Source organism: Phaseolus vulgaris, chromosome 10 (assembly GCF_000499845.2).
Source record: "Phaseolus vulgaris cultivar G19833 chromosome 10, P. vulgaris v2.0, whole genome shotgun sequence".
NCBI lineage: Eukaryota > Viridiplantae > Streptophyta > Magnoliopsida > Fabales > Fabaceae > Phaseolus > Phaseolus vulgaris.
In genome coordinates, this window is record NC_023750.2 from 26792146 (window position 1) to 26864234 (window position 72089).

The 72089-nt window shown below is 46.7% G+C and overlaps 3 protein-coding genes across 3 annotated transcripts; 1 reads left to right on the plus strand and 2 right to left on the minus strand.

The window, feature by feature from the left end:
* Positions 1 to 26711: 26711 nt before the first annotated feature.
* LOC137817813 (uncharacterized) lies at positions 26712 to 29668 on the plus strand. The gene is made up of 2 exons (XM_068621037.1): positions 26712 to 27659; positions 28913 to 29668. Exons 1-2 carry the CDS (start codon positions 26712 to 26714, stop codon positions 29666 to 29668), a joined length of 1704 nt encoding a protein of 567 aa, XP_068477138.1.
* A 16824-nt stretch (positions 29669 to 46492) lies between these two features.
* Positions 46493 to 46807, minus strand: LOC137817814 (uncharacterized). The gene has a single exon (XM_068621038.1). It carries the CDS (start codon positions 46805 to 46807, stop codon positions 46493 to 46495), a length of 315 nt encoding a protein of 104 aa, XP_068477139.1.
* A 567-nt stretch (positions 46808 to 47374) lies between these two features.
* LOC137817815 (uncharacterized) lies at positions 47375 to 47695 on the minus strand. The gene has a single exon (XM_068621039.1). The coding sequence runs from the start codon at positions 47693 to 47695 to the stop codon at positions 47375 to 47377; it is 321 nt and encodes a 106-aa protein (XP_068477140.1).
* Positions 47696 to 72089: the final 24394 nt, after the last annotated feature.

Sequence of the window (72089 nt, forward strand, 5' to 3'; positions counted from 1 at the left end):
GCCTGCATTCGCTCAAGGGCGAGGAGGACTTCTTCTCTTGCCTAAAAACGCACGAGAGCGCTGAGGGCTTTTTGCACTACTGGTACCTCCGATCGCCAAAAGACGACGAGGTCTCTAGAACTTTTAACTACTGCCACCGATCGCCGTAAAATGACAGGGACTTTAAAACTTTAACTATTACCACCGATCGCCGAAAAACGATGGGGACTTTAAAACTTCAACTATTGCCACCGATCGCCGAAAAACGATGGGGACTTTAAAACTTCAACTATTGCCACCGATCGTCGAAGAACGATGGGGACTTTAAAACTTTTATTATTGCCACCGATCGCTGAAAAACGATGGGGACTTTAAAACTTCAACTATTGCCACCGATCGCCGAAAAACGATGGGAACTTTAAAACTTTTACTATTTGAAGCATGCAATATGACTTTACTGTTGCCCTAGATCACATACGAGTAATAAAAACTCTCAAAGCCATAAGCATGCAAACTTAGAAGCTTTAAACTTTGAAAAACTCTTCTTTATTGGGTGGCCTCATTAAAAACCCTCCTTAGGGAAAAAAGAGTGCCCCCTTGAAATTGTTTTAACAGAGACTATTCAAATCTCTTCACATTCGTCTTTACTTACAAGGCTTTAACTGTAATACAGCTTGAGATGTGTGGCGTTCCAAGTGCGAGGAATCGCCCCTCCTTCTAACATTTCCAAGCGGTAGGCGCCATTCCCGAGCGCCTCGGTTATTCTGAACAGTCCCGTCCACTTGGGTGATAACTTGTTCTACATCTCATACTGATGGGCCTTCCTCATCACCAGATCGCGGCTTCTAAACTGCCTTGACGTTACCTTAGAGTTGTACCTTCGCTCAACTCTTCTCTTTACTGCTTCGGCTTTCACTCTCGCCTCCTCCCTGATCTCATCCAGCAAATCCAGATTCATTCTTCTTTCTTTGTTCGAGTCTTCCGCCACGAAGTTCTGGAATCTCGGCGAGCTTTCCTGGATTTCGACTGGAATCATCGCATCACATCCATAAACCAGACTAAAGGGGGTCTCGTGGGTTCCTGACTGCTCAGTGGTATGGTATGCCCAAACTATGCGGGGTACCTCTTCAGCCCACGATCCCTTAGCTTTCTCTAATCTTCTCTTTAAACCTCTCAGCAACACCCGATTGGCAGACTCCACTTGGCCATTAGTCTGTGGGTGCTCGACGGATGCAAACACCTGTTGTATCCCCACCTCTTCGCACAACTTTTTCAAGAGGTGACTTGCAAACTGAGTCCCATTGTCTGACACCAGGCGTTTAGGCACACCAAACCGGCACACTATGTTCTTCCATACAAAGCTCTCGATCTTGTGTGCGGTGATCTGGGCCACTGGCTCTGCTTCGATCCACTTGGTGAAGTATTCAATCGCCACTACCAAATACTTCATCTGCCTGATCGCCAATGGGAAGGGTCCCAGAATGTCAATTCCCCAAGTATGAAACGGCCAGGGGCTGTAAATCGACTTCAGCTCTTCCGGGGGTGCCTTGTGCCAATCGGCGTGCTGCTGGCATTGCTTGCAACGCTGGGCGTATCTCTTGCAATCTTCTCTCATCGTGGGCCAGTAATAGCCTGCACGGATAGTCCTTGTAGCCAGCGATCGACCTCCAATGTGGCTCCCGCAAATTCCCTCATGGAGCTCAGCCACAATCCTCGTGCACTTCTCTCCGTGTATACATACAAGAAGAGGGTGTGTGAATCCAAACCTGTACAACTCGCCGTCAATAAGGGTAAACTTGCTGGAGCTCTTCTTTATTTTTCTGGCCTCAGTTGAGTCAACTGGAAGCACACCATCCGCTAAATAACGTTGGTAAGGCGTTATCCACGTGTCTGGCTCGTGGGCAACGCAAACCTGCATCGATCTTGCCCCTTCCGCTGGGCGCACTCTGACCCTCGGCGCCCTCAGAGTTTCCTGCGTTAGGGATCTATGACTTCTCGTCGGTCTTCCCATTGATCTACAAACGTGGAAAACTTGGTGGTCTGCCACGAATGCTCGAGGTGCTTTCAAAGTTTCTTGAATGACAGTCCTCTGCCTGCCCCCCTTGCCCGAACTGGCGAGCTTGGTTAGCAAGTCAGCTCGGGCATTCTGTTCTCTTGGCACGTGCACCACTTCAAATGAAGCGAAAGATCTTCTTAGCTCTTGCACGTACTCCAAGTAGGCTGCCATCTGCGGGTCCTTGGCTTGGAACTCGCCAGTTACTTGCCCTGTGACCAACAACGAGTCGCTCTTGGCCATATGCACTCTCGCCCCCATTTCCTTAGCCAACAGGATTCCAGTGATCAAAGCCTCATACTCTGCTTGGTTGTTGCTTGCTTTGAAAGCGAACCTCAATGACTGCTCTATCAACACTCCGTTGGGCCCTTCCAAAATGACCCCAGCCCCGCTGCCAGCTGGTTGGACGACCCATCAACAAAGAGTACCCAGCGAAAGTCACCCTCGGCGTTCTGTACCACCTCGGAGGACAACTCGACCACGAAATCGGCGAAAACTTGCCCTTTGACCGATCCCCGGGGTTCATACTTGATGTCGAACTCTGAAATCTCGACCGCCCACTTCACCATCCTTCCAGCCACATCGGGCTTCTTCAAAACCTTCTGGATTGGCAGATCAGTCATCACCAGTACCGTGAAGCTCTGGAAGTAATGGCGCAATCTCCTTACCGAGAATACAACCGCCAATGTTGCCTTTTCTAGGGCTTGGTACCTCACCTCCGGGCCTTGCAGCACTATGCTAACGAAATATATAGGCCTTTGGATCTGGTCTTGATCCTGCACTAACACTGCGCTGATCGCCCTCTCAGTTATGGTAAAGTACAGCCTGAGGGGTGTTATGTCTTGGGGCTTGCACAGAACTGGAGGGCTCACCAAATATTCCTTGAGCTTTACGAAGGCCTCCTCACAATCCTTTATCCAAACAAATCTGTTGTTCCTCTTCAAACATTGGAAGTATGGGTGGCCCTTCTCTCCGCTTGCCGATACGAACCGAGACAGGGCGGCCATGCGCCCCGTGAGTTGCTGCACCTCCTTCACATTGGCGGGGCTCCTCATTGCCAAAATGGCGGCGCACTTCTCGGGGTTAGCCTCAATTCCCCCCTCTGACAGAAGAAACCCCAGAAATTTCCCTGCTTCTACACCAAAAACGCACTTTTCAGGATTCAGTTTTAGCTTGTACCTGGCTATTGTGATGAACAACTCTTCCAAGTCTGTGACGTGCTTGTCTTTCTCCAGGGACGTCACGACCATGTCGTCGACGTATGCCTGCACATTCCTTCCGAGCATGGGCGCGAGCACCTTGTCCATCAGCCTTTGGTATGTGGCCCCTGCATTCTTCAACCCGAAGGGCATTACCTTGTAGCAATAACATGACCTTTCCGTTATGAAGGCGGTCTTCTCTTCGTCCATGGGGTGCATTTTGATTTGGTTGTACCCCGAGAAGGCATCCAAAAAACTGAGCAGCTTGCACCCTGATGCACTGTCTACTAGGGTGTCAATGCTTGGCAAAGGGTAAGAGTCCTTCGGGCAGGCCTTGTTTAAGTTTGTAAAGTCAACGCACATCCGCCATTTCCCGCTGCTCTTCTTGACCAAGACAGCGTTAACGAGCCATTCTGGATATTGGATTTCCCTGATGTGGCCCGCTGCAAGTAGTTTCCGTGTCTCCTCTTTGATGCACTGTCTACTAGGGCGTCAATGCTTGGCAAAGGGTAAGAGTCCTTCGGGCAGGCCTTGTTTAAGTCTGTAAAGTCAACGCACATCCGCCATTTCCCGCTGCTCTTCTTGACCAGGACAAAGTTAGCGAGCCATTCTGGATATTGGATTTCCTGATGTGGCCCGCTGCAAGTAGTTTCCGCGTCTCCTCTTTGATCGCCTGTCTCTTCTCCTCATTGAATTTTCTTCTTCTTTGGCGGATGGGCCTGACTTGGGGGTCCATTGCCAAACGATGGCACAAGAAGTCGGGGTCGATCCCCGGCATATCTGAAGTAGCCCACGCAAACGTATCCAAGTGTCTACTTATTACCTCGGCGATCTGGTCTTGCGTCTTGCTATCCAGGGTTCTTCCCAACTTAAACACCTTACCGCTGATCTCCTTCTCGAGCCATTCCCCTACTGGCTGAGGTTTTCTCTCGCTGGCGATTAGCGCCCTTGCGATCCCGGTTTCTCTGGCGGTCTCCGAGCAGTTTCTCTCCGACCTCGCCTCTACATTCCCCATCGGCACATCGCCCTCGGCCACCACCTCTAACGCCGCATCCGAAACTCGCCGGGGTTCGCACTCCGGCTCCACGCCAGGGGGAGGCGTTGTGGTTACGTGGCACACGGACCTTTTGTTCTTGAGGCTGTTTTCGTAACACTTCTTTGCCTCCTTCTGGTCGGAGCAAATAGTGATGATCATACCCTCCATAGACAGCAGCTTGACCTTCATGTGCCTTGTCGAAGGCACAACTCCCGTTTTGTTGAGCGTTGGCCTCCCCAGCAGTATGTTGTATGCTGACGGGGCGTTTACAACAAGATACCTGATCTTCTCCGTTCGTGAGGCCAAGCCGTCGGTGAAGGTCATCCTCAGCTCGATATACCCCCTCGCCTCCACTTGGTCGCCGGCAAAACCATACAAGCAGCCCCCATATGGTCTTAGCTGATCAGGGGATAGTTGTAACTTCTCAAAGGTTGGCCAAAACATCACATCTGCTGAGCTTCCTTGGTCAACCAGCACCCGGTGGACGGTCCTTCCCGCCATGACAAGCGAGATCACAATAGGGTCGTTGTCGTGAGGCACCACGTCCCTGAGGTCCCCCTTGGTGAACGTGATGTCCACGTCGGGCGAGTGATCCTCAAAGACTTCTACTGACATTATCGACCTCGCGTACCTCTTTCGTTGCGACGCTGTGCACCCCCCGCCGGAGAATCCGCCAGCTATGGTGTGGATCTCGCCGTGAATAGGCACCTCGTGCTGTTGCCCTCCGCTGCTCGCTGGTTGAGACCCTGATGCTTGGTCCGCTTGCTTCTCCAGCAAGTAATCCTTCAGGAAACCACATTTGACCAGCTCGGCGAGCTGGTGTCCTAGAGCCAAACACGAGTTGATAGAGTGGCCAAAACTCTTGTGGAACTCGCACCATGCGTCTGGCTTTGGCCCCAAAATCTTCTCCGCCATTTTCTCAAGCACTTTGAGCCTGGCAGCTATGTTTGGGATGGCGATCAAATCGGCCAGACCCATCACAAACTCATACCTCAGGGGGCGATTACTCTCCCTGGGGCGCCCTGGTCCCTTGCTCTTATTTTTCTTAGGGTCGTAAGGATGACACGTCCTTTGATCCCTCTTTCCCGCCGCCGCCTCCATTACCCTCTGAGGTTGTACCCTTGCTTGGGCGCGTGGTTTAGGCGGGGCCACATTTCCTCTCTTCTCGGTGACCTCGCTCTCGGCGGCGATGTGAGCCACAGCACGTCGCCGGATTTCGGCGAACGTGGCGGGGTGGCTCCTGATGAGCGACTCACTAAAAGGCCCAGGCAACACGCCCTTTTTGAAGGCATGCACGGACATCTCTTCATCCTTTCCTGGCAAACGAACTATCCGAGCTCCGAATCTGTTCAGGAAATCCTTCAAGGACTCCCCTTGGTACTGCCTTATATCAAACAAGTCGTAAGACACCAAAGGTGGCGCCTTGTTCACTATGTACTGCTCGACAAACATCTTGGAAAACTGTTGGAACGTGGTAATGTGGCCAGTGGGTATACTGACGAACCAGTCCAACGCCGTTCCGCTCAAAGTGCTCATGAACACCTTACAATACACCGCGTCTGAGCCCCCCGAGAGCATCATCTGAGTATGAAACACCGTGAGATCAGGGTCCTCCACCCCAGTGAAAGACGCTTTCACTGCCACGGTGTTAGCCGGGACTACCGAGTCCATGATCTCTTGAGAAAATGGCATAGGAAAGCTTCGTGGTGGGGATGGGGGTGCAGATCTGTCCCCTGCCGCACGCTCCTCCCGCTCATATGGGTGAGCCTTCCTCATGACTAAGTCACCAACTTGAAATTGCCGCGGCTTCACCTTAGAGCTATACTGTCGCTCCACTCTTCTCTTGATTGCCTCAGCTTTTATTCTTGCTTCTTCCCTGGCTTCGTCCAGCAAGTCCAGATTCACTCGCCTATCTTCATTGGATTCTTCGGCCACAAAATTCTGGTAACGTGGCGAGCTTTCGTGGATCTCCATTGGGATCATCGCATCTGACCCATATACCAGACCGAAAGGTGTCTCCATGGTGGAAGATTGAGGTGTGGTATGGTACGCCCACACAATCCTTGGCACCTCTTCTGCCCACGCCCCTTTAGCTTTCTCCAATCTTCTCTTCAGCTCTCTCAGCAAAACTCTATTCGCTGACTCGACGAGTCAGATTGCTCTCCACTGGCGCTAGTAATATGGCCTTGAAGCCACCTTTCTATTCCCTTTATTGCTACCCCGGGTTATCGGGGTTTGAGGCCTTCCCATGGCGTCACTCCCTCCATGGTCTTTCCTACCCATGGGTATCGGGAGCAACATTGTGGATGCCTTGCTCTAGTGACATTTTACCTTGGTGACGCCCTACCTTGGCGACGCCTTGACTTGGCGACGCCTTCTCTAGGCAACGTCTTATTTGGGCGACGCTTCCTCTTGGCGACGCCTCGCCTTGGTGATGCTTGCACTTGGCGTCGCCTCAGGCGACGCCTTATGTTGACTTTGACCTTGACGCTGACTTTGACCTTGACTTTGTCAACGCCCGGTTACGAGACGGTACAACACCAAAGGATCACCAAACATAGAATTATAAATTTGGACTCAAATCAAATCAAGAAACCAAAATTATCAACAAAATCAACACTACATGGAATTGATGACAATTTATGAGAAACATGACTTAGAAAAACACAAATGGATTCAAAAATTAAAATGACTCAAGACACACAATATGAACGGATTAGAATTGCAAATAAGACTCAAACAAACTAAAAAACATAATAGCAACAGAATTCTATATGGATTCCTACACAAATTTGAAAATTAGAAGCTCAAGAACAATTTGAACACAATGCACCGATTGGATTTCTCCAAAAAGCACCTAAATCAAATTAAAATGTAAAAAAACAGCAAGACAATATGGAGAATTGAAGAACAACACGGAAACAAGAAGAACACAAAAATTAAAATGAAAGAAGGCACTTAGCTCTTGAAGAACCATAGCTCATGATACCAAATGATGGATTTGTGCCTTCATATTTTCGGATTTGTTGATGAGTTGCAGAAGCTTCACGGTTTGAAGATGGAACAAGGTTCTCCTAAGAGTGGTGGTGACCTTGAAGGTGCATGATAGATAGGATTTGAGAGTGGTGAGGCCAACTCTACTTGGAAAGGGAAAGTTGGTGAAGATTAAGAGCCTAACCTAGGAGGTTTTGGGCAAGGAGTGAAATTGGCACAATTTTGGCAGCAATTCCCTCATGTATTAATCTTGAATTTACATGACCCAAGCTCCTCTATATATAACAAGAGAGGGCTGAATATGAAAAGAGAATTGGAGGGAAATTCAAATGTTGGCACATGGGAAGGTGGCTCCTAAATTCAGCACATGTGAGTTAGGTTGTAGAATTCTTCCATGTGGTAGGAGTTCAAGAACCTTACGCTCCACTTAGGCTAAATGTGGGCTGGACCTAAGTTTAATTAGGAGTAGGAAACTCTAATTAAACTTAGGTTAGCATTTTAGGTACCACTTTGCATGTTTCAACAAAAATACAAAAGAATTAAACTATGCTACTTTTGACAAAAATGTAAAAACTATTCTACACTAGAGTTTATGACATGTAGAATGAGTTCTCTTAACCCCTCTTTGACCATAATTTTAGTGGTTGCCTCAATTTGACATTTTGGTGGCCTTTCAATGAATTGGTGTTGGGACCTATTCCATCATAAAGGGTGCCAAGAACCCTAGTAAGGTACGCAGTTTCTAAGACTGAAGCTAATGGTGTTTCTTTGCCCTAATATTGACTTGAGCGTCAGAATGCAAACGGCCGCTAGAGCGTCCCTTTTGCCTTTGCAGGTGAGAGCTTTCTTGATCAAGAAGACACGATTCTCAGGCAAGATCGAAGGGTCAAAGCAGTTGTTAGAGTCATACGGCGAAGGGAGTCAACCGGCAGGAACAATTCCGACCTTATCTGTTGAATTTGAGGTCAAAATACATATAAAATAATTAATTAATTGCTACATTTTAAATGTATAACAAATTATTTTATGATTACATTTAGTCAGTTCATAGCTTTTTAAAGGAAAAATTGAATTGCGTAGAATTACAATTGAAATTGGAATAAGGGAATATAATTTCTTTTAAAGAATATTTCTTAGTTTAATGTTTGGTTTGAGCTTGATGTAAAAGACTCAAAGTAAATATTTCGTTTTCGTAAAATGTAAGTATGTTTCCTTTTTATTTTCAATATTAACAAACATTTATTTACAACCGGAAAACAAAGTTAGTGTTTATCACAGTTCTTTTATGCATATGGATGAACAATAAGATTGCAATTTACTTTTATAACTTTTAAAAATGATTAGTTTTACTTTTCTTTTAAGTTGAAACAAGAATTTTGTTTGAAAATCGTGGAAAAAAAAAAGTTTCACAACAAACAAGTTATATATATTTAACTGATGTTTAAATTTAAAAAGTAAGAAACTTCACGACGTTCTCGAGTAGGAGTTTTTATCAAAATCATCAAATTTACACATTTTTAAAATCATAGTATTTTTAGGACAGTATTTGTTTAATTAAATATTATTTTTTTCTTCCACATTTCTTATTCTGAAAATCCTTTTGTTTACAGAATATCTCTATTCCAAAATTATCCGTTAAGTTAAGTGTAATTTGAATATTTCGAATAATGTAAGGTGCAGGGAAGAAAAATGTAGGGTGCACAAAGAACACCAGTGATAAAAAATTATCCATGATAAATAAATGGAGGTGACAAAATGGATCCTTTTGATCCAATAAAAAGAAGAAGTTGGATGAATTGAAAGCTCAGTCTTACTATTTTTTTTTAAATTTTATTATATATACTAAAAGTACATTTAATAATATAAATATTTTATTATATGTATTTAATTGGTCAAAAAATATATGTGAATTATTTTATATCTCTAATTATTCATGGATATTTGTTAATGTTCTTTTTTATTTTTTATAATTTAAATAAGATTATTTAAAAATTATTCTTTAAAATATAAACTCAAACAAACATTTGATCAAATAAAATATAATTCAAATAAAATATTAATTAAAATAAAATTAGTGTTTTTGAAAAATGATCCTGCCTGTTGACCAGGACGCAAGAGCCTTGCCTCGTCAAATCTAGATCGACTCTGCGTCGTGTTAGCTTCGATCCTTCGCCTTGATTCACCTCAAGAACCTGCAAAAGACAGAACGGCGCCGCTGCGGCCGATCACGCTCCGACGCCCAAGTCAGCGACTGAACCACCAAAATACTAAGAGAAAACTAAGAACAGGAACCGTGCAAAATTCTCTCTCAGCGTACTCAAGTTCTCGCAAGCGTAAAAGAAGTATTCTAAAACGCGCGTACCTCAGAAGTTCGTTAGAATCTCTTATATACCTGTGCACTTTCTCTCTCCTGACAGTTACACATCTGGACATGTGGCTCGCATCCAGCTGTACACGTGTCACCATCTGGAGCATCCTTGACTTGGGCGCCACTTCTTACTCTTCAGGCTTTTGGCTAAGTTACTTATGCATGAAACAACTCAGCGCACAACTGCCTTGGAGCGTGATCTCTTCTGCGTGGCGAGTACGGGTGCGTTCATACACACCTTCCCTGTGGTCTCGCCGGCCGCCTTCATGATCTACTTCACCTGCTTCATCGTGCATGCTCGGGTAAGCTGTTCCTCGACCTCAACCTCTGGCTAGCTAGGGAATGACTATCTGACGACTTCATCCTCTGCTTCGAAAGCCTGGAACAAACCTCCCTGATCCTTCGGCGATGTCCTCCTTTCGGCGATCTCTGATCACTTGGTCGTCTGGGTTCGCATCCGGCGACTTCATCACAAACCCGGTGACCGCCGGTTTAGGTATGCTAGAGATCGGGGCACACCAACTTAAGGGCTGGCGACTACACGAGCCCCCCGACTTCCTTCCCTTCTGCCATTCATGAGCCCTCCTCAACACGCCTACAAAATAACCTGCTGCCACGTCATCACTTTCGACTACCTGGGCGGTACACAAGCCCCCAGTCTTAAGCGAAGACTTGTCCAGCGAAAAGACTAAGAGGTCACGTCACTGCCGATCTACGTGGCGCTGGCGCAGAATTCCAAACGTTCGTACCTTCTGCTTTTCTGACGCTCCACCAAACACCTTTCCAATCGCTCGACACGTGGCTTCATCAACGGTCATTTTTAGTTGTCGTTTGCGCTTCCAAAAATGTTTGAAAAACCCTTAAACCCTTTTCATTTTTACTGTTTCATCATCTTTCTGCCTTCTCAAACGCTCTGAGTTTTTTCTGCAAACCCGCGACGCTCTTCGACTCTCTCACTCCCCAACTCCCTTCAACGCTTATCTGATCATCGAAAGGTACCTTTTTTACTTCCTCTGTTGATATTTGCTGCATTTTAACCGATTCGCATAATCCATTATCTGCCTGGTGCATACGCTGTGGGTTGTTTCTTCTTCTTCTCCCTTTTCGTAACTTAGGGCTTCGTCTTCCATTGCTTTTATCACAACGAACTCTCGTTCGTTCGTTTTTCACCCTTCGTCCACAATCGAGTCGATCTCTACAACCTTCGTTCACCTTTCTTTTCCTTTTTCCTTTGCAGTTCCCGCGATGGCTCGTACAAAGACCACCGCGAATCCTCCTCCTTCGTCACGAAAGCCTCCATCCCAAGCGCATAACCTACCGCGAGCCTCTGGTGCTCCCTCTTCCCAGGCTGAGAGGCCTGCAACCTCTCGTCCCAACCTTGCTCAGGCAACTCAACCAGTTGCCGGAGGAGCCTCCATTCCCACTCCAGACTACAAGAGACTCTACCCATGGGCCACCTCAACTTTGCTGAAGGAGACTTCTTCAGTAAACTCTGCACTGGCGGTGCTACGGTTGAAGAAAGGGGACGAACCCAACCTTTCGTTCCACAAGGAGCACGACGACAAACTGATGGTGCTGCCCTGCCCTCCTGACGTGCCGATCTGCGCGGATGACAAGGGGAACAACAGCGAGTTGTTCTGCTTCGTATACACTACCCTCTTCAAGAAGGTGAAACTCAGGCTTCCCTTCACCCGTTTTGAACGAGAGTTATTAACCAAGCTCAACATCGCCGCCGCCCAGCTCCATCCCAATAGTTGGGCATTCGTGCGGGCGTTCCAAATTATGTGCGCGCATTTGGGACTACCGGCCTCGGTAGACGTATTCCTTTTCCTGTTCGAGGCCAAGAATCCTGGAGATCGCCCCTGGGTGAGCCTAAACGGAATTGCTGGGAGATCGATCCTCTCTACCTTCCAACAATCTTACAAGGATTGGAAGGGAAAGTTCGTCCAAGTGCGTCAAAATGATCAAGACCCTTCGCTGCTCGACGACTTTCCCTTGTACTGGGTAAACAAGGGAAATAAGGACTCCAAGGAAAGCTTCAGAAGGCCAAGAAGTCCTGACAACATGGGCGAGTTGGACAAGGATCTATGCCTCTTCTGGAAAAGCGGGCAGCCGCTAACATCACCTTTCCCACCTCTGCAATAATCACCTTCGAGTTCCTCGAGGGCCAACTCGAAGCTCACATAGGTTAGCACTTACCTCGACATTTAGGTTTTTGCCTTGTGCTGCATCTCTGTTATCTATTATTGGGCGTCCTGCTTGTTGCGCACTAGACCTGGTTTTCATTTCCTGCACCATTTGTTTGTCTCATTTGCACATGTACTCATATATCTTACCTTTGCCTTTGCGCTTACTTGTGTATTTTTGCACTGTGCAGATCTCATGCTGGGCAAAGGCAAGTTAGCTGAACTGAGGGCGCTTGCCCGAACCCACAAATTGGCGTCGGGTTCTCAAACTGTGCCAAACTCGGTGGTGGAGATCGCCGCTGCCCAAGGCAGATCGCCCCCTCAAGGCCCAGCTCCTTCCGAGGCACTGCCCGCTCCTCAACGGAATAAACTCATCTTGAGGAAACCAAAGAGGAAAACTCCTCAAGTGGTCCAAGAAGATGAAGAAGAGGACGATGAGGCGACTGAGGACGGCCTCATTACCAAAAGGAGAAGGGTGGCACCTTCTTAGGTTGAAAAGGAGAGGGATGACGCCGTGGCTAAGCTCGCCGAAGCCAGAGAGGAGAATGAAAAGATTGCTGCAGAGCTGGCCCAGGCGCGGGAGGAAAGCAAGAAGGTTGCTGATGACCTCGCTCAGACTCGTAGGGAAACTGAAGAACTGAAGAAGCGAGCTGACGAGCTGAAGCAGCAAACCGAGGGGCTCAAGCAACAAAACGAAGAGCTTGAGCTGAGCTCTGCCCAAGTCCTCGCCGCTGGGTTCGACGCCGCCCTGGAGCAAGTCGCCTGCCAATACCCCAAGCTCGACCTCTCCATGGTGTCAATATGTAATGAAGTGGTGGATGGGAAGATCGTTCCTTCTGAAGATTAGTTGCTTCCCTCCATCACTCATTTACCTATTTTCTTTGCACAAACTTTGTAATAACTTTCCTTTTCTTCTTATTTATTTCGAACAAATACCACCTTATTATAAATTTTTCTGCTTCTACATATGGTCTCTTTGTTTGCTTTGCTTCTCCTTGTAAAAAACGCTTAAACGAATTTAACTTAGCGATTCTGCGGGCGCAACTGTTTACTTACTGCTTCGAACTCGATCAGACTATCAACTTTCGAACGATAGCATTCTAATAACTTGTGAACTTAAGGCAACGAGCTTCAGCGTGAAACTACTTACTAAACAGCAAGTTTCAATCCAACTGATAGTTTAAGACATAGTTCACCTGATCTGCTCCATCGAAACGGGCCCTTACTCTTGTCATCGCCTGAATCTCCTCTGATCACCATCGGGTCCCGGCGATGTAAGCCTCCTTTTGCCTTCATAACTTGGCTATTGTTCCCTCATCTGGGGGTAGAGGCGCCTTTCGGATCCTTCTCTACCTCCCTGAGTTTCAGAACAATAAGCCGGATAGCTAGGCGTTCTCTTCTAACCTACCTTAGCTATCCTTTAAACTTCTTCCACCCTCCACACCGTACCTGAACTCGTTCGAGACGAGAAGGATTTTATCTTGCTTGAACTTGCTCGACGGCGAGAAGGTCTTTATCTTGCCTGAACTCGCTCGACGGTGAGAAGGACTTTATCTTGCCTGAACTCGCTCGACGGCGAGAAGGACTTTATCTCGCCTGAACTCGCTCGACGGCGAGAAGGAATTTATCTGATGCCTCTACTTTGCCCAGGGATTACATCTCCTCTTCCCTGGATGCACTGAGGACTTTTAACTTGCTCTCGCCTGCACTCGCACAAAGTCGAGGAGGACTTTAACCGGTGCCTCAACTTGCCCAAGGCATACATCTCCTCCCCCCTGGATGCACTGAGGACTTTATCTCTTTCTTGCCTGCACTCGCTCGACGACGAGGAGGTCTTTATCTCTTTCTCGCCTCAGGACGCGCGAGGGCGTCGAGGTCTTTTAAACGTCGTTGGTGCCTCCGATCGCCGAAAGACGATGAGGACTTTTAACTTTAACTGATGCCGCCAATCGCCGAAAAGCGATGGGGTCTTTTAACTTTTAGAAAGCATGCAACATAACTTCAAACTCGCCTTAAATCACATACGAGTGACAAGGTCTTTCTTTCAAAACTTTCATAACAATAACAAGCATGCAATCTAAAACACTTTAAACTTTGAAAAACTCTTCTTTATTGGGTGGCCTCATTAAAAACCCTCCTTAGGGAAAAAAGAGTGCCCCCTTCAAACTGTTTTAACAGAAAGCTTGCAAACTCTTCGTGTTTGTTTTTACTTACAAAGCTTTTAACTGTAATATAACTTGAGGTGCGTGGCGTTCCAAGTGCGAGGAATCGCCCCTCCTTCCAATGTTTCTAAGCGGTAGGCGCCGTTCCCAAGCGCCTCGGTTATTCTGAACAGTCCCGTCCACTTAGGCGACAACTTGTTCTCCATCTCATACTGGTGGGCCTTCCTCATCACCAGGTCGCCTTCTTTAAAATGCCTTGGCATCACCTTCGAGTTATACCTTCGTTCAATCCTTCTTTTCACTACCTCAGCTTTTACTCTCGCCTCCTCCTTGACCTCATCCAGCAAATCCAGATTCAGCCTTCTTTTCTCATTCGAGTCTTCCGCTACAAAGTTCTGGAATCTCGGCGAGCTCTCCTGGATTTCCACTGGAATCATTGCGTCGCATCCATAGACCAAGCTGAATGGGGTCTCATGGGTTCCTGACTGCTCGGTGGTGAGGTACGCCTAAACTATACGGGGTACCTCCTCTGCCCATGATCCCTTGGCCTTCTCTAGTCTTCTCTTCAAGCCTCTTAGTAATACCCGATTGGCGGACTCTACTTGGCCATTTGTCTGAGGGTGCTCGACGGATGCAAATACTTGTTGAATTCCCACCCCTTCGCACAGCTTCTTCAACAGGTGACTTGCAAACTGAGTCCCGTTGTTTGACACCAGGCGTTTAGGCACACCAAACCGGCACACGATGTTCTTCCATACAAAGCTCTCGCTTGTGTGCGGTGATCTGGGCCACTGGTTCTGCTTCGATCCACTTGGTGAAATATTCAATCGCCACCACCAAGTACTTCATCTGCCTGATCGCCAATGGGAAAGGTCCCAGGATGTCGATCCCCCATGTATGAAACGGCCAAGGGCTGTAAATCGACTTCAACTCTTCGGGAGGCGCTTTGTGCCAATGGGCGTGCTGCTGACATTGCTTGCAACACTACGCATACTTCTTGCAGTCCTCCCTCATTGTAGGCCAGTAGTAACCTGCACGGAGGGTTCTTGCGGCCAGAGCTCGACCCCCGACGTGACTTTCGCATATTCCTTCATGGAGCTCGGCCATGATTCTTGTACATTTTTCTCCGTGCACACATTCCAGGAGTGGGTGTGTGAACCCAAACCTATACAACTCGCCATCAATCATTGTGAACTTGCTAGAGTTCTTCTTTATCTTCCTAGCCTCCGTCGGATCCAGCGGGAGAAGGCCATCTGCCAGGCATCACTAGTACTGTGTTATCCACGTGTCTGGCTCATGCGTAGCGCAGACCTGCGTCATGTTCACCCTCTCTCCCCGACATGCTCTTATTCTCGGCGATCTCAAGGTCTCCTGAGTCAAAGACCTGTGACTCCTCGCCGCTTTCTCCGTCGACTTGCTTATTTGAAGAACCAGGTGATCTGCCACAAATGCTCTAGGCGTCTTCAGAGTTTCTTGGATCACCGTCCTCTGCCTACCCCCCTTGCCGGAACTAGCGAGCTTAGCTAGCAAGTCAGCTCGGGCATTCTGTTCTCTGGGCACATGCACCACTTCAAAGGAGACAAAGGAACTCTTCAACTCCTGCACATACTCTAGGTAAGCCGCCATTTGTGGATCCTTGGCCTGGAACTCGCCTGTTACTTGTCCCGTGACCAACAGCGAGTCACTCTTAGCCATTAGCACCCTAGCTCCCATCTCCTTGGCCAGCAAGATTCCGGCGATCAGCGCCTCATATTCTGCTTGATTGTTGTTGGCTTTGAAGGCAAACCTCAGGGACTGCTCAATCAGCACGCCGTTGGGCCCTTCCAGGATGACTCCAGCACCGCTACCCTGCTGGTTCGACGATCCGTCCACCGAGAGCACCCAACGGAAATCATCCCCCTCAACTCGCGCTGCTTCTGACGAGAGCTCGACCACAAAATCAGCGAAAATCTGCCCCTTGATCGGACCTCGGGGCTCATACTTGATATCGAACTCCGACAGCTCCACCGCCCACTTCACCATCCTTCCAGCTACATCAGGCTTCTTCAGAACCTTCTGGATGGGCAAGTCGGTCATCACCAGTATTGTAAAACTGTGAAAATAGTGCCGCAACCTCCTCGCCGAAAATACCACAGCCAGCGCGGCTTTCTCCAAGGCCTGATACCTCACCTCCGGGCCCTGCAGCACTTTGCTGACGAAATAAATAGGCTTTTGAGCCTGGTCTTGGTCTTAGGCGAGCACCGCACTCACCGCCCTCTCAGTCACAGCAAAGTACAACCTGAGAGGGGTTCCCACCAACGGTTTGCACAAAACCGGCGGGCTCGCCAGGTACTCTTTAAGCTTGACGAAGGCCTCTTCACACTCCTTCGTCCAGGCAAACTTGTTGTTCCGCCTTAAACACTGAAAGTACGGATGGCCCTTCTCTCCGCTGGCTGATACGAAACGAGACAGGGCGGCCATCCGACCTGTAAGTTGTTGCACCTCCTTCACGGTAGCCGGGCTCCTCATCGCCAAGATGGCAGCACACTTATCAGGATTGGCCTCTATTCCTCTTTCAGTTAAGAGGAATCCCAAGAACTTCCCCGCCTCCACGCCAAAAATGCACTTCTCGGAGTTCAGCTTTAGCCTGAACTTGGCGATCGTGGTGAACAACTCCTCCAAGTCCGCAACGTGCTTGCTCTTCTCCGGCGAGGTCACGACCATATCATCCACGTACGCTTGCACATTCCTCCCCAGCATTGGTGCAAGTACCCTATCCATCAACCTCTAGTACGTGGTCTCCGTGTTCTTCAGCCCAAAGGGCATCACCTTGTAGCAGTAGCACGATCTTTCGGTCATGAAGGCGGTCTTCTCTTCATCCATGGGATGCATTTTATCTGATTGTACCCCGAGAAGGCGTCCAGGAAACTCAGCAACTTGCACTCGGCAGCACTGTCAACCAGGGCGTCTATGCTTGGCAAAGGATACGAATCCTTTGGGCAAGCCTTGTTCAGGTCAGTGAAATCGACGCACATGCGCCACTTCCCATTGCTTTTCTTCACCAGCACGACATTGGCCAACCACTCAGGGTACTGGACTTCCCTGATGTGGCCTGCGGCGAGGAGCTTCTGTGTTTCATCCCTGATCACCTGCCTTCTCTCCTCGTTGAACTTCCTTCTTCTCTGTCGCACTGGTCTGACCTGGTTGTCCATTGCTAGATGGTGGCACAAAAAGTCGGGGTCGATTCCCGGCATGTCTGAAGCAGACCATGCGAAAGCATCCAGATGCCGCTCTATCACCTTGGCGATCTGGTCCTGGAGCTCAGCCTCCAAGGATCTTCCCAACTTGAATACCTTTCCCCCGATCTCCCTTTCGAGCCACTCCTCGACGGGTTTGGGTCTAGCTTCCCTGGCGATCACCGCCCTGGCGATTCCCAGCTCCCTCGCTTCCTCTGGGCGGTTCCTCGCCTCTTCTTCCCGATCGGCGTTCTCTCCCTCAGCCTCAGCATCCATCATGGCGACGTCGCCTCCGGCGGCCACCTCCATCGCTGCACCAACAACTCGCCACTCTGTTGGCTTGGGCTTCACACCGGGAGGCGGCGTCGTTGTGATGTAACTCACTGACCTCTTATTCTTGAGGCTATTCTCATAGCATTTCTTCGCCTCCTTCTGGTCAGATTTGATGGTGATCACCACCCCTTCCATCGATGGCAACTTCACCTTCATGTGCCTGGTTGAAGGCACAACTCCTATTCTGTTGAGCGTTGATCTTCCCAACAGAATGTTATATGCTGAGGGAGCATTCACGACGAGGTACTTGATTTTCTCCGTCCTCGAGCCCGCCTCATCCGTGAATGTAGTTCTTAACTCTATATACCCCCTGACCTCCACTTGATCGCCAGCGAAACCATACAAGCACCCTCCATAGGACCTCAGCTGGTCAAGGGGCAACTGCAACTGTGTGAAAGTCGGCCAGAACATCACATCTGCCGAGCTTCCTTGGTCCACCAGAACCCTGTGGACCTTCCTTCCCGCCATAACAAGCGAGATGACTATTGGATCGTTGTCATGAGGCACAACGTCCCTGAGATCTTCCCTTGTGAACGTGATGTCCACATCTGGCGAGTGGTCCTCGAACATGTCCACTGTCATCACAGACCTCGCATACTTCTTCCTCTGCGACGCGGTGCACCCACCACCCGAGAAACCTCTCGCGATGGTGTGGAGCCTCACCACCCGCCGGCTGGGAGCTCGACGCGCCCCCCGTCCTTCTGTCCAGCAGGTAATCATTTAGGAACCCACTCTTGACCGGGTCGTCGAGCTGGTATCCTAATGCCAAACATGGTCCACTGTGTGGCCAAAACCCTGGTGGAATTCGCACCAGGCGTCTGGCTTTGGTCCCAACACCTTGTCGCCCACCTTCTCGGGTGCCTTGAGCCTGGCTGCTATATTGGGGATGGCGATCAGGTCCGCCAGCCCCATGACAAACTTATGCTTTGGCGGGCGATTGTACTCCCTAGGGCGCCCTGGGCCCCTGCCCTTGTTTTTCCTTGGATCATAAGGATGGCGGGTCCTTTGATCCCTCTTGGCCGCCGCTGTCTCCAGCACCCTCTGTGGCTGGATCCTGGTCTGGGCATGTGGCCTAGTGGGGGCCACGCTCCCTCTCTTCTCGGCCACCTCACTTTCATCGGCGATGTGGGCCACCGCAAGTCGCCTAACCTCAGCAAACGTGGCGGGGTGAGCCCTGATCAGTGCCTCGCAGAAAGGTCCCGGCAGCACGCCCTTTTTGAAGGCGTAGACCAACATTTCTTCGTCCTTGGCCGGCGAGCGGACCATCTGCGCCCCAAAATGATTCAAGTAGTCCCTGAGGGACTCTCCCTGGTACTGCCTTATGTCGAACAGATCATAAGACACCCTAGGCGGCGCCTTGTTCACTATGTACTGCTCGACGAAAAGCTTCGAAAACTGCTGGAAATTGGTTATGTGACCTGTAGGCAGGCTCACAAACCATTCCAGCGCTGTTCCCTGGAGCGTGCTCACAAACATCTTGCAATACACAGCATCCGAGCCTCCTGACAGCATCATCTGCGTGTGGAACGTGGTGAGATGCGCCTCAGGATCCTCCACACCGGTGAAAGTAGCCTTCACGGGTACCACACTCGCAGGGATAGGCGTGTCTGTGATCGCCTGAGCGAATGGCATGGGGAAAACGCGAGGCGGCGTCGACGGCGCGACCTCTTCAGCGACTGGGCGCCCTCTCTGCTCCTAAAGAGCTTGGCGCAATTCCTCAGTTACTTTGCTAAGCTCTTCATTCCTGGCCTGAGAGGCGACTAGGTCCTCATGCATCCTTGCCTGCTCTATGCGCGAGGCTTCCACATTCGCCTGCAGCGCACGCATGATCTCCACCATCTGCGCCATAGTCATGGCGCCTTCAGTAGCAACTGGCACGACTGGACTTGAACGGTTGCTTCTCATCTTTCTCATGAAAACTTAGCAGACTACAACGAGCGACGAACACAACCTCCTTCAGCAACGATCGATCCAGCAATCAATCGGTCAGAACTTCGCAAACTCCAAGAACTTCAAGAACACAACCTCAACAGCAAAACCTTCACAGAAACTTGCAACTTCACCACAGACCACCGCTTCTCCACCAAAACCTCTGATTCACCGGTCGAAAATCCGAACAAACGGCGAAGCTTCGATTTCACCGATTAAAACTCACGTAAACAGCGAAAAACTTCTCTTCACCGAACAAGAACTCACACGAACGGGGAAAAAACCGAATCTACCGAACAAAGCTTGAATGAACGGCGGAAAATGGTTGCACCAGCACACAGCCACGCAGAAACTGCAGAAACTCCAAGAACTCACGCTGTGGATGGGAACAGGTTTTACACGGCCCCACGGTGGGCGCCTGATGATCCTGCCTGTTGACCAGGATGCAAGAGCCTTGCCTCGTCAAATCTGGATCGACTCTGCGCCGTGTTAGCTTCGGTCCTTCGCCTTGATTCACCTCAAGAACCAGCAAAAGACAGAACGGCGCCGCTGCGGCCGATCACGCTCCGACGCCCAAGTCAGCGACTGAACCACCAAAATACTAAGAGAAAACTAAGAACAGGAACCGTGCAAAATTCTCTCTCAGCGTACTCAAGTTCTCGCAAGCGTAAAAGAAGTATTCTAAAACGTGCATACCTCAGAAGTTCGTTAGAATCTCTTATATACCTGTGCACTTTCTCTCTCCTGACAGTTACACATCTGGACACGTGGCTCGCATCCAGCTGTACACGTGTCACCATCTGGAGCATCCTTGACTTGGGCGCCACTTCTTACTCTTCAGGCTTTTGGCTAAGTTACTTATGCATGAAACAACTCAGCGCACAACTGCCTTGGAGCGTGATCTCTTCTGCGTGGCGAGTACGGGTGCCTTCATACACACCTTCCCTGTGGTCTCGCCGGCCGCCTTCATGATCTACTTCACCTGCTTCATCGTGCATGCTCGGGTAAGCTGTTCCTCGACCTCAACCTCTGGCTAGCTAGGGAATGACTATCTGACGACTTCATCCTCTGCTTCGAAAGCCTGGAACAAACCAACCTGATCCTTCGGCGATGTCCTCCTTTCGGCGATCTCTGATCACTTGGTCGTCTGGGTTCGCATCCGGCGACTTCATCACAAACCCGGTGACCGCCGGTTTAGGTATGCTAGAGATCGGGGTACGTCAACTTAAGGGCTGGCGACTACACGAGCCCCCCGACTTCCTTCCCTTCTGCCAGTCATGAGCCCTCCTCAACACGCCTACAAAATAACCTGCTGCCACGTCATCACTTCCGACTACCTGGGCGGTACAAAAAGTAAACTCAAATAAGTTGCATGGTAAAGTACAAGTTTAAATAAAATTATAATCTCTTTAAGAATAAATTTAATTTCAGAGATCTGAATAAAAATATAAATATATTAAATTAAATTTTAAACAATTATTTAATTATAAATAATTTTCTCACCAATAACTTTACTTTACTCACTTAATTTTAAAAAATATACAAATAAAGTTACTGGTAAGTATTGGTAGGTACTGATACTATGATGCTCATACCCCTATTAATAAGTGTTAAGTCAAAATGCTCTATACCTATTACTCATACATATGTATTAAAGGATTCTATCTTCTATTTATTATTTATTGGAGACTTTACCTGTAGTATGAATTTTTTGTTATCCCTACGGTAAAACATAATAAATAAGTTCTTAACAGTATTGGTCTTGTACTTAGTTTGACTTATAGTTTGTACCATTATTTTGTATTTTTTTTTTCAATTTTATCCTATTATTTTTAAAAGTTTTAATTTGGTCTCACTTTTATTTTACAAACGATTCAATGCATCACATTCATTTAAGTTGATGGAAATATTGTCAATATAGTTATAAATTATTCTTGTACGAACTTGGTGTTATTTCTCTCTTCAAGAGTTTCATGGTTGCAGCAATCGGCCTAGTAATGGATCATGGTGGTCTATAGTAGGAGTGCACATAAGATATTCTCTTTTGAATTGTTTGAGAAAATGAAAACTTGTTCAAGGAACAAACTTGTTCAAGGGAATGTGAACCAATTTTTGATGAAGTAATTTGAAACCTTTGTAGAGAAGGAGATTTTAATGAGAAAGATAATTTGGGATGAAGTCAATTTACTTAAATTCAAAAAAACAATATTATGTATTATTAAACTTCAAATAACATTAGCAGTAAGTTTTTCTTTGTTTTCGTGGGTTAACTTTAGAAGAATAGTGACCTTTCTCAAGATATTTTTAATTACTCTTAATCCGACTTATTTAGAAGAATATTTGTAATTATAATATTTTTTTTCTTTATCTCGTGGTTTTTTTTTTTTACAGTGTTTTTCTTTTTTATATACTCTTTCTTAACATAAGAGGATGTAGAGTAGTGTTTAAAAGAAAATTTTCTTTTTATTTATACTTATGTCTTCCGTTGAAGGTGTCCAAGTTTCTGCAATAACTCTAAAGACCAACTTGAGCTCATTCCAACAAACCAACAAGATAACTAAATATGCACTATAGCATTTTCCTGAAATAGGTGCCCATTTGTGCAATGGTTAATGTGCTCATGAGCAACTATTATTAATTATAATAAAATAAGTATGGTAAAAACTGTATTCTGTTCGGGATTATTAAATATTTATAATCCTTAATTATAAATACAAAGTATTAATTTTCTGTATATATATTTTGGTTTTAAGCTGATTGGAACACCACAAGTGTTTTATACATATATATATATATACATATATATACATATATATATACATATATATATATATATATGTATATATATATATATATGTATATATATGTATATGTATATATATATATATACATATATATATATAATTTTTTTTCTTGTCAGTGAACATGTTTCATAATAAGTTACACACACTGTTCAGCTATAATGTTTTAAAAAGTTATAATTTATATAAAATATTACTATTCATACTATTTTCCAGAATAATCTAACTAAACAACAAATAATCATATGTATAAATTATTTATTATATTTGTAAATACTTTAAAGTTAATAATAAGAAGAATGATGATTGTGAATAGTGAATAATGTAATTATTTCAACTTAATCTTCAATTCCTATAAAATGAATTACTTATTAACCAATGGGATATGAAAGTTAATAAATCAAATGTTATAATAAACATGAAAGGAGAAGATTGGAAAATTGAATAGAGAAGTTTTCAGCAAGATATACATTTAGGAACTAAAAATTATTTGGAGAGTTAAGGTAAGTAGAATAATATCTCTTATAGAGTTTGTGTGACATTTTAAGAGCTGTCACACACCTACATAGGATGTCGAAATAAATTTCAACATTTATTATGTTTGTCTTAGGGAATGCATGTGTCAGATGAAGGAGGCGTGATTTCAAATTTAGTCACTGTACCAATAAATCCTTTTGTTCTTGGTTCTTGGAATTTGGAATCTTCTCACTATCCACTCACATTACATGCATTCTTCTTAACTAAAGCTCCCATTCATCAAAAATCTGCAACAATCTACTTTCAAATTGCATTTATTAATCAATTAATTCAATCTCATTACCACCAACTTTGTTTCCTGTTTTCTTTTATATCTGTGGACTGCATTTAATCAATTTCTTTTTGCTCTTTGGGTTGTTTCATTTTATTTGGACCCTGGATTTCAACTTCAGATCCTATGACCCTTTGTTTAACCAATTAGTGGCTTTCGTTTGCAGTCACCAAATGGGTCCACCCAATATTCTTTAGAGTTTTGTTTCATTCTACCCTAATTTTGTGAATCATCAGTGGTTTTATTCGGTCCCTGGATTTCAACTTCACAGGAACACAGATGCCCTAACTGGCTAGCCAGTGCCTACCAGACTGAGCCTAATGGCCCTATGTTTGAGCAATTAGTGACTTTCCTTGGCAGCCACCAATTTAGTCCAATTCTTCAAAGTTGTTTCATTTTACCCTAATTTTGTGTATCCGGTGAGCACATTAGGGTCATGAGATGAAACATTATATAAGGGTATTATTTAATATATAAATAATTTTTTTTATAAAACAATATATATTTTTAATAAAATATGCATGTCTTGTTTGAATTAGTAAATAATAAAATTGTAAATCAGATGTATTTTTTAATTAAATGTATGTCAATTTTTATTTTATTTTATTTATTTTATTTTATTTTAGAGGAGGAGGTGTGTTATTTGGATTAAGAATATCTATAAATTAAACCAAAAGGAAAAAAAATTAAACAAAAAAGTGAAAGAGAATTGAAATTGGAAGAAAAAATATGAAATTTAAAATAAATTTGATTGATATGATCAAATTAATTTTTATTATAATTTTATAGTTTTATATATTTTAATATTATTATAGAAGAAAACAAAAACAAAATTAATAATATCAAATTAATATTTAATTAATTCGTTTCAATTTTAAATAAAAGAAAATGAAGAAATATTTAAAATAAAAGTGAATAAAAATATTAATTATTTTAATATATATATATATATATATATATATATATATTGTATCGACCAGGTCATCAGGCGTGATGACGTGTCTTGCACGTGCTCGGGTGGGGCGTGCTCAATGGAACGCGTAGGCTAGAAAAGATGAATGGTTCAGAAGTGGGCATAGTCGCCGATCGCTGAATTGACGTTCTCCGATCTCTAGTGTGCGTAACCGGCGGTCACCAGAGTTACGTCGCAGTCGTCGTATGAGAGTGCTAGGAGAACGGATGATCAGAGATCGCTCGGAAATGCTAGGAGATCGGGTGGTTTACACGCTGCCACAAGGAGCACATCGCCGGATCTCCCAGCAAACTTAGTTAAAGCTGTTGAAGGCTCAGAAGGGTAATTTCAAGCGTGTAAGTTCAATAAGACGATTGTGGCACCATCATGGGGCATGAAGGTCGAGTGGGTTGGGGGGAACACCTCGCTCATCAGCGACAGGATTCCCAGAGTGGACATTTGTTGGTGGCAAGGTTTCCCCAGCTAGAACATGCATAGCGTAGCAGTAAGGAGGGTGCCATTCGCGATGAGCGATATCACAGAGATGATGCACTTTGTTGCATCCGATACTCGCCTTGTCGGGTGGTGTTTCACAGCGCATTATGTGCTAGGTTGCTCCTTCAGTTGAGGACTTAGTTGAGCGGCTGGTTACTACACAAGAATGACATTCAAGTTGCCCCAATCCAGATGACGACACGTGTAGGGTTGGGAGCAATGGAGAAATGACGCTCAAGTTGCCTTAGCTCAGATGACGACACGTGTAGGGCTGGGCGCTACCTGCTATCCCAGCCCAGATGGCGACACGTGCAGGGCTGGATGCGAGCCACGCGTCCAAAAGCATAACGGCCTGGAGAGAGAAGAAACCTAGCTATAAAGGTAACCTTAACAGAATCTGCAGAGGTACGTCTTTCATCGGCTGATACTGCTAGGGTTGTGTGCCTACAGTACGGTCCTACAGAGCATATTCTCTCTTAGTTTTTGGGTGTTCTTGTCACTGACTTGAGCGTCGGAGCGCCACCGGCCGCAGAGGCGCCACTGTGTGTTTTTCAGGTTCTCAGAGAGGCTATCTGTGGAGTGGACTTGGAGGGCACGTGGTGTCAAGCTGGTGAGGAAGATTGTGACGAGGCAACGCTCTTGCGCTAAGTCAACCGGCAGGATCATATATATATATATATATATATATATTGTACCGTCCCGTCCCCGAGCGTTGACCAAAGTCAAATTCAAAGTTAAAGTCAACATATGGTGGGACCCCTCAAAGGGGTCCAAGGGAAGAAAGTCAACAGGTTGACCGCTTAAGGCGTCGCTAGGATGAGGCGTCGCCAGGTGTAGGCGTCGCCAGGATGAGGCGTCGCCAAGATGAGGCGTCGCCAAGTTAAGGCATCGACGGTGTCACCTCCCGATACCCATGGGTAGGAAAGACTGTGGAGGGGGCGACACCACGAGAGGCCTCAGTACCTCAGAACAGTAATAAAGAGAAGAGAAAAGTGGCTTCAAAGCCATAGTTCTAGTACTAGTAGGGGGTAACCTGACTCGTGAAGTACCCACGCCACCACTGGGAAACCCTGGGACAGATACGACCCATGAGAGGGCCACACCCAGGGGAGAACCACGTGCATGGTACGAGAGAAAGGTAGATACGCTCCCCGGGGCGAGTGACTAGAGGTTGGGGCGCATGAGTTGGCACCTAAGAAGTCACCCCCTGCGCCAGATGCACTTCGAGAAAGGAGGACTTACACGATGGATTATCCCTAAGTTGGGTTACGACGCTGTAAGGCTCTCCACAGAGAATAGTGATCAAGTCAAAAGAACACGTGGCAGTAATCATTGGAACATCGATGATTTCCTGAAAATTCGCTAAGGTACGCATTGATTCAGTTTCCGTTTCGAACGCTTTAAAGCACTTTAAATGCTTTAAATGCTTTAAACGTTTTAAACGCGTTGAACATTTTTATACGCTTTAAATGCGCTTTAAGACGCCTTAAATGCTTTAGACGTTTAAAAGGGGCTTTAGACGTTTGAGACGGGGATCACAAGTTTCAGTTTTACACACACAAACCCTAGTTGTTTTGCTCGCACACCCACTATACGCACAGACAATTAGGGAAGAAAGCATTCAGTTATTAGACCACCTTCAGAGCATTCGTTCACGGTGCTCCGATACGGAGGTGTGTCACTTTGATGTTTCTCGCTAGCCGACTTGATCGTCGGAGTGCAAACGGCCGCGAGGGCGCCCCTTTGTCCACTTTTTTTTAGGTACTCACAGACGGGGCAGAACGAAGGTGCCCTAGCTCGCGAGGACAAGCCACGCACAAAGACGACCCTGGTCAACCGGCGGGAACATTTGGCGCCCACTGTGGGGCCGATTTAAAACATCAGTCCCATCACGCAGTTCCTCAGTTCCAGTTCTCAAGCTACTCCCTTCAAGATTTCTCCAAGGTCCACTGTTCGTCGCGAACTTTGAGCAATTGTACCAAGTGCTCTGGGTTCAGTTTGTTTGTGTTTATTGAAGTCAAGTCCCAACGTCCTTTGGAGTTGCACGACAGCTAGAGGAAGTTCCAGAAACCACAAATGATGAGATCCACGAGGCAAGGTACGACGCGTGTTGAGAGTGAAGAGATGACCATGCAACAACTCACGGGTATGATGCAGGGATGCAAGAAGCAATGGCAGCGTCAAAGGCTGAATAAGATCGCATGCAGGAGGATCTCGCGGCGTCCCAGGCGAGAAATGAGGAGCTCCATCGCATAAATGAGGAGTTACGTCGCGGGTGGCGCAAGCCCACAGGACAACGCGACGTAGATGAGGCCAAACCCTTCACCCCACCAAGGGAGTTTTCTACGCCGTTCTCGCAGCAGATCCTGGAGACGATGATCCCCAACACATTCACTGGGCCCAAGGTGACGTTCACAGGGATGGAGGACCCTGAGGCGCATCTCACTGCGTTCCACACGCAGATGATGCTGGTTGGCGGCTCTGATGCTGTAAGGTGCAAGCTCTTCATGAGCACCTTGACTGGAATGGCCATGAACTGGTTCGTCAGCCTCCCAGAGGGTCATATCACGTTTTTTGCACAGCTTTCACAGTTATTTAGAGAGCAGTATCTAGCCAACAGGGCTCCACCACCGGTTTCATTTGACCTATTCGGCGTGAAGCAATACCAAGGCGAGACCTTGAAGGAGTATATAAACCGTTTCGGGGCCCAAGTGGTGAAGGTTGAGACCATAGAAGAGCCCATGATCGTATACGCATTCAGAAAGGGAGTGTGCCCTGGGCCTTTCTGCGAATCAATCATTCGCAACCACCCCAAAACCTTCACTGAAATAAGGCGCCGCACGGTGGAACACATCGCCTCTGATGGTGAAGTGTATGAGAAACGCACGTGGGTCGCGCCCGCGCGCCCAAGAGCGCTGACGCGCGCACAACCCGCTAGGTTCCACGAGGCCGCGACAGGGAGGAAGAACCAAGACAGGAAGCGCCCCTACGAGGCAAGAAGGCCCCAACCCAGGGGTCGAGCAGAGGGAAACAGGCCAGCGAGGGAAGGAAATAGACCACTGAGGCACAATTTTGTGGTAGAGCTAAAAGACCTCATCGTTGTGCCCAACATAGCTGACAGGTTGAGGCCACCGGTGAAGTCTGACAAGGTGCTGGTGTTAGAAAAGATGGCTTTAAACTAGAGGGGGGTGAATGGTTTAAAGGGGTTTTCGCAAACTTTTCAAAGCTAGAATGAACTTATTTCAGAAACCAATTGATTCAGCAATTCAGTTAGCCAAAACAGCAAGCAAAACTGTAATACTAGAAAAAACAATCGGTTGTTTCTTCGAAACAATCGGTTGTTTATACCAGCAAACAACAAACAAACTGAATTTAAAGAGATAAGGATAGAGAGATTGTACACAGTTGTTTATACTGGTTCACTCCAAACTAGAGCTACATCCAGTCTTCTCAGAAACCCTGAGGATATCCACTAAGCAATCACCACTTGATCACTTACACCACAACCAAGAGAATGACCTTGAACACCTCAAGAAACACACTCTCCTTGGCCAACACTAAGATTGCTGATCTTGAACACCTCGAGAACACACAGCCAATCTCAGCAAAACACACACACGAATTGTTCAACAGTTTACAAAGATTATACTTGTTACAGATGAATATCTGAAATCAATACAAGCAGAATCCTATTCAGCACTTTGATCAATCTCTCAACTCTTTAGCAATCTCAGAACTCTTTGAAAAACTCTTCTTGTAAAAAAAAAACTATGTTTCAAGATTCTTAAAACTTAAAAACAGTTTTTCAGAATATATCTAAGAATATAGTTTGTTATCAAATCTTAACAAACTCTTAATAGCAGTTAAAACAGATTGGTCAAAGCATTTAATGACTGGAGCGTATTCAGTTAAAGCATTTAAAGCTCAGTCAAAGAAAACAGTTTTTTTGTTATGGTTTTAAAACAAACAATCGATTGTTTCCTCGAATCAATCGGTTGTTTTGTTACTTAACAAAATACACCATTCAAAAACAGTTTTCAAACTTTCTCAAAACACCTAAGTGTAAACAATCGGTTGTTTCGACAAAACAATCGGTTGTTTCAACTTAGTTTGAAAAACATTTTGCTTTGATAAAAGTGAGATGCTAATTGCTTTGAGATTTAATCTGAGGGTTGATTACAACAAAGAACTACTCCAGAACAAGGCTTAAACCAGCATAGCAGCAACAAGCAAAGCAGAGGCTTCGTCATCCTTCAAAGGATTGGATTCATCAAAACAATGAACACCACTTGGTTCAACAGCTGGGACCCCACAAAGAGTCGTGGTGCGAGTTTCACGAGGCGTTCGGGCACCATATCAACAACTGCTTAGCGCTGGCTATCAATTGGATGAGCTTGTGAAGAATGGTTTCCTAAAAGATTATCTTGTTGGGTCTGCTGCGACCACAACCCTGGCGGTACCAGAGGAGGGTCAGGCTCATGAAATGCCAATCCATGGGGAGGTGCACACCATTTCTGGTGGGTTCTCCGGAGGAGGGCCCACTGCCTCTCAGCGTAAGAGGTATGTGAGGTCAGTGAATTCAGTTGCTGAGGAATTTTCGGATGACTTGTGGAAGTCAGACCTCGTGTTCACAAGAGCTGACCTACGTGACGTCGTTCCACATGACAATGACCCAGTGGTCATTTCGGTCGTCACAGCTGGAAGGAAAGTACATAGGGTTCTCGTCGACCAGGGCAGTTCCGCTGATGTCATGTTTTGGTTGACCTACAACAAGCTACAGTTGTCCCCTGATTTATTGAGACCCTACACCGGATGCCTGTATGGATTCGCAGACAACCCAGTTGAGGTACATGGCTATCTAGAACAGAGGACAATGTTTACCGATGGAGCGGCGTCACGTACGGAGAGCATTCGGTACTTGGTTGTAAACGCCAATTCAGCCTACAACATCTTGTTGGGCAGACCAGCACTGAATAGGCTAAGGGCAATGTCCTCCACTCGCCATATGAAGATGAAATTGCCAGATCTAAGCGGCAAGGTGATTGTGATCAAGTCTGATCAGGAAGAAGCCCGAAGATGCTATGAGAATAGTGTAAAGACGAAGAGGGGGGTGTTTAGGGTATGGGAGCGCCCCTCTAGTACAAAGGGCGAAGCCTAGGGAAGCGCGTGCAATTTAGAGCTCTATTTAGTTAAAAGTCTGTATGAAATACACAATTGTAAAGGGGACGCTCTTTTTCCCTCTCGGGGGGTTTTTTAATGAGGTCACCCAAATAAAAAGGAAAGAGGTTGAAGAAAATTATGTCTCAGCTTTCCCCTCTCACAATGTACGATCAAAGATTAAAGAAACTAAAGTCAAAGAATCAAGGCATCGCTAGGTGTGGGCATCGCCAAGATGAGGCGTCGCTAAGATGAGGCGTCTCCAAGACGAGGCATCGCCAGATAAGGAAGCAAACGTCAAATTCAGAGCAAGTAGCTGGAGCGCATGCTCATACCCATAGATCAAGACGACAGGTACGCTCAGTATAAGTTAAAATCCGGGTGCCTAGTCCCTGAGCAGGGGTTAAGGGATTCCTTTGGGACGCCCCCTCCTCAGGTATGAACAACTAGCCCCGGTGTCAGATGTTAAGACATAAGTTGAAATCCGGGTGCCTAGTCCTTGAGCAGGGGTTAAGGGATTCCGTCGGGACGCCCCCTCCTCAGGTATGAACAGCTAGCCTCGGTGTCAGATGAAATCCGGGTGCCTAGTCGCTGAGCAGGGGTTAAGAGATTCCTTCGGGATGCCCCCTCCTCAGGTATGAATAGCTAGCCCCGGTGTCTGATGTTTAGACACCTCGCGAGGAAGTAGCGGGGGGCACTTCCTTCGAGCGTGGGCATCAGACAACAAGAAGTTTCGAGCAGTGGAGAACCAAGTCGCCTTAGTGTTTTTAGACATCCTGAGGGCGATACGGCGCTGCTGTAGTAGGCCTCTCCTCAGGCGCGTGCACCAAGCGCGAAGAGATAAGGGCTAAGTTGCCTTGGTGTTTGAGACACTCCATGGACGATACGGCGTCGTCGTATAGGCCTCCTCGCCCTCGAGCGGCGTCGAGGCCATATAAGAGATCAAGTTGTCCCTCGTCCTTGAGCGATGTAGAGGCCAGAAAAGAAGATGAGACCCCTTTTTCATCGTAAGCGATGAGAGAGCTAGCGATGCCTCTGGCAGTAAGTGCCTGGGGACTCAAGACAAGTAAGTAAAGAGCAAGAAGAAAAAGAAGGATACAAACATGAGTTATCAAAGACAAGAAAAATACGCGAAGTTGAATCCTCCTTTGCCTTTGGGCAATGACGAGGCAGGCGACGCCTTCATAAGGGAGATTCCTCCCAGATACGAAGGCCAAGTGAAGTTCTAAATGAAAAGATCAGGAGAAGGGTATACATCGCGACTCAGAAGGGAAGAGTAAGAAAAAAGGTCACGTGTTACCTAAAGAGTTAAAGTCAAAAGCGATGAAGAGATGTACCAAGGGTAACACAGTCGATATAATAGAGAAAGCAGAGGCGGATGAAAGAGCAAGAGAAGCTAAAAGTACACAAGTATCTAAAGATAAAGCAAATAAACATTTAGACAAAATCAAGCGTCAAGATTACAAACAAATTCAAATGTTGCTAAATACAAGTTTATAAAGAAGATGTTTGCAACGGTTACAAAAATGCAAGGAGAAGCTAGTTCTCGGAGGCCTCCAAGGGCACAATCTTGCCATCGACCACTTCATTCAAGGGGCTGCACCCAAAGATGTCGATACCTGGGTTAGCACAGGCCGCCTGGACAAGGGCCTCGGTGAACCCGTCGGCGAACCTTGTGGCAGCCTCCTCATTCAGCTTTTCCTCAGCAACTTTGAAGTTCTCGGCCTGAGTGGCCATTTCTTGGTCTTTGGCAACCAAGGCAGCAATCAGCTCTTGAACTTTGGCCTGAAGTTTGGTGTTTTCAGTGGTCAGCTGAGCACATTCGTTGGTCTTTTCCTGAGCGCAGCTTCGGTTTTCCCCAGTGTTTTCTCCCGATCAATGCACTGGTTCTCAAGTTTCTTCTGCTGCGCCTCGGAGGTCTTGGCTGCCTCCTCTAGATCGGCGATTTTCACGCGAAGAGGCACCAGTTGATCGAGGAGCTCAGCATTAGCCTGCGCCACCTCGTGCAGTCGTTTGTTGGCCTCCTCCTTCGTCTTTTGTGCCACCCTCAAAGAAGTTTTGTAGGCGTCTTCTTGGCGCACCCAGCGGCTGGCCAAGATTTCCTTCTCTTCTTTCTGAGAGGCGACTTCTTTTTTCAAAGCCTGGAGGGTGGAAGCCTCGATCGCCCTAGCCTTCGCTTGCTCCCGCCAGGTGCTGGCGCAGGCCATGAAGGCGCCCATGTAATAGAACATGCTTTCCTTCTGGGGCCTTCAGCTTGGCTGCGCGGAGCCATACTACCCAGGAAACCCCTTAGCGAATCTTGCATTGGGAGGGGGAGTTTCGGGGCAAGTGGTGGAACAGAAGTGGCCTCGGGCTCAATCCCACCCTCCAAGGCCATTGGTTGAGGGGGTGAGTTGACACTTGGAGGGTGTTCCCTAAGAGATTTAGCTTCGGAGGAAGAAGATGTGGCGGAGGTCGTAGTTTGAGGAGCAGCTCGAGTGGTCTTCTCCTTTTAAAGACTTGCCCTCCAGCAGAGTCCTCCTCGTCATCAGAAGGTACCACTACCACCCGTTTACCCTTGTCAAGGGGGGCTGGTTCAGCGGAAGCCCCAGCCAAGGCGAGAGGAACAACTGCTATAGGAGCAGGTGAGCTTGGAGGATGGTTAGGAGAAGGGGGGTTTGGAGGAGATGCTATTGTTGGGGGAAGATGTTGAGGGCGAGAGTTGGGAGAAGTAGGAGCGGTCGCAGAGGTTGGAGGTATAGAATCCCCAACCCCTTTAGTTGAAGCCTCGCCTTTGGACTTCAGGATTTGAGCCAGCCTCAACCTTCATTGTTTGTCCATCTTTGAACCTGCACCAAGAAGATAAATGCAGTAGGGGTTAGGCACAAGTTAAGTACTATACAAAGAAAGCAGATAAGTCATACACTAAGTAAGAACAAGAAAGGGCAATGAATAGAAGGTTATAAGGGAGACTCCTATACTTATGTATTTCGCGAGGGCCTCGGCGTTGTACTCGAGGCTTATCAGGGTAGAGGTGTTGAAAGCCCCCACGCTGGCCAGAATTTGGCAAGCCTTTCGATCGGTCGAGGGCAACTCGTCAAGGGATTTGGGCTTCGTGAGCTTCACTTTCTTCACCCAGTATAAGGGGAAGTCGTCAAGGGCGGAGAGATCGAAGTCAGAGCAGCATACTTTGAAGAATTTGCCCTTCCACCCTTTGAAAGACTGTTGAAATAATGTCAGGAGGACCCTTCTAGATATGTTGCTAAGACTCATCCAGAGGCTTTTCCCCTACTTCTTCACTTCGAAGAAATGAAGGAAGATGTCGACAGAGGGGGCATGCCCGAAGAACCCGCATAGAATGTCGAACGCTTTGACAAAGGCCCAGCCGTTGGGGTGTACCTGGGCTGGGGCGACGTTGATTTCGGTCAATAGTTCCCTTTCGAACCTAGATAAGGGCAGGCGCATCTCTATGCGTTTGAAGACCACCTGGTAGAAGTAAAAGAAGGGGACTCCATTGTTGGCCTGCTCGTCCCCACATACAGGCTCCCCTAGGGTACAAGGGAGCACTGTTATGTCTTCGTCGTGCCTTTTCGCGAAGGCGCGATGGTCGTAGACGTTCGATTCTCCGACATGATCCCTCCAGGCCTTCGTGGAGACCAGGCTCGAGTACTCGTCGGGAGCCCAAGGGTAAAGGGCCCTATTGTTGACTTTTGGGGGTGGAGGGTTGGACGTCGTTTTCGTACGCGCCACAGTTTGATGAAAAAACTGAAGAAGGAATAAAGGAAAAGGGTTTAGCAAATGGGGTTAAGACAGAAAGGGGAAGAGAAACCCTATAAAAACCCTACCCACGCGAGAAATCCAGAAAAGAGGGAAGGACGAAGAGATGTGGAGGAAAGGAGAAGAACACAAGAAATGCAGAAATGTAAACAGACCCAGTCAGTTATGAGATCAATACAGTAAAGTGTAAGGGCGATCGGAGTAGAAAAACTGTACCTTTGTGTTGGGAGTATAGAAAGGCAGGAACTTTCGGAGGGAAGAAGAACGCAAGAGTCGTAGAAATCGTAGGGACGATGAACAGTGTAGAGAATGCGAAAAGTGATGGAACAATGCCTTGAGCGCGCGTTTTAGAAAGTTAGAATGTTAGCTTGAAGTGCTAACGACACTCATCCCCAGCCATAGGATCGTGCCACGTGTCGAGAGATTAGCGCGCAACTTAAAACGCCACATCTTCAGCACAGAAAATGTCGCGTCAAACGCTCAGAGAGCGTCACGTCAACTAATCAAAGGAATGTCATGTCAGCAAGAATGCCACGTGGATGCTAGGGCGAGGCCTTAGTCTTTTTGCTGAAACAAGTGTCAGCTCAAGACTGGGGGGCTTGTGTACCGCCCCGTCCCCGAGCGTTGACCAAAGTCAAAGTCAACATATGGTGGAACCCCTCAAGGGGGCCCAAGGGAAGAAAGTCAACAGGTTGACCGCTTAAGGCGTCGCCAGGTTAGGGTGTCGCCAAGATGAGGTGTCGCCAAGTTAAGGCATCGACGGTGTCACCCCCCGATACCCATGGGTAGGAAAGACTGTTGATGGGGCGACACCGCGAGAGGCCTCAGTACCTCAGAACAGTAATAAAGAGAAGAGAAAAGTGGCTTCAAAGCCATAGTTCTAGTACCAGTAGGGGGTAACCTGACTCGTGAAGTACCCACGCCACCACTGGGAAACCCTGGGACAGATACGACCCATGAGAGGGCCACGCTCAGGGGAGAACCACGTGCATGGTACGAGAGAAAGGTAGATATGCTCCCCGGGGCGAGTGACTAGAGGTTGGGGCACATGAGTTGGCTCCTAAGAAGTCACCCCCTTGCGCCAGATGCACTTCGAGAAAGGAGGACTTACACGATGGATTATCCCTAAGTTGGGTTACGACGCTGTAAGGCTCTCCACAGAGAATAACGATCAAGTCATAGGAACACGTGGCAGTAATCATTGGAACATCGATGATTTCCTGAAAATTCGCTAAGGTAGGTGGTCCGGTCGGTCATCGGCAGTCGGTGACATCAGCAACAGATAGCCACGTGGACCGTTCTTAGTGGAACACGTGGTTCAGGGAAGTAGATGAGTCATTGAGTAAGTCACCCGGTGATCGGTGATCAGGGGGCGGTGGTCAAAGAGGATGCGCGATCAGCGCCTAGATAGGCACCTGGAAGTAGAAGGCATGGCGCAATGGTGCACCGATCGGTCATCTGGTGTGAGCGATGATCATCGGGTTTTCGTGTTACACGCAGTTAAGCTGGAAACAAAGGGTGATTTCCAGCGAGAGCGTTGCATACGAGCCTTGCGTGACAGAGTATCAGAGAATCATGTGGAGAGAGGTTCGACCAGAGTATATAAAGGGCATTCCGCACTCATGCAAAGGGGGGGGTAAGATTCATTCTTGCAAGTTACCAATTTACACACACAGAGAAAAGAGAAAGAATCACAGAGTGCACACGAGTCTCGCAGAGAGTCAGTTCTTAGTTCTTTGGTGGTTTTGTAAGGCTGACTTGAGCGTTGGAGTGCCACCGACCGCTAGAGGCGCCGTTTGGTGTGTTTCGCAGGTTTGCTTGGAGTTCTTGGAGCGTTCTTGCACTTGTCACGGTTGCGGAGGTGGAAGATAGAGTTTGACGAGGCGAATCCTTCGACGTTTGAATCCCTTGCAAGATCAGTATGCATTGATTCAGTTTCCGTTTCGAATGCTTTAAAGCACTTTAAATGCTTTAAACGTTTTAAACGCGTTGAACGTTTTTATACGCTTTAAATGCGCTTTAAGACGCCTTAAATGCTTTAGACGTTTAAAAGGGGATTTAGACGTTTGAGACGGGGATCACAAGTTTCAGTTTTACACACACAAACCCTAGTTGTTTTGCTCGCGCACAGGAAATTAGGGAAGAAAGCATTCAGTATTCAGTTATTAGACCACCTTCAAAGCATTCGTTCACGGTGCTCCGATACGGAGGTGTGTCACTTTGATGTTTCTCGCTAGCTGACTTGATCGTCGGAGTGCAAACGGCCGCGAGGGCGCCCTTTTGTCCACTTCTTTTCAGGTACTCACAGACGGGGCAAAACGAAGGTGCCCTAGCTCGCAAGGACAAGCCACGCACAAAGACGACCCTGGTCAACCGGCGGGAACATATATATATATATACATTTTTATCATTTAATTATTTACCTCTGATCCTGCCGGTTGACTCGAGTGCAAGAGTCTTGCCACGTCAAAGGTATCTTCTCTCGATCAGCTTCGCACCACATTAGCCTTCGATCTTCACGTCTCTATTCCTCACAAGAACCTGAAGAAAACATAGAAACAGAGTGGCGCCGCTGCGGCCGATCACGCTCCGACGCTCAAGTCAGTGATGGAATCACCAAATACTAAGAGAGAAAATCTAAACTCAAGGAACCATGCAAGTGTTCTCTTAGCGTACTCAAGTGTTCTGGAAAACGTACTCTAGTATTCTCAGAAAATGTACCTCAAAATCTGTTAAGAGTTCCTTATATACCTGAGCGTTTCTCTCTCCTAACGGTTACACCTCTGGACACGTGGCTCACATCCAATTGTACACGTGTCACCATCTGGATCCCTCTCCACTTGAGCGTCACTTCTACTCTTCAAGCTATTCGACTAAGTTACCCCGTCGAGGAGTAACTACAGCTTCCTTGGAGCGCGACCCCTTAAGCGGCGAGTACGGGGTGTCACCATGCACACCTTCTCTGTGGTCTCGCCTGCCGCTATCACAATTTGCTTCACTTGCACATTATGCACGTTCTGGTAAACTGTTCCCTTGCCTCGACCTCTGGCTAGGGAGTGATCATCTGATAGCCTCGTCCTTCGTACTTGTACCCCTTGAAAGCCTTAGGTAAGCCTTCCTGATCTTTCGGCGATGTGCCCCTTTAGGCGGTCTCTAACCACCTGATCTCCTAGAACTCACATACGGCGACTATGACGCAAACCTGGTGACCGCCGGTTAAACATACCAGAGATTGGAGAACGCCAAGCTAACAACTGGCGACTACACAAACTTCCCGATGTGCTTCCCTTCTGTCAGCCAGGTGTCCCGTTCGACATGCCTATATTATCGCTTGCTGCCACGTCATCACTTCCGATTACCTGATCGGTACAACCTCTATATCTTTCTGTTACGTATTTTTATTATATTTTTTATCTTAGTTTTTTTTTAATATTTTTGTTTAAATTTTCAAAATAAATATAAATTACTTTAAAAGATTTTTAAATCCATATATAACCATTGGATTTACAACTGAATCCACTAATTACATCAATCAATTACATGTACTAATAGTAAGAAAAAAGATGCATAATCTTTAGATACAATAGATTATGTGTCATGAAATAATTGATATCATTGAGTACATTTTTTCACATTATTAATTACATCAAATTCTACATCATCAAGTTAAATAATTTATTATACTCATCTGAAAAAATTATAATGTCAAATTATTGCTTTCATTTCATAACTGAAATCATGATCAATTTTTTTAACATATAAATCTAAACGAAATTAAAGTATAATAAAAAAATGTTTTGTGAACAATAAAACAAATAAACTTATAATTGATGTTTAGTATGTACTGGTTGAACGTGTTGGAGATCCGATTCGAGCACTTAAATGTGTTATTTCGGTTGGGCAGGTCAATTTGGGAAGACACTTAACTCGACCCAAGACAAATGGTGATGAATTTGTGTCTTCTTTCTTGCGGTTTTTGTTGATGAATGCGAAAGCTCCATGGATTGATGGTGGAACAAGGCTCTCCTAAGAGTTGTGATAGCCTTGGAGGTGCATGAGAAGTAGGAAGAGTAGGAGTGGTTCGACCAACTCCCTTTGTAGGTGAACATTTGAAGATTAAAAGCCTATTCCTAAGAGAGTTTAGGCAAGGAGTGAGAATGACACAATTTTGGCAGCATTTCACTATTCAATTAATCTTAGAAAAACATGAGGTAGGCTTCTCCTTTTATAGCCTAAGGAGGACCGGAAATAAATAGCCAAATGTGAAGGAAATTCAAACTAAATGAAATGGAATTGGCACCTAATGCAAGCACACATGATAAGCGTGACATGGTGTGTCTCATGTGATGCTTACTAGGCCTAAAGTGACCGACCTTAGTTAGATTAGGAGTTTCTAGAAACCCTAATCTAACTTGGGTTGGTTTTTAGGAGCCAAAATTCATCCTAATTACAAATTAAACAATTTTACAAAAGAAAATTCCTATACTACTTTGACAAGAATTTAAAGACTATGCTACGCTTGATTTTGGACCTCTTGGAACATGTAGAGGTAAGTTTCTCTGCCATCAGTGGCAGTGTTCCAATCCTCATCAAGCCTCTTAGCCATGGCCCTTGTAGTTGGCCCAATATGTCTTGATGTTTGGCTCTCTTTTAGGTTGGTGCTTGGCCTTCTTCCATCAAATGGTAAGCTCAATGATGTGTCAAGAGGTCGACCCAGATAGCTGGGTGCCCGTATTGAAAAGATAATTAAAATAATAGAGGAATAATAAAATTAGTTAAGTACAAATGTCATTCTAAAATTCAATAGAAATTAACAGCTAGAGATAATGTTCTACTAGTAACCATAAAATAAAGGTACACATTTATGAAATATTCTTGTTGTTGAGATTATATTCTTACGGTTGGAATTATATTCTTGTTGAAGTAATATTCTAGTTGATGAAAATTGTTGTAAGAATGTGTATAAAAGGGGTTTAAAACCCTCAGTAAAGGTAAATATTTTCTGAGAAATCTAGACTGAAACAAAATATTTATAGTTTAAATGCTCTCACTGACTTGATCGTCAGAGTGTGATCAACAGGTAGAGCCCCTTTTGTCACAGAGTGTTCCCGTCGGTTGACCAGATTGTGCTTCGTGCGTAGCTAAGACTTGCGTATCAGGGACTCCTTCGCCTTTGTTCCAAATTCCCACCTTTAGCCGCTGTGAGTACCTGAAACAGAGATAACAAAGGGCGCCCTCGCGGCCGTTTGCACTCCGACGATGAAGTCAGCAAGCGAGAAACATCAAAAGGCACACCTCCGTATGGGAGCACCGTGAATGGATGCTCTGAAGGTGGTAAAATAACTGAGTAACTAACTTTCTCTCTAATTGCCTGTGCATATTGTGAGTCTGCGAGCAAGCAACTAGAGTGTGTGTGTAAAACTGAGTATGGATCCCCGTCCTCAAACGTCTAAAGCCTCTTTTAAACGTCTAAAGCATTGAAAACGTCTTAAAGCGCATTTAAAGTGTCTTAAAGCGCACTTAAAGCATTTAGAAACGTTCGACGCGTTTAAAACGTTCAAAGCATTTAAAGCGTTTAAAGTGCTTTAAAGCGTTCAAAACGTAAACTGAATAAAAACGTACCTTAGCAAACTTTCAAGGAAACTTATATACCTTGATGTTTCAATGCTTACTGCCATGTGTTCCCGCCGAGGGAGTGGCGCTCGTGGAAAGCGATGAAGGTGCACTGGCGGAAGGCTGTGCACCCGAAGACGAGGCAAGGCGCGCGGTAGTTTTGGTGCTAGCCATTGTCTGTAACTACAATGGAGAAGGGAAAGGTAAGGAATTAGTAAAAACAAGAGGAAGACGAAGGGAGCAAAGCGCTATGGTTCGAAGGAGGTAGAGGAATGAAAACGACGAAGAGGAAGAAGAAGTGAAACGCAGAAAAACCAGAAGAAGCCTTGGTACAGTGCGGGAAAGGGAAAAACGACCCATGATGTATGCACAACGCAGTTTTTGAGCAATGCAATCGGTAAAAGTTATTCAAATATGCCATAGATGAAGAAAGGGGGTACCTTTTTGTGATCGCGAACGGTTCCTGGTACCCTGGGAATGGAGAAGATGAATCGCAGTGGGAGGGTTCGAGAGTTGCAGAGAAACGTGTTGGAGAAGATAATGGAACAGTGGAGGCGCGTAAGTTTTGAATAAAGGAAATGCAAACGACGTTTCACGCTAGCCGTTGATGCGCACACGTGTCACAAGATTAAGTAAGGAAAGCGTAACGTCACTTAAAGCGCAACACGTGATGTGGCACGTGATGTGGCGTCACTTGCCACGTGGCCACCGAGAACGAGCACTTAGTCTCTTCGCTGAGAACGAGTACGCAGCTCGAGACTGGGGGACTTGTGATCCGGTCGGTCACAGTTTAGGGTGACGTCAGCGACTGATGGCCACGTGGGTCGTTCTTAGTGGGACACGTGGGCCAGGGAAGCTAATGCAGCTTGAAGAAAGCGATCAAGCAGAGATCGGTGATCAGAGGGAATGCGCGATCTTCGTCTAGCTGAGCCACGAGGCTGATCGGTCGTTGTGTCACACGCAGTTAAGCTGGGAACGAGAGGGGATTCCCGGTGAGAGCGTTGCAGCCGAGCCTTGTGTGGCATGGCGTCGGGAGTTAGAGAAGTCATACGCCCTTCGGTACCGCGCACAAGAGTGGTCTGAGGAAGCTGGCAGTCGGTCGGCGCTCTGTAGCCCATGGCGTGCGTGGGCAGAAGGGGTGATCGTTCACGCGACAGGGAATACCTGGTATGCGCGCTGGTCCAAATCGCACCTGGTACCTACATTGAGGTTGCCCGAGACACCCAACATATGAAACACGCTAAGTTACTTCGTACGCGAAGTAACTTGGGGGTGTGACAAGGTATATAAAGGGGTTCTACGCTCATTTCTAAGGTACGCTTTTCATATGGATAAGTGGCTAGTTTTCGCACAGAGAGAAGAGAGAGAATTCGCAGAGAACACGGTCCTCACAGAGATCACAGAGTAAACTACTCTTTGGTGGTTTTGTTCACTGACTTACGGAAGGCGGAGTTAGACGTTGCGGATCTTTCAAAGGACAAGTCACCGGCAAGATCACTTATATACCTTGATGTTTCAATGCTTACTACCATGTGTTCTTCTGACTTGATCGCTATTCTTCGTGGAGGGCCTTACAGCGTCGTAACCCAACTTAGGGACATTCCATCGTGTAAGTCCTCCTTCCTCGAAGTGCATCTGGCGCAAGGGGTGACTTTCTGAGTGCCAACTCGTGCGCACTAGCCTCTAGTCACTCGCCTTGGGAGTGTATCTACCTTTCTCTCGTACGAAGCACATGGTTCGCCCCTGGGCGTGGCCCTCTCATGGGTCGTATATGTCCCAGGGGTCTCCCAAAGGTGGCATGGGTACTTCACGAGTCAGGTTACCCCCTACTGGTACTAAAACTATGGCCTTGGAGCCACCTTTCTCCTACTTTTCTGAGGTACTGGGGCCCCTCGGGGTGTCGCCCCCTCCACGGTCTTTCCTACCCGTGGGTATTGGGGGGCGACACCATGGACGCCTTAACTTGGCGACGCCTCAACCTGGCGACGCCTTAACCTGGCAACGCCTCAACCTGGCCACGCCTTAACCTGACGACGCCTCATCCTGGCGACGCCTTAAGCGGTCAACCTGTTGACTTTCCCCCCTGGGCTCCCTGGATGGGTCCCACCATATGTTTGACTTTGGCTTTGACTTTGACTTTGACTTTGGTCAACGCCCAGGGACGGGACGGTACACAAGCCCCCAGTCTTGAGCTGACACTTGTTTCAGCAAAAAGACTAAGGCCTTGCCCTACCATCCACGTGGCATTCCTGATGACGTGACATTCTCTGAACAGCTGACGTGACATTCTCTGCGCTGAGGATGTGACACTTTAAGTTATGCTTCAGTCTCTTAACACGTGGCACGATCCTACGGCTGGGGACGAGTGCCGCTAGCGCTTCTCAAGTTAACGTTATAACCTTTCAAAAACGCGCGCTTAAGGCACTGTTCCATCAGTTTTCATTTCTCTCTACTATTCATCTTCCCGAACTTTCTCTGCAACCTTTGCTCTCTCTTTCGCACTTTCAATCTTCAACCACCTAGATACTCAAAAGGTATGGTTTTTCTTCTTCGATGACTCTTTCCCTTTACTGTATTGCTCTTATAACTGCCTGGGACTGTTTATATTTTCTGCATTTCTGTGTTCTACTCACTTCGTTGTTTCCCCTGTTCTTCTCTTCTCGCGTGGGTAGGGTTTTTCAAGGGTTTCTTCCCATTTGCTTCTTCAAACCTTTCTTGCTAAGCCTTTGCTTTTTTCTTCCTTCTTCAGCTTTTTCATCAATCCTATGGTGCGTACGAAAACAACCGCCAATCCACCACACCCCAGGATCAACTATAAGACCCTTTACACCTAGGCCTCCGACGAGCTGCTCGAAGAGCACTCCTCCCTAACCTCCATGAAATAATGGAAAGATCATATTGAAGGATCAGGCGTTTATCAACATCGTGCCTTCGCTAGGAGGCACGACAAAGATATTTTCGTGCTCCCCTGTGTCCCAGGCGAGCCTGTATGTGGAGACGAGAGGGCCAACAATGGGGTCCCCTTCTTCTTTTTCTACCAGGTGGTCTTCAAACGTATTGGGATGTGCCTGCCCTTCTCCGCATTCGAACGGGAGCTCTTAACCGAGATCAATGTTGCCCCCGCCCAGCTTCACCCCAACAGCTGGGCTTTCATCATGGCATTCAACATATTATGCGGATATCTCGGGCAGGCCCCCTCTGTCGACGTCTTTCTCCACTTCCTCGAAGTGAAGAAACAGGGAAAAAGCCTCTAGGTCAGTTTTAGAAGCATCGCTGGGAGGGTCCTCCTAACCTTGTTCCAGCAATCCTTCAAGGGATGGAGGGGCAAGTTCTTCAGGGTATGCTGCTCTGATTATGACCAAACTGCTCTCGACGGCTTCCCCTTGTATTGGTGGAGAAGGTCAAGCTAACGAAGCCCAAATCCCTCGATGAGCTACCCTCATTCGATCGCGAGGTCTGCCAAATCTTGGCCAGCGCGGGGCCCTTTGATACTTCCCTTCTGATAAGCCGCGAATATAATGCTTGATCCGATCGGTCATCGGTCGTAGATGACGTCAGCAGTAGAGAACCACGTGGACCGCTCGCAGGGTGACACGTGGACCAGGTGGCAGAGAGGTCAGAGAGACGATCACCAAGAGCGGTGATCGGTGGTCAGTAAACAAGTGACCACCGACAGATCAGGCGGCAGAGAGGTCAGGGGACAGATCATCCAGAACGGTGATCGGTGGTCAGTAGCCAAGTGGCCACCAACAGACCAGTTCTCAGACTAACGTCTGGGGGCAGAACGCGAGAAGCAAATATACACTGATCAGTCGTCGGGTGCATTGCCATCGGGGTCTCGTGTTACACGCAGTTAAACTGGGACTGAGGTTCCCAGCGAGAGCGTTACGCATGGACCTCGCATGAGCACATCCCAGGGAATCATGCACGAGAGTGGCCTGAGGGAACTAGTAAACCAGTCAGCGATTGGTGATTCCCTCAACCCATTACGTGCGTGACACCGAGAAGGGTGAGCTGTATGCGCAGGGAGCAGCGTTTGGTGAGTGTGCCTAGACCAGCCACACCTGACGTTCTCCTAAGAGTATACACTTACCCAGATGAGAGAAATATCCTTCGTTACTCCGCAAGGGCGTAACTTAGGCACACAAAGAGAAGCGCTAGAGCCCTTCCAGGAAGTGACACGTGTGTGGTTAGATGTGAGTTGCAGGCCTCCACGTGTCATCTTCTGAGAGGGGTGCGGTCCAGACAAAAGAGCACTCCGTACCACTAAAGGTACAGACAGGCGCAGCCAAGCGCAGAGACGCGCAGACATGCACAGACTCTCACGCTCCCACTGCTGATTCTGAAGGTACACTTTCTCTGAAAAGCATAACAGGGTTCTGACACATGCCAGAAAAGCATAACAGAATTCTGTTATGCCCAGAAGCAAAAAAAGAGACATAAAAGAGAGAATCAGGGTGAGAATGGGGGGATACGAAAAACAGAGAGCAAGAGTTTTTCACACACTACTAGTTTTCTCATTTGGTGGTTCTGTGGACTAACTTGATCGTCGGAGTGCAAACGGCCGCTAGAGGCGCCTTCTGTGTGTTTTGCAGGTCACGTTTGGAGATCCAAGAGAAGGTTCTGAGGGTGACTCTGTAGAAAACGCAGTTGTGTAGACGGGACAGAGTGTGCTACAGAGCGATTCCTCCACGTTCGAGTTGCCGGCAGGATCAATGCTGAAGCCCTTGCCAAGTATATGGGTATGAGGGCCACCCCTGCTTCTGCCTCTACTATTTAGACAACTCTGTCTCTGCTTGTTTTTTGCTTTATGATTTATCTGCTTTCTCGTGCCATAGTGACTAAGCTTGGGACTAATCTCTAATGTGTTTATTTTACTGGTGCAAATTCAAGGATGGACAAGCAACGAAGGTTGAAACTCGCCCATATTTTGAAGCCCAAAGGCGAGGCTTCAGCAAAAGGGGTTGGGGATTTCCTACCTCCAACCTCTGAGACTGCCCCTACTCCCCCTAGCCTTCACCTTCAAAACCCACCAACATCGCCTCCTCCATCTGTATCCTCTCCAAACCACCCCCCACACTCACCACCCCCCATAGCAGCTACGCCTCTTGCGTTGGCTGAAGCCGCTGCCGCGCCAGCCCCCCTTGAAAAGGGTAAAAGGGTGGTAGTGGTGCCTTTTGATGACCAGGAGGACTCTGTTGGAGGGCAAGTCTTCAAAAGAAGAAGGACCACTCAAGCTGCTCCTCAGACTGCAACCTCTGGCATCTCTTCTTCCTCCGGAGTTGAATCCCTCAGTGAACACCCTCCGAGTGCCACATCACCCCCTCAACCTACGGCCTTGGAGGGTGGAACTGAGGCTGAGCCCACTTCTGCCCCACCGCCTGCTCCAAAACTTCCCTTGCCCATCCAAGACTCACTGAGGGGCTTCTTGGAGAGGGGAGCTGAAGGGCCCAAAAAAAAAGGTATATACTATTATATGGGCGCCTTCATGGCTTGCGCGCAAAACTGGCATGAGCAAGCTAAGGCTAGGGCGATCGAGGCCTCAACCCTTCAAGCTCTACAGAAAGAAGTCGCCTTACAGAAAGAAGAGAAAGAAACCTTGGCCTGCCACTGGGAGCGCCAAGAGGAAGCTTACAAAACTTCTTTGAGGGTGGCACAAAAGGCGAAGGAGGAGGCCAACAAGCGGCTGCATGAGGTGGGGCAAGCCCATGCTGAACTCCTCAATCAGGTGGTGCCTCTCTGTGTAAAATTCGCCGATCTTGAAACGACGGTGAAGACCTCTGAGGCGCAGCAGAAGAAGCTCGAGAACCAGTGTGTTTATCGGGAACAAACACTGGGGAAGACCGAAGCTGCGCTCGAGGAAAAAACCAACGAATGTGCCCAGCTGACCACTGAAAATGCCAACCTTCAGGCCAAGGTTCAGGAGCTGATTGCTGCCTTGACCTCCAAGGATCAAGAGATGACCACTCAGGCCGAACATTTCAAGGTAGCAGAGGAAAAGCTGAGCGAGGAGGCTTCGACGAGGTTCACCGACGGGTTTGTTGAGGCCCTTGTTCAAGCGGCCTGCACGAACCCTGACATCGACGTCTCTGGGTGAAGCCCATTCAATGAAGTGGTCGACGACAAGATAGTGCCCTTGGAGGCCTCCGAAGAATAGCTTCTCTTTTGTATTTTGTAACTACTGTGAACATTTTTTGCTACCCATTTTGCACATAACTAATCTTTGTAGTCTCTATGAACAATGCCTTCTGCATACTTTGAATATACCTGATCATTCTGGTTTCATACTTTTGCGTGTTCTTTTATGCTCTTGCTCCCTTTCTATGTTGTGATGCATATCCTTCTCTTGATCTTTTCGCTTCAAACTTCACTTGGCCTTCGTATCTGCGAGGAATCTACCTCATGAAGGCATCGCCTGCCTCGTCGTCGTCCAAAGGCATAGGAGGACTTAACCATTTTTTTGTGGCCTCGACATTGCTCAAGGGTGAGGAGGACTTATCTTACCTGTACTGGGTGTCCACGCTCGAGGAGAGACCTGCTGAATGCGAGGTCGCATCGTCCTTAGCATGTCTAAACACTTGGGACAAAAGTCGCACTTTGGTGCCCACGCCCGTGGAGAGGCCTATTACAACTGCGCCGTATCGTCCACAGGGTGTCTAAACACCAAGGCAACTTAGCCCTTATCTCTGCGCACTTGGTGCCCACGCCTGAGGAGAGGCCTGCCTGGGGGTAGTGTCGTTTCGTCCTCAGGGTGTCTGAAAACACCAAGGCGGTCAGTGTTCTTGGTGCCCACGCCCAGGGAGAGGCGTGTTAGAAACATAGCTGTATCGTCCCTGGTGTGTCTAAACACCAAGATGACCAGGGATGTTGGTGATTATGCCTAAGGAGAAGGTTTCCCAAAGGATGGCGCTTCTCCTCAACTGCGTGTATTTGCACAAAGTGACTTGGTTCTCCACTACTCCGAAACTTCTTACTGTCTGATGCCCACACCCGAAGGAAACGCCCCCCGCCACTTCCTTGCGAGGTGTCTAAACATCAGACACCGGGGCTAGCTATTCCTACCTGAGGAGGGGGCGTCCTAGAGGAATCCCTTAACCCCTACTCATGGACTAGGCACCCGGATTTTAACTTATACCGAGCGTACCTTTTGACTTGACGCCTGCGCATGAGCGTGTGCTCCCGCTGCTTGCTTCGGTTTCGACGCCAGCTCCCTTATCTGGCGATGCCTGCGCCTGGCGATGCCTACACCTGGCAACGCCTACGCCTGGCGACGCCTTAAGCCTTTGTTTTTTGTTTCTTAATCTTTGCTCTTACATTGTGTGTGGGGAAAAGTTGAGATAAAGTTTTCTTGAACTTCTTTTTTACCTGGGTGACCTCATTAAAAAACCCCCGAGAGGGAAAAAGAGTGTTCCCTTTACAACTGTGTACTTCATAATTCTTCAACTGAAATAAAATTTTAAATTGGCCGCATTCCAGCTGCGTGGGATGGGGGGCCCCCCTCTAGAGTCTCTAACTTGTACGAACCATTTCCCTTGGCTTCGGTTATTCTGAAAGGTCCGGTCCACTTGGGAGACAGCTTGTTCTCCAACTCATAAGGATGAGCCTTCCTCATGACCAGGTCACCAACTTGGAATTGCCATGGCTTCACCTTAGAGCTGTACTGATGCTCCACTCTTCTCTTCACGGCTTCAACCTTTATCCTCGCCTCTTCTCTGGCCTCGTCCAATAGGTCTAGATTCACCCTTCTTTCCTTATTGGATTCCTCTATCATGGCGGGGTGAGCTCTCGTGGATCTCCACCGGGATCATGGCGTCTGACCCGTATACTAGGCTGAAAGGCGTCTCCATGGTGGAAGATTGAGGCGTGGTGTGGTAAGCCCACACGATCCTTGGTACTTCTTCTGCCCACGCCCCTTTAGCTTTCTCAAGCCTGCGCTTCAATCTCCTTAGCAAACTCTATTCGTTGATTCTACCTGCCCGTTCGTCTGGGGGTGTTCGACTGATGCAAACACCTGCTTGATTCCTACTTCTGCATACAACTTCCCCAACTGTTGGCTCGCAAACTGAGTGCCATTATATGAGATGAGACGCCTTGGCACCCCGAAACGACACACAATGTTCTTCCAAACAAAGTGTTGTACCTTGTGCGCAGTGATCTGGGCCACTGGTTCTGCCTCTATCCACTTCGTGAAGTACTCGATGGCTACTATCAAGTACTTCATCTGCCTTATCGCCAGAGGGAAAGGCCCCAGAATATCGATTCCCCATATGTGGAAGGGCCATGGGCTGTAAATCGATCTCAATTCCTCTGGAGGTGCCTTATGCCAATCAGCATGCATCTAACACTGCTTGCATCGCTGGGCATATCTTACATAATCCTCCCTCACTGAAGGCCAATAAAACCTTGCACGAATCACCTTGGAAGCTAATGATCTTCCTCCCACGTGGTTTCCGCAAATCCCCTCGTGAAGCTCTGACATGATCTTCGTACACTCGTCGCCACTCACGCATGTCAGAATTGGATGCGTGAACCCATGCCTAAATAGCACTCCATCAACGAGAGTGTACCTTGCAGAGTTCTTCTTTATCCTCTTTCCTTCTCCAGGCTCTGCCGGGAGAATCCCATCTGCAATGTACCGCCTATAGGGTGTCATCCACATGTCGCCTTCCTCTAAGGCACATACTTGCGCACACTTCTCTCCTTCGGGTGAGGCCGCATAGGTGCTGATGCGGGGTGTCCTTGCCGTATCTTGAATCAAAGTGCGATGGCTCCTCGGCTTTCCTCTTGCTGCACTAATGTGAAGAACGTCCACCCTGTTGTCTGCCACAAACTTTCACGGTGTCTTGAGCGTCTCTTGGATGACTGTCCTCTGCCTTCCCCCCTTGCTTGAGTTGGCCAGCTTGGCGAGCAGGTCAGCTCTGGCATTTTGCTCCCTTGGGACATGCACCAGCTCTAAAGCGGCGAAAGCTTCCTTCAACACTTCGACGTACCTCAAGTACGCAGCCATCTGTGGATCCTTTGCTTGGTACTCCCCTGTTACTTGCCCTGTGACCAACTGGGAATCACTCTTTGCCAAGAGACTTTGAGCGCCCATTTCCTTTGCCAAGAGCATCCCAGCAATCAGCGCCTCGTACTCAGCTTGGTTATTGCTTGCCTTGAAAGAGAAACGTAAGGCTTGCTCGATCAACACCCCATTAGGCCCCTCCAAGATTATTCCAGCACCACTTCCCTGTTGGTTGAAGGATCCATCCACTATGATCCTAACTCCGCTTCCTGGGGGGCATTTCCTAGTGAGAGCTCTACGACAAAATCTGCGTAGACTTGCCCCTTGATGGATCCCTTGGGTTTGTAGTGGATGTCAAATTCCGACAGCTCCACCGCCCAGCGAACCATCCTTCCGGCGACGTCCGGCTTCTGTAGTATCTTCTGGATGGGGCGGTCCGTCCTCACCACTACTGTAAAACTATGAAAGTAGAGATGGAGCCTTCTAGCTGAGAATACTACCACCAGCGCCGCCTTTTCCAACGACTGGTATCTTGTTTCGGGGCCTTGTAAGGCCTTGCTTACGAAGTAGATGGGCCTCTGTGCCTAGTCTTGCTCTTGGACCAGCACAGAGCTGATGGCCCACTCTGTTACTGCAAAGTATAATCGAAGAGGGATGCCTGCTCGTGGCTTGCAAAGCACTGGTGGCGTCGCCAAGTACTCCTTTGGCTTGAGAAATGCTGCTTCGCACTCATCTGTCCACACAAAGCGGCTATTCCTCTTGAGGCACTGAAAGTAGGGGTGGCCCTTCTCGTATCCCGTAGATACGAACCTTGACAAAGCTGCCATCCGCCCAGTCAACTGCTGCACTTCTTTCACTAAAGTTGGGCTCCTCATGGCAATAATAGCTGCACACTTATCAAGGTTCGCCTCTATCCCCCTCTGTGTAAGCATAAAGCCTAAGAACTTCCCCGCCTCGACGCCAAAAACGCATTTTTCAAGGTTTAACTTGAGGCGGTACTTTGATATGGTAGCAATAGCTCTTCCAGATTCGCTGCATGCTGCCCTCTCTTATGCGAAGTCACCACCATGTCATCTACGTAGGCCTGCACGTTCCTTCCCAGCATGGGTGCAAGGACCTTGTCCATTAGCCTCTGGTAGGTTGCGCCTGCATTCTTCAGCCCAAATGGCATCACCTTATAACAGTAACTGCACATCTCCGTCATGAACGCCGTTTTACTCTCATCCCTTGGATGCATCTTGATCTGATTGTAACCTGAGAATGCATCCAAGAAACTCAGCATCTTGCAACCCGAGGCGCTGTCCACCAACGCGCCGATGCTGGGCAGTGGGTACGAATCCTTGTGGCACGCCTTGTTCAAATCTGTGAAGTCGACGCACATCCTCCACTTCCCATTCGCCTTCTTCACTAAAACGACGTTGGTCAGCCACTAAGGGTATTGTATCTCCCTGATGTGTCCAGCACTTAGCAATTTCTGCGTCTCTTCCTTCACGATGAGGCATCGCTCTTCGTTGAACTTCCTCCTTCTCTGTCGTACAGGGCGAACCTTGGCGTCAATGGTAAGATGGTGGCACAAAAAATCTGGGTCGATGCCTGGCATGTCTGCGGCGGTCCCCGCGAATGCATCTAAGTGGCGTGAGATCACTACTGCCATTTCGTCTTGTTCTTCCTGGCTCAACAAACGTCCCAACTTGAACACCTTACCATCTATCTGCCTTTCCACTACGTTGTCTACTGGTTGGGGTCACCTATCTCGTACGCTCTCTGCACGAGACTCATTTTTGCGGTCTTCTTCTATAGGCGTCGCCCTATCGGAATCGGGCGTCGCCTCCTCTGACGCTTCTTCCATGGGCGAGGCCTCTCCGTGTGCTTCTTCTAAAGGCGCATCTTCCTTGGGCGTCGCCTCCGCGTGTGAGGCCTTAGCAAGCGTCGACTCCGCGGGCGTCGCCTCTTCCAAGGGCTCTACCTCCATTCGCGTATCCGAAACGGGCGATCGCTCAAGTACCATGAACACGCCTCTCTTTGCCTTCAAGCTATTTTCATAGCATTTCCGGGCCTCCTCCTGATCAGACTTGATCACAATCACCTTGCCACTAAGATCTGGCAGCTTCATCTTCATGTGGCGCGTGGAGGCCACTACCTTAGCCTATTCAACGCTGGTCTTCCCAACAAGATGTTATAGGTTGAATTGGCATTCACAACTAGATACTGGATGCTTTCGGTACGCGACGCCGTTCCATCAGTAAACGTCATCCTTAGCTCCAGGTAGCCACGCACCTCAACTTGGTCCCCTGTGAACCCAAACAAGCATCCAGTGTAGCGCCTCAGCAAGTCAGGGGACAGTTGCAACTTATTGAACGTCGACCAAAACATGACATCTGCAGAACTACCTCGGTCGACGAGAACCCTATGCACCTTTCTCCCAACTGTGACAATCGAAATGACCACGGGGTCATTGTCATGTGGGACAACATCTCGTAGTTCAGCCCTTGTAAACACAAGGTCTGACTCCCACGGATCATCCGAACCCCACTCAGCAACTGAATTCACTGACCTCACATACCTTTTACGCTGAGAGGTAGTGGGCCCTCCTCCAGAGAAGCCACCAGAAATGGTGTGCACCTCTCCATGGATCGGCATTTCATACGCCTGATCCTCCTCTGGTACTGTCAGGGCTGTGGTCGTAGCAGACCCAGCAAGATAATCCTTCAGGAAACCATTCTTCACAAGCTCATCCAACTGATAGCCTAGCGCCATGCAGTTGTTGATATGGTGCCCGAACGCCTCGTGGAACTCGCACCATGACTCTTTGTGAGGTCCCAGCACCTTGTCAGACTTCACCGGTGGCCTCAACCTGTCAGCTATGTTGGGCACAACAATGAGTGTTAGAAAAGATGGCTTTAAACTAGAGGGGGGTGAATTGTTTAAAGAGGGTTTTCACAAACATTTCAAAACTATAATGAATTTATCTCACGAACTAATTGATTCAGCAAATCAGTTAGCCAAAACAGCAGCAAAAGCTGTAGTACCAGAAAAACAATCAGTTGTTTCGTAGAAACAATCGGTTGTTTATACCAGCAAACAACAAATAAACTGAATTTAAAGAGTTAGATATAGAGAGATTGTACACAGTTGTTTATACTGGTTCACTCCAAACCAGAGCTACATCCAGTCTTCTAAGAAACCCTGAGGAAATCCACTAAGCAATCACCACTTGATCACTTACACAACAACCAAGAGAATGACCTTGAACACCTCAAGAAACACACTCTCCTTGGCCAACACTAAGATTGTTGATCTTGAACACCTCAAGAACACCCAACCAATCTCAACAAACACAGAAACGAATTGTTCAACAGAGTACAAGGATTACACTTTGATCCGATCGGTCATCGGTAGTCGATGACGTCAGCATCAGAGAACCACGTGGACCCCTCGCAGGGTGACACGTGGACCAGGTGGCAGAGAGGTAGGGGGACGATCGCCAAGAGAGGTGATCGGTGGTCAGTAACCAAGTTACCACCGACAGATCAGGCGGCAGAGAGGTCGGGGGATAGATCACCCAGAATGGTGATCGGTGGTCAGTAGCCAAGTGACCACCAGCAGACCAGTTCCCAGACTCGCGCCTGGAGGCAGAGCGCGAGTAGCGAATAAACACTGATCAGTCATCGGGTGTATTGTCATCGGGGTCTCGTGTTACACGCAGTTAAACTGGGACTAAGGTTCCCAGCGAGAGCGTTACGCATGGACCTCGCATGAGCACACCTCAAGGAATCATGCACGAGAGTGGCCTGAGGGAACTAGTAAGCCAGTCGGTGACTGGTGATTCCCTCAACCCATTACGTGCGTGTCATCCAGAAGGGTAAGTCGCCTACACAGAGAGTAACGTTCGGTGAGTGTGCCTAGACCAGCCACACCCGACGCCCACTCCTAAGAGTGTGCAATTTACCCAGATAAGGGAAGCATCCTAAGTTACTCCGCAAGGGCGTAGCTTAGGCAGACAAAGAGAGGCGCTAGAGCCCTTCCAGTAAGTGACACGTGTGTGGTTAGATGTGAGTTGCAGGCCTCCCTGTGTCACCATCTGAGAGGGGTGCGGTCCAGACAAAAGAGCACTCCGTACCGCTAAAGGTACAGACAGGCGCAGCCAAGCGCAGACATGCGCAGACTCTCACGCTCCCCATTGCTGATTCTGAAGGTACACTTTCTCTGAAAAGCATGACAGGGTTCTGACACATGCCAGAAAAGCATAACAGAATTTTGTTATGCCTAGAAGCAGGGAAAGAGAGATAAAAGGCAGAATCAGAGGGAGAGTGAGGGGGAGATAGAGGAAAAACAGAGTGCAAGTTTTTCTCACACACACACATTTTTACTAAGTTTCCAGTTTCTGGTGGTTCTGTTGAACTAACTTGATCGTCGGAGTGCAAACGGCCGCTAGAGGCGCCGTCTGTGTATTTTGCAGGTCACATCTTGAAGCCATCTGAGAGAGAGAGTTCAGAAGGTGATTCTTCAGGAGACGCAGTCGCGAAGACAGGGCAGAAAGTGTTACGAAGCGATTCACCCACGTTCAAGTTGCCGGCAGGATCACACTTGTTATAGAAGATAATCTGAAATCAATACAAGCAGAATCCTATTCCAGCACTTTGATCAAACACAAACTCTTAGCAATCTCAGCACTTTGAAAAAAACTCTTTGGAAAAACTTTGTCAAAGATTCTTGATCCTGCCGGTTGACCAGAGTGCAAGAGTCTTGCCACGTCAAAGGTATCTCCCTCTGGATCGGCTTTGCACCACGCTAGCTTCTGTCCTTCACACCTCGATTCTCTTCAAGAACCTGAAAAGGACAGAGTGGCGCCGCTGCGGCCGATCGCGCTCCGACGCTCATGTCAGTGATAGAATCACCAAAAATCTAAGAGAGAAAAGCTAAAACTCAAGGAACCGTGCAATGTTCTCTTTCAGCGTACTCAAGTGTTCTCAAAGCATAAAGAAGTGTTCTAAACGCACGTACCTCAGAATCTGTTAAGAGTTCCTTATATACCTGAGCATTTTCTCTCTCCTGACGGTTACACCTCCGGACACGTGGCTCGCATCCAGCTGTACACGTGTCACCATCTGGAGCGTCTTCTACTTGAGCGTCACTCCTACTCTTCAGGCTGTTCGACTAAGTTACCCATGCAAGGAGTAACTCGGTGCATAGCTGCCTTGGAGCGCGATCTCTTCTAGTGGCGAGAACGGGGTGTCACCATGCACACCTTCTCTGTGGTCTCGCTTGCCGCTATCACGATCTGCTTTACTTGCTCATCGTGCATGTTCTGGTAAACTATTCCCTTGCCTCAACCTCTGGCTAGGGAATGATCATCTGATAACTTCATCCTTCATACTCATACCCTCTGAAGACCCTGAACAAGCCTTCCTGATCTTTCGGCGATGTCCCCCCTTCGGCGATCTCTAACCACTTGGTCGCCTAAACCCACATACGGCGACTATGACACAAGCCTGGTGACCGCCGGTTAGATATGCTAGAGATCGGAGAACGCCAACTTAACGATTGGCAACTACACAGACTTCCCGATGTACTTCCCTTCTGTCAGCCAGGTGTTCCGCTCAACACGCCTATATTATCGCTTGCTGCCACGTCATCACTCCCGACTACCTGGTCGGTACAATTCTTAATTCTCAAATCTGTTTTTCTGAATTTATTCAAAGATGTAGTTTGTTATAAAATCTTAACAAACTCTTAAATTGCATTAAAAGATTGGTCAAAGCATTTAATGACTGGAGCGTAAGCAGTTAAAACATTTAAAGCTTAGTCAAAGAGAAAACAGTTTTTCTGTTATGGTCCCAAAACAAACAATCGGTTGTTTCCTCGAATCAATCGGTTGTTTTGGTACTTAATAGTTCAACCATTCAAAACACTTTTCAATCTTTTTCTCAAAACACCTAAGTATAAACAATCGGTTGTTTCGACAAAACAATCGGTTGTTTTAACTTATTTTGAAATCATTTTACTTTCACAAAGATTGAGAATGTTAATGCTTTAGATTTAATCACAGGGTGGATTACAACATATAAACTACCCCAGAACAAAGCTTAAACCAGCACAACAACATCAAGCATAGCAGAGGCTTCAACATCCTTCAAAGGATTTGTATTCTTCAAAACTTGAACACCACAAGGTTTGACAATATCCCCCTATTTGATGAAGACAAATCCCTGATGCTTGTGTTGTACCTGATTAAATCTTAAGCAGTTCCTGCAATAGAACTTTGAGCAAAACATTGAACTTCTGATATTTTGTTAGCATACAGATAAACAGTTCAAGTTCAAAACACCTAATATCAGAAACATATTACATAACCCAAACTGTTTTATCAACTAAAAACAGAAACTTAATACACAACATATATCTCCCCCTATTTGTCTTCACAAATAGACAAAGATAAGAGATAAAACAAGATATTGTTTTTATTACATCAGAATTAAAGCAGCAACAGCAGAAGGAAGGAAATTTAAAAAAAACCAGAAATATCAGCCAAAAACAATCGATTGGTTATCGAAACAATCGGTTATTTTTCCTTCATTCTTCTTCATCAGCAAACTGAAGATCAAAGATTTGATTATGAACAACTTCAATCTGTTCATCCAGAGTCATAAACCTTGCATCCATGTTGTCAAATCTGGTGTCAATCCTTTGGAAATTACTAACACAGAGATCATGGAGGCTCCTTTGATTTTCAGCAAAGCTATCAAGCCTATTCACCATGAGTCTTTCAAAAGACGACATGGTTTGCATCCTTTCTCCTTGATGTCCATCATCAGCACTTGGTCCAGCATCTTGAAAATCTTCAGGTGGATTTTCATGTTGAACATCCATATCAGCAGGTTCATCTTGTTCAAGATTAGCAGCACCACTAGATGAGGCACCATGATCATCATCCTTGCTTATCCATTTTCCACCTACTTTTGTAAAACCCATCTTGCTGAGTGATCCATTGTTCAACTCTTGAGTTGGCTTGACCAGCTCAAAAGTTTCATCTTCAAGATTAACTTCAAAATAGAGTAGAAATTTAGATATCAAAACAGCATATGGATAATGATAATCACCTAACCTCATGGCTTTTTGCATGTGTTCTTTGATTATATGAATCCAATTGATCTTGATTTTCTTGGTGATGCAGAAGATATAAACCAGATCTTCTTCAGTTAGCACAGAATGATTACTCCCCCTTGGACTTAGAATCCAAGTTACAATGAGAGCAAGCAATCTCTCATCAAGTTCCAAACCTCCAGCCGAGCATGTACTAACTTGAGCATGATTATTCTTCAAGCAACTTTTGCAGAATTGGATTTTGTTAAAATCCTCCACTACACCAAGGTTTCCCTTGTTGATTCTCAGACCAGATAACTTAAGTCCAGCAACAGCAGTCCATACTTCATGAGTTATCTCCATTTCTACACCTTTCACATGAGAAACTAGATTGTTTCCCTCAAACTTCAAGTTTGTGTAGAACACCCTCACCAAATCTGGATAAATGTTTCCCTTCATCTCCAGGAACTTTCTGAGAGATTGATCCTTGAGCAGCCTTCTCACATTATCAAGCTTTTGACTTTTCAGCCAATCAATGCATACAACCTTGGGGTTGTTTATCTTTTTGATACTTGTTTCATACCTATACTTCTCAATGAGATCATTGTCTCCAGAAAACCAGCCTTCTAGCCTTCCTCTAGACCTTACAGCCCTGGATTTGACTCTCTTTGAGGTGGGAGGAGTTGATTCCATGACAGCAGAGACAAAAACAGAGGAGAGCACACTTCACAGATTTTTTTTGCAAAAGATGTTGCAAGAGATATTGCAAGAGATGTTGCAATTGGTTGTTCTTGTGGAAGAAATCTGCAGCAAATTTTATAACAGTAAGAGAATCAATATGAATTTAATTTCATTAATGGGTACCTGGTTTTCAGAGAGAGAGGACTTGACTCTGCTCTGCACAGAAAATCTCAGAAAAAAGCTGAAAATCACATGGTCTTCACATGTGATCTTTGACTAGTCATTAAGGCTCTTGAATTTCCAAGATTTTGGAATATATTGCTTTATGACTGTTGTAACTTCTTTCTGAACATGCTCAGCTTTCAACACAGATCTTTTGACCAAGATTCTCCCTTTGAAATTGATCTGCAACGGATAGAATTTCAAAAAGCAATTAAATCAATTTCTTCACAGTTCTGTCAGACTCAAACACAATCGGTTGTTTTTCTGCAGCAGTTAAAAACATGATTTTGAAATTTTTAACCATATACATAAGCAGATTAAAGCACATGACATTGATTAAAAGAAAATTTATCATAAGAAAGAACTTTGAAACAGAAATTGAGAACAAATAAAGGAAGGTCTTATCCTTGTGTTGTTTCTTCAATGAGCCATGTGCCTTTTGATTAATAAGCTTCTTTTCACTGTTGAGGTCTTTTGCATAGTATTGATTCAGCTTCAATGACTGCCTTTTCCTTCAACAGCTTGATCAGATGAATTAGTTCTTCTTTTTCTCTTTATTTTTCCTACATAAACGATTTCAAGTAGCAAGATTTGGTCCCCTTACAAATTTGGGTCCGTTTGACTTTTCTTTGCAGTTAGAAACATCACATCCCTTAGGAATCCATTTCATAAAACCTCTTGGAACAGAATATTTTCTAATTTTACAGAACCTAACAGAGTGGCCTTTCTTCATGCAGGAAAAGCATGTAACAACCGGTTGTTTCGTCTTAACAATCGGTTGTTTTTCTGATTTTCTTGAAAAACTTTTTGAAAACCTATCTTGCTTGTTCTGTGGATTAAAGCCTAAACCAGCCTTTCCAAAAACAAAGCTTTGAGATGCCAAGACATTCTCAAAGTTTGATTTCCCCTTTGGAAGCTTGTCCACAGTTTCAACAAGATAGTGAACCTTTTTCTCAAGATTTTCACAATTTGTGCAAAAGCTCACACTTGCAAGAGGCATTTTTGAAATGATTTTCCAATTTTTCAAAATCACTTTTTGCTTTTTCCAGATCCTCTTCAAGTGATTTAACTTTCTTTTCAAGCCAACTGTTAAGATCTTTCAATCGGTTGTTTGAAAGAACCAATCTATTAGCTTCATCATGTGTTTCTTGAAAAGCTTCAAGTAATTCACTATAATTTTGTTCATTTAAGGAAGCACATGAACTTACCTCACTTGAGCTGCAAGATTCATCATCATTTTCAGCTACCAAACATATGTTTGCTTTTTCATCTTCACTTGATGAAGAACTTGATGATGACACCTCATTTTCATCCCAAGCTATGTAGGCTCTTTTTGTCTTGCCTTTCTTCTCCTTGTAACTAGTCTTTTTCTCTTTGCTCTTGTTAGGACAATTTTCCTTTATATGACCTTGCTCACCACAACCAAAACAAGTATAGTTATTTGAACTGAATTCATTGGGTTTCTTGTTTCCATACCTATCCTTGTTGTTGTCTTTGTTGCGGTTTCTCTTTAGGAATTTGCTGAATTTTCTTGACAGCAAGCTAAGGTTTTCCTCATCACTTGAATCTTGCTTTCCCTTGTGTTTGGATGCTTTCAAGGATATGCTCCTTGTGTGCTTATCTTCACTCTCTTGAACATTGAGTCTATTCATCTCTAGCTCATGTTCCCTAAGCTTTCCAAACAAAGAAGCAACACTTAATGATGTTAGATCTTTAGATTCGGAAATAGCAGTTACCTTTGGTTGCCATGCTCTATCAAGACATTTCAAGATCTTGATGTTCAACTCTTCTTTATCAAAGGTCTTGTCTAGGCTCATAAGGTGATTGATGATGTGTGTAAACCTTTTCTGCACTTCAGCAATTGTTTCTCCTTTGAGCATTCTAAACATCTCATACTCTTGGATGAGAGCATGCTTTCTAGCTCTTTTCACCTCATTTGTTCCTTCATGAGTGACTTCCAAAGTGTCCCACATTTCTTTTGATGATTTGCATTCCGAGACCCTGAAAAACTCATCAGAATTTAAAGTAGAGGTTATAATATTTTTGGCAATGCAATCGAATTTTGCCTTTTTGTTTTCTGCATCAGTCCATTGAGACCATGACTTCTCAATGACAGATCCATCCTTTTCAAACTTTGGGATAAAAGGACCATTTTCAATTGCATCCCAAAATCCATTGTCAAGAGATTCCATAAATATTTTCATTCTTACTTTCCAAAACTGGTAGTTCAAACCACAAAACAAAGGTGGTCTGTTAATTGAAGCACCTTCCCCCAAAAGGTAGTCTATTAGCCATTTAAAAAGATTTTTAGGATCAACTTGAATAACTTTCAAGAACCAAGCTCTTGATGTCAATTGTTAGAAAAGATGGCTTTAAACTAGAAGGGGGGTGAATTGTTTAGAGAGGGTTTTCGCAAACTTTTCAAAACTAGAATGAATTTATCTCAGGAACCAATTGATTCAGCAATTCAGTTAGCCAAAACAGCAAGCAAAAGCTGTAGTACCAGAAAAACAATCGGTTGTTTATACCAGCAAACAACAAATAAACTGAATTTAAAGAGTTAGAGATAAAGAGATTGTACACAGTTGTTTATACTGGTTCACTCCAAACCAGAGCTACATCCAGTCTTCTCAGAAACCCTGAGGAAATCCACTAAGCAATCACCACTTGATCACTTACACAACAACCAAGAGAATGACCTTGAACACCTCAAGAAACACACTCTCCTTGGCCAACACTAAGATTGTTGATCTTGAACACCTAAAAAACATACAGCCAATCTCAGCAAACACAGAAACGAATTGTTCAACAGAGTACAAGGATTACACTTGTTAAAGAAGATAATCTGAAATCAATACAAGCAGAATCCTATTATAACACTTTGATCAAACACAAACTCTTAGCAATCTCAAAACTTTGAAAAAAACTCTTTGGAAAAACTTTGTCAAAGATTCTTAATTGTCAAATTTGTTTTTCTGAATTTATTCAAAGATGTAGTTTGTTATCAAATCTTAACAAACTCTTAAATTGCATTAAAAGATTGGTCAAAGCATTTAATGTCTGGAGCGTAAGCAGTTAAAACATTTAAAGCTCAGTCAAAGAGAAAACAGTTTTTCTGTTATGGTCCCAAAACAAACAATCGGTTGTTTCCTCGAATCAATCGATTGTTTTGGTACTTAACAGTTCAACCATTCAAAACAGTTTTCAATCTTTTTCTCAAAACACCTAAGTATAAACAATCGGTTGTTTCGACAAAACAATCGGTTGTTTTAACTTAGTTTGAAATCATTTTACTTTCACAAAGATTGAGAATGCTAATGCTTTAGATTTAATCACAGAGTGGATTACAACATATAAACTACCCCAGAACAAATCTTAAACCAGCACAACAACATGAAGCATAGCAGAGGCTTCAACATCCTTCAAAGGATTTGGATTCTTCAAAACTTGAACACCACAAGGTTCAACAATGAGGTCTTTTAATTCCACCACAAAATTGTGCCTCAGCGGTCTATTTCCTTCCCTCGCTGGCCTGTTTCCCTTTGCTCGACCCCTGGGCTGGGGCCTCCTTGCCTCGTAGGGGCGTCTCCTCTCCTTGTTCTTCCTTCCGGTCGTGGCCTCATTGACCCTGGAGGGTTGTGCACGCGACTGTGCTCTTGGGTGTGCGGGTGCGACACTCGTGCGTTTCTCGTACATTTCACCCTCGGAGGCGATGTGTTCCACTGCGCGACGCCTTATCTCAGCAAAAGTTTTGGGGCGGTTGCGGATGATTGACTCGTAGAAACGCCCTGGGCACACCCCCTTTCTAAATGTGTATACGATCATGGGCTCTTCTGTGGTGCCAACCTTCCCCACTTGCGCCCCGAAACGATTTATGTATTCCTTCAAGGTCTCGCGTTGATACTGCTTCACGTCGAACAGGTCGTATGAAACTGATAGTGGAGCCCTGTTGGCTAGATACTGCTCTTTGAATATCTGCGAAAGCTGTGCGAAACACGTGATATGACCCTCTGGGAGGCTGATGAACCAGTCCATGGCCATCCCAGTCAAGGTGCTCATGAAGATCTTGCACCTTACGGCGTCAGAGCCACCTACTAGCATCATCTGCGTGTGGAACGTAGTGAGATGCGCCTCAGGGTCCTCCATCCCTGTGAACGTCACCTTGGGCCCCACGAATGTGTTGGGGATCACCGTCTCCAGAATCGGCTGCGAGAACGGCGTAGAGAACTCCCTTGGTGGGGTGGAACCCTCGGGCTCATCCCCGTCGCGTGACCCTGCGTGGTTGCGCTACCCGTGGCGCAACTCCTCATTCATGCGATAGAGCTCCTCATTTCTCGCCTGAGATGCCGCGAGATCCGCCTGCATGCGCTCTTGCTCAGCCTTCGACGCTGCCATTGCTTCTTGCAATCCCTGCATCATACCCATGAGCTGTTGCATGGTCATCTCTTCACTCTCAGCGCGCATCGAACCTTGCCTCGTGGACCTCATCATCTGTGGTTTCTGGAACTTCTTGTTGGTGTCGTGCAACTCCAAGGGATAAAGAAAGCGTTGGGAACTCGAACTCGAATGAACACGATCAAACAGCAAACTCAACCAAGAGCAATAGGTGAAAACTGCACCAATTTCTCAACGAACAACTGCTCCTTGTAAGATCTCGAAGAACTGAATCGAAAACTACAACTGGAATCTGAACACTTGTGGTGGGACTGATGTTTTAGATCTACCCCACGGTGGGCGCCAAATGTTCCCGCCGGTTGACCGGGTGCGTCTTCGTGCATGGCTTAAACTCGCGAGCTAGGGCACCTTCGTCTTCAACCCAGATTCCCATATTTGTGAATACCTGAAAAGAAGTGAACAAAGGGGCGCCCTCGCGGCCGTTTGCACTCCGACGATCAAGTCAACAAGCGAGAAACATCAAAGGTGACGCACCTCCGTATCGGAACACCGTGAATGGATGCTCTGAAGGTGGTCCAATAACTTAGTAACTGATTTCTCTCTAATTGCCTGTGCTTACAGTGGGTTCGCGAGCAAGCAACTAGAGTGTGTGTGAAACTAAAAACTGTGATCCCTGTCTCAAACGTTTAAAGCCCCTTTTAAACGTCTAAAGCATTCAAAGCGTCTTAAAGTGAATTTTAAGCGTCTTAAAGCGCATTTAAGGCGTTTAAAAACGTTTAGCGCATATAAAACGTGCAAAGCATTTAAATCGTTTAAAATGCTTTAAAGCGTTTGAAACGTAAACTGAATAAAACGTACCTTAGCAATCTTTCAGGGAAACTGATATACCTTGATGTTTCAATGCTTACTGCCACGTGTTCTTCTGACTTGATCGCTACTCTACGTGGAGGGCCTTACAGCGCCGTAACCCAACTTAGGGATAATCCATCGTGTAAGCCCTCCTTTCTGGGTGCCAACTCATGCGCCCCAACCTCTAGTCACTCGCCCTGGGAGTGTATCTACCTTCCTCTCGTACCACGCACATGGTTCACCCCTGGGCGTGGCCCTCTCATGGGTCGTATCTGTCCCAGGGGTCTCCCAGAGGTGGCGTGGGTACTTCTCAAGTCAGGTTACTCCTCACTGGTACTGGGAATATGGCCTTGAAGCCACCTTTCTCTTCTCTTTATTACTGTTCTGAGGTACTGAGGCCCCTCGTGGTGTCGCCCCCTCCACTGTCTTTCCTACCCATGGGTATCGGGGGGTGACACCGTCGACGCCTTATCCTGGCGATGCCTCATCCTGGCGATGCCTCATCCTGGCGACGCCTACACCTGGCGACGCCTCATCTTGGCGACGCCTCATCTTGGCGACGTCTACACCTGGTGACGCCTTAAGCGGTCAATCTGTTGACTTTCTTCCCTGGGCTCCCTGGATGGGTACCACCATATGTTTGACTTTGACTTTGACTTTGGTCAACGCCCGGGGACGGGATGGTACACAAACCATTCTGGATACAGTCTCTTTGTTTTTTGTGCAAACCAAGCCAACAAGGAGATGTCCAAGGATGCACACTATGAGAAGTCATCTAAAAAATCAAGTGAAGACCTCACCAAGGATTTAGCAGACCCCACCAGAGGAAAAAATTGACACAAACTAGAGCATCTAATGTTCTTCCTACTGGTCTTCTTAAAGAATAAAACAAGTTGTAAATAATTTGGGCTCACTTTAGGGGTCCAAATAGAAAAGATAGGCTAGAATAAGGTGCCTTTAGCATAATAGGGGGTGTAGGTATCATTTTATCTTGTTCCTAGCCCTTTGGGAAGGCAATTTGACCTGGTTTCTAGAAGGACAAGTCTAGGATTCGGGTTTTGTTAGAATTATAGGGATAAAACAATAGGGGGATGAATTGTTTTTAAAATATTTTTGCAAGTACTGAAGGTAGAGTGAAAGGCAATGAAGAATTAATCAATGGAAAATCTGTCCAGCCAAATATAAAATTGATTTTAAGCTTGATGCAGAAAATCAATCAGTTGTTTTTATGAAACAATCGATTGTCTTTATCAACAGTTTTATCAAAACATATTTAAAGCAATTTAAAGAGTGTAAGGATAGAAAGATTCACACAAAATGTTTATACTGGTTCACTCAACTCTTGAGTTACATCCAGTCCTTAGAAACTGTACCGCCCAGGTAGTCGGAATTGATGACGTGGCCGCAAGCAATGGTATAGGCGTGTTGAACGGGACACCTGGCTGGTAGAAGGGAAGGACGTCGGGAGGCTCGTGTGATCGCCAGTCGTTAAGTTGGCGTGCCCCGATCTCTAGCATACCTAAAACGGCGGTCACCAAGTTTGTGTTGTAGTCGCCAGGTGCGAACCCAGGCGACAAGGCGATCGGAGATCGCCGAGAGGATGACATCGCCGAAGGATCAGGAAAGCTTGTTCCAGGCTTTCGAAGCAAAGGATGAAGACGTCAGATGGTCATTCCCTAGCTGGCCAGAGGTTGAGGTCGGGGAACAGCTTACCCGAGCATGCACAGTGAAGTAAGTAAAGTAGAATATAATGGCGGCCGGCGAGACCACAGGGAAGGTGTGTATGAAGACACTCGTACTCGCCACGCAGAAGAGATCGTGCTCCACGACAGTTATACGCTGAGTTGCTTCCTGCATAAGTAACTTAGTCGAAAGCCTGAAGAGTAAGAGGTGACCCTCAAGTCAAGGATGCTCCAGATGGTGACACGTGTAAAGCTGGATGCGAGCCACGTGTCCAGATGTGTAACTGTCAGGAGAGAGAAAATGCACAGGTATATAAGGAATCCTAACGAACTTCTGAGGTACGCGCGTTTTAGAATACTTCTTTTACGCTTGCGAGAACTGGAGTACGCTGAGAAAGAATATTGCACGGTTCCTGAAATTCTTAGCTTTCTCTTAGTATTTTGGTGGTTCAGTCGCTGACTTGGGCGTCAGAGCGTGATCGGCCGCAGCGGCGCCGTTCTGTCTTTTGCAGGTTCCTGAGGTGAATCAAGGCGAAGGACGGAAGCTAGCACGGTGCAAAATCGATCCAGATTTGACGAGGCAAGGCTCTTGCGTTCTAGTCAACAGGCAGGATCATCAAGCGCCCACCGTGCTAGCTTCCGTCCTTCGCCTTGATTCACCTCAGGATCAGAAACCACTGAGAATTCACTATGTAATCAATCACAGATTACAAACAACACAACCACATAGAGGTGATCTTGAAACCACTACACCCACTCACCCTCTTTGCAACCACACACCTCTAGTCAGAACACCCTCTGACTTTACAGGATTTCACACACACCAAGAGTGATGATTTTGATCCCCTTAAGAACACACAACATTTCTTGGAAACACCAGTACATAAATACAATTATTAAGAAGGAAGGGAATAGAATACACCTGGGTAAATCACAAGAACAAATATCAAAATACAAGACCCAATTCTATTCCACACACTTGAGATGATCGAAAAGCTCTTTAAAAACTAGAAAACTATCTTTGATTAATCTCTCTCACTTAGTTAATGCATAAGAGCGTAAAACCACATTTTTTATCTTTCAATCAAATGGTTAAAATAGTTACAACAAAAGCCCAAAAGTTGATGGAATCATTTAAAAAGGAAAAACCACTTAACAGAATTCTATTAAGGTTTTCGGCAAAACAATCGGTTGATTTTTCAAAATAACCGATTGATTTTTATTTGACAACATTAAAATCCACTAAGTGTCAAATAACCTATTATTTCGAAATTTTAACCTGTTGAAATTTGTTTGATAGCAAATTGTCCCAACTAGTCCTCGGTCGACGACTTAGAGACTGATTTCAGACATCGCGCACCGATGTTTTGTAATTGAAGGTGGCCACGAGAGGTGGGCCTCGAACGCACCTACCAGGGAATTGGTTGGTCTCTGATATTGCTATCATGAGACCGATGTTGGAGATCAATATCGGACCTCGACCAGTGGAGGGAGAAGATCGAACATCGGTCGTCTGAGCGTTGTAAAGGGCCACGTAAGGTGGGCCCAAGAGTCATGATAAGTTAACAGTAAAGACATGAGATATGCGGGAAGCCTAAGTCACGAGGGATCCATGCACGTGGTGTGTATGACGCATGAAGGCTTAAGACGTGTGGATAATCCTAGGAGGCGTTAAGGCCCATTAGGGTTAGCGTTTCCAGAGAAAGCTGCATGCATGGCACATGAATACTTAGGGCACCCACGCAACAGGTGGCGTTAGAGATTAGGTGTACAAAGTTCGTACCCAAGTGGCCACTTTGTTATTCGTTGCACTCCAGTTAAGAGAAGTTCATGTGCCAGAGACGCTAAGATTCTATGAATAGCGGCGCAAGAACATTCCCCAAGGAACCCTAGTCAAGGGTAACAACGCAAAGGTAAACCCTAGGCCAAAACCCTAGTAAGGTACGTAGTTTTTAAGACTGAAGGTAATACACACACTTGGTGTTTCTTTGCCATAATACTGACTTGAGCGTTGGAGTGCAAACAGCCGCTAGGGCGCCCCTTTCTCTTTGCAGGTGAGAGGTTTCTTGATCAAGAAGGCACGATTCTCAAGCAACATCGAAGGGCCGAAGCTACTGTTAAAGTCAATCGACGAAGGGAGTCAACCGACAGGAACACAAAGGTAAACACAAAGCTTTTCCAAATCATTTTAAAATCCACTAAGTGTCAATGAACCTGTTGATTCGAAATTGCCACCTGTTAAAATTTGTTTGACAGCAAAGGCAAAGACAAAGTTTTTTCAAATCATTTTAAAATCTAGTAAGTGTCAAAACAACTTATTGATTCAAAATTTCAACCTGTTGAAATTTCACTTCCTTTTAGAAAATCCACCTTTTCAAAATGTTAAAGGTTCAATTGAGCTTGGATCAACTTAAGGAGTGAATTAACAAGGTGGAAACAACTAGACACACACACACAACATCAACAAGGTCTTCAAGCATTCCACTTGGATTTGGAGACATCAAAGCATTTTGTTCAACAATCCCCCCCTATTTGATGAAGATAAATCCTTGGTTTGCTTGTGATGTGCTTGTGATGTTCTGTTTGAATTTGTTGGTACATGCAAAACATAATTTGTGCATGTACTAGAAGTAATCATATCCATATATCATTAGCACCATAGAACCAGTTTTCACTAGGTGATTCTCAGAAGGAAAACTAGCAAAATCAATGTGAAAACAAGATGCAAAATGTGGCTTCTAGTACCTTACTATGAGCGAAGAGATGACCATACAACAAATTGTGGAGAAGCCCTCCAATCAGTGAATGAAGAAGCCAAGGCTGACCAGTTAAGGCCATTCCTTGAGCGTGGAATGTGGCAAACCTTAAGTTGTATTTCAGCTAAGATATTCGTGCTTAATGCTTTCTCTTTGAACAATGTGTGATAAATCTGTTCTTGGAAGATGATGCATTTAACTTTGTTGATTTATCTGAATTGGCACATGATAAGTTGACCTAGCTCGGTATAAGTACGAGCATAGGCACTCTGTGGAATTAATCTATTTGTTGATTTGTTTAAGCACAACACAGGTAAAGTCAACCTAGCTCGGTGTCAGTGCAACCACTCGAGTATAGCCGCCCCGTGAGTAAATGGTTACCTAGTGCCAGGTAAGACAGGGGCATGAGCACCATGCAGGAGAGCCCGTCAGCTCGACCCAAGGGTTCGGGGGAGGTCATCGGTGATTGGGCACAAAGAGGTCAGTCGTGAGCTCAACTCAGATGTTGGTCAGCCCAGAAAAGGTAACAAAGATAAAAAAGATATTTTATCTGTTGCGATATTATTCCAAAGATAAAAGATAATCTAAAGATAAAAGATAAAGAAATATTTTATTTGTTGTGATATTACTATAAGATAAAAGATAAAGAAATATTTTATTTGTTGTGATATTATATTTGTTATGATATTATTATGAAGATAAAAGATAATGGAATATTTTATCTGTTGTGATATTATTCCAAAGGTAAAAGATAATCTAGAGATAAAAGATAAAGAAATATATTATTTTACAGATAAAAGATAAAGAGATATTTTATTTGTTGAGATATTATTTTGGAGATAAAAGATAAAGAGATGTTTTATTTATTGTGATATTATTCTGGAGATAAAAATTGAAGAGATATTTTGTTTGTTGTGATATTATTTTGGAGATATAAGATAAAGAAATTGTTCCGTCCGGTTGACCGGGACGTCTTCGTGCACGACCTCAACCGTCAGCTAGGGACTCCTTCCCACTGGTTATCTGTGGATTCCTGCAAAAAAGAGGACAAAGAGGCGCCCTAGCGGCCGTTTGCACTCCGACGCTCAAGTCAGCCAGCAAGAAACACCAAAACTGTTCACCTACGTCTCTGAGCACCGCGTATGGCACTCTGAAGGTGGTAAAAAATAACTGTGTATTGTCTCCTTCAGGCAAAAATATTCCCCAGTCACTTGTACGTAACCTTGAAGCACGAGCAAGCAACCAGAGAGTTCTCGTAAATTTGCCAAAAGTTCCAACCCCGTTTCCAACATTCCCCGCGCTATTTAAACCTCCCAAGCATTTAAAGCGCCTTAAAGCGCTTTTAATCACAAACGTAACGCACTCATTAAAGCGTTTAATTAGAAAACGTAGCGCATTTAAGACGTTTAAACGCTTGGGAGCCATCATAGTACCTGAACGTTCGAAACGGAAACTGTATTGAATGACTTTAATTACCTGGCACCTGACCAAGGGGTGTTTCCATTCTGACTTGGCTGTTGTACACGTGGAGGGCCTCACGACGCCGTGACCCCATCTGGGGGCGCTTCTGCTCACCTGGGGACGTTTCTACGTGTGAGTCCTCCTGCTGGGAGTGCTACTGCGCTAGGGGTGACTTTTTGGGTGCCAACTCATGCCCCCAATCATCTAGTCACTTACTCTGAGAGCATATCTGCCTTCCTCTCGTACCCTGCACCCGGTTACCCTGGGCGTGACCTTCCTCTTGGGTCGTATCTGTCCCGAAGGCGTCTCTGGGGCGGCAGGGGTACTTCACGAGTCAGGCTGCCCTACCCTGATGCTATCACTATGGCCTTGAAGCCACCTTTTCCTTCTCTTTATCGCTTCCCCGAGCTATCGGGACCTGAGGCCTTCCCACGGTGTCGCTCCCTCCATGGTCTTTCCTACCCATGGGTATTGGGGAACCACACTGTGATTGCCTTGCTTTAACACTGTTTGATCTGGCGACGCCCTGGTTGGGCGACACCTTCACCTAGGCGACGTCTTGCCTTGGCGACGCTTCCTCATGGCGATGCTGGCACTTGGCGTCTCTCTCCCTAGGCGGCACCTTGCGTTGACTTTGACTCTCCAGTCGTTGACTTTGACCTTGACTTAGTCAACGCCCGGATACGGGACGGTACACAAGCCCCCCAGTCTTAAGCCGAAGACTTGTCTTCAGCGCAAAGACTAAAGCCTCGCCCACGCCGTCCACGTGCCCTCCTGATGACGTGTCATTCTCTGCTGACTCAACAATTCTTCGAATTACTGACGTGACACTTTCTGAACCACAGGGGTATTCTTAATGGCCGATTGGACATCCCCTGAAAGGGTGATAATAACACCTTTTGGGGCTACCCTTGGTCGCGCGCCACGTGGCCCATCGCGCGGCCAGCCTCCAGAGACCCTTGCGTTTCCCTTGGGCAATTGATCCTCTGACACGTGGCACGATCCCACGGCTCTTAGTTAGCGCCTCTTGGGTTACGAAATGTAACGTTTAAGTTATTTCCAAACCCCGTGCTCACACCACTGTTACATCCATTCCCTCTGCATCTCTGCACTGTTCATCTTCTTCAAACCCCTTTTCTCCGCGATTGCTGTGCTTCCCTTCCTGTGCTCTTCTTCCATCTTCCCTTCGATAGCAAAGGTATGATTTTCGAACACTAACGACCCTTCCCCTTCGTCGCATTGTTTGATTTATTGAACTGCCTGGGACTGTTGTTATTCATGCATTACTGCGTTCCTCCACTTCTCCTTCTTTCTCTGGGTTTTCTCGCGTGGGTGATGTTTCCTGGGGTTCACTCCCCTTCCTGCCATGGCTACACTTACTAAACCCTTTTTCCTCTCTTCTTTCTCCAGCTATTTATTTACACCATGACACGCACGAACGCGGAGCCTGATTCCTCCCCCAAGTCCCCCAAGCCCAACTACAAAGCCTTCTACCCATGGGCCCCCGACGAGCTCCTGAGCGAATGCACCAGCCTGACTTCTTTCCAGGACCTGGAAGCTCACCGTGGGGATCCCCATTTGTACAACTTTAACGCTTTCTGCCGCACACACGACGCCCACATATCCGTCCGTCCCGGCAGGCCTTGGGAGCCTGTCTGTTTGGATGACAGACCTAGAAAGGGGAAACCCTTCTTCTTCATGTACCAGACCGTGTTCAAACGCGTAGGAGTGCGTCTCCCCTTCACCCCCTTTGAACGGGAACTCCTTACTGAAATCAATACCGCCCCCGCCCAGCTCCATCCCAACAGCTGGGCATTCAAATTCTTTGCGGACACCTGGGTATCCTCCCTTCTGTAGACGTCTTCCTGCATTTCTTTGAGGTGAAAAAGCAGGGGAAAAGCTTCTGGGTAAGCTTTTCCGGGATCGCGGGCAGGATCCTCCTCTCCCTCTTCCAAAATTCTTACAAGAACTGGAAAGGGAAGTTCTTTAGGGTGTGCAGCGCCAAGCACGATCCTACAACCTTGGATGGCTTTCCCCTTTACTGGACGGAGCGCCCCAAACTGCTCAGGGCCAAAACCCTGGAAGAGCTATCTCCCGCCGACAGGGAGGTGAGCAAAGCCTTGGCCGGGTTGGGGATCGTTTTTAATACCTTGAAGCTTGTCGCTAGCGAGTATAACGCTCACGCCCTGACCACCTACTTTGGTAAGGGGACTCTCCCCCCATCCTTCTTGTTGTGAACAGCCTGCTACCGGACGTTTGCTCCCCCAGAATATTCTACTCGTTTTATATTGTGCCATGTTACCTGCATCTTACGCTTCCATGTGTATTGTAATTTTGCATAGCTGTTTTGGTCCGAATTTTTGCTGTTTGGTCTGTTTTGGTGTAGGATCGGTGATGGGCGCTTCTAAGAGAATGATGCTGGCGAAAGCCATGAAGGAGGCTCGCGCTGCCAAGGCGGGCGCCTCCTCCACCCCTTCTGCCGATCCGGTTCCCCCACCAACTCTGCTACCGCCTCCTCCGATCACCGCCGAAGCTCCCCTTAGTTCACCTCCGTCATCTCCACATAGCCCCGCAGCACTTCAGACCCCCAGCTCTCCTCCACCCATTGCCGCTGTTCCCCTAGCCGCGGCCTCGTCACCGGCTCCAACCCCCCCTGACAAAGGGAAACGGGTCTTGGAGATTCTGTCAGATGATGAGGACTCAGAAGGCGTGGCACCCTTCAAGAGAAGAAAATCCGCGCGGGTTCCTCTTTCGGTAGAGGCGTCGCCCCAGGGAGGGAACTCCTTCCTGGACAACCCCCCAAGTGCGACCTCACTTCCTCCCCCGACACCCCAAGAGGAAGGGGGCGAAGGCGCCGAATCTGCCCCGCCTCCGCCGCCGACAGAAGCCATTGCTTCTCCTGCTCCTGTCGCTGCCGCCCCCGATTTCATCGCCATCCCTCCTCCAATCATGCATCTAATGAGGGGCTTCAGTGGAGGGACTCAGCCAGAGGGTACTGACAGGAAGGAAGGCATGCCCTTCTACTTGGGGGCCTTCTTGGCGGTGGCCCTTGAATGGCGGGCCCAAGCCAGGAACGCTGCCTTACAAACCCAAACTCTCCAAGCCTTGGAATCAAGGGTGACTACTCTGGAGAAGGAGAAGAAGACCCTGGGATGCCAGAATGAAAACTTCCAAACCTCCCTGAAGCAGGCGCAAGAGTCCAAAGCAGAAACTGAGAGGCAACTGGCAGAGGCGTTGGAGCTCCAGGCTGGCTTTTATACTCGGGAAGTCGCCCTCCAAGTTCAGATAACGGGCCTTCAGGAATTGGTCAAAGCTGATGCAGAAGTTCAAAAGGACCTGAAGGACCGTTGCTGTGAACAGGCTGACAAGATGGAGCGGATGGAGGGGGAAATGGCCTCCCAAGCCAAGGCTATGGGCCTTCTCCAAGCTGACTACGACAAACTACAGGCCGAGGTCAGTCGACTTCGTGTGGAAAAGGAAGCTTTGGAGAAGCAGGTAGCCTCGGGGGACGCCGCCATCGAGGAGCTAGAGAAGGACAAAAAGGTCCTCATCCAGGAGATGGCGGGTACTTTCGAGGAGGGGTTCCAAGAAGCTTTGGATCAAGCAGTCTGCACGAATCCGGGGATTGACATTTCCAGCTGCGATCCCACTCACCACATTGTTGATGGAAAGGTCGTGCCCTTAGAGACAGACGATTGAGTCGCCACCCCCCGATCATCAGCTCATTTCTTTACACTTATTTTAAGCTTCTCTGATAAATTTGTAATTTCTTTGAATCATCTGCACTCTTGATACAACTCTGGAACTTTGTTATAATTACTTTCATGTCCTCACGACATAGAATTCTGCTTGTGCGTTCTTACTCTCATTCTTTGCCTTCGCGCGCTTCGGTTATTTTACTTGTGTTTTGCCTGTTTCGTTAACTTCGTTGGATGGTCTTGTATGCCCGGGAAAGGTCGCGTGCCAACCCTCACGCCCATGGAGAGGCTCACCTAGTGACGTCGTATCGTCCACGGGGTGTCTCTAACACCGAAATGGTTCTTTCTTTGATCCTTAGCACCCGGCGCCCACGCCTAAGGAGAGGCCTGCTACAGCAGCGCCGTATCGTCCCCGGGTGTCTAAAACGTCGAGTGCTTTGGGGGGGGGGGGTCGTTCCCTCTATGGTCTTTCCTTCCCATAGGTATCGGGGAACACCCTGCCAGCGATTCGCTGGTGTTTGGCGGTCTTATCTCCCTCCACAGTCTTTCCTACCCGTGGCTGATCCTACCGGCAACTCGAACGTGGAGGAATCGCTCTGTAGCACACTCTGTCCCGTCTACGCGACTGTGTTTTCCACAGAATCACCCTCAGAACCTTCTTCTCCAAACGTGACCTGCAAAACACACAGACGGCGCCTCTAGCGGCCGTTTGCACTCCGACGATCAAGTTAGTCCACAGAACCACCAAATGAGAAACTAGCAGTGTGTGTGTAAGAACTCTTGCACTCTATTTTTCGTCTCTCCCCACTCTCACCCTGATTCTCTGTTTTATCTCTCTTTCCCTGCTTCTGGGCATAACAGAATTCTGTTATGCTTTTCTGGCATGTGTCAGAACCCTGTTATGCTTTTCAGAGAAAGCGTACCTTCAGAACCAGCAGTGGGGAGCGTGAGAGTCTGTGCATGTCTGCGCGTCTCTGCGCTTGGCTGCGCCTGTCTGTACCTTTAGTGGTACGGAGTGCTCTTTTGTCTGGACCGCACCCCTCTCAGAAGATGACACGTGGAGGCCTGCAACTCACATCTAACCACCCACGTGTCATTCACTGGAAGGGCTCTAGCGCTTCTCTTTGTGTGCCTAAGTCACGCCCTTGCGGAGTAACTTAGGATGTTTCTCTTATCTGGGCAGATCGCATACTCTTGGGAGAACGTCGGGTGTGGCTGGTCT

Bases quoted from the DNA above. Each gene is read 5' to 3' on its own strand.
- LOC137817813 (XM_068621037.1), top strand. From the start codon at position 26,712: ATGCAGGAGGATCTCGCGGCGTCCCAGGCGAGAAATGAGGAGCTCCAT. The intron at 27,660-28,912 runs GTGCTGGTGTTA...GAGCTTGTGAAG, and splicing joins CACCGGTGAAGTCTGACAAG to AATGGTTTCCTAAAAGATTA.
- LOC137817814 (XM_068621038.1), bottom strand. From the start codon at position 46,807: ATGATAGAGGAATCCAATAAGGAAAGAAGGGTGAATCTAGACCTATTG.
- LOC137817815 (XM_068621039.1), bottom strand. From the start codon at position 47,695: ATGTGGATGACACCCTATAGGCGGTACATTGCAGATGGGATTCTCCCG.